We start from the raw sequence: 72,089 nt of genomic DNA on the forward strand, positions 1-72,089 counted from the left end.
CATAATTAGAAATGTCACCATATGTACAATAAAGGAGAGGACAATGTGCTGAATATATTTAATGTCTAGGTATAAAAAAATGGAAACTTTATAGCAATGTCCCCATACAATAGCTCCTGGCGGTGCCCCCATCACGAATCTCCACATAGGCTGCCTGTACTTCTACACTAGCTCTCAGTTTGGGCTAGTGTGGATTTGCAGCTAAGTTCCATTACAGTGAATGGAGCCAAGGTGTAATACCACACACAAACTGAGGACAGGGGTGGCACTGTTCTTTAAAGAAAGCAGCTATGTTTTTTAAATCTTGGATAACCCTTGAAGTGTTACAAGGAGTGAGGAGTGGTTTGGAGGAGAATGACTTGTAGGGAAAATAAAGGGCAGAAGTTGCAGCTTATACCATAAGCCATGTAAGCTTCCAGCAGGTGTAGATTTGATACGCCGGGCACAGGTTCGGGCGCCTGGATGGCCAGATTCACTAAGAGGTGAACTCATAGTGAATTGGCCGGGGAAAAGGGGGTGGGGCCTAAGTACACTGTCTTCATAAATCTCCCCCCCCCCCCCATTACACTTAAGGTTTCAGTGCAGCAGCAACAACAGGGGTGAGATTTTTTAAAAAAAAAAGTCATCTACATATTCTGTTTTGGTTGAACCCAATAAATTATTAACTATTATCACTACATTAACGGCCACCTCTGCATGTATCCACATGGGGAGCCGATACACCACCTCTGCATGTATCCACATGGGGGGGCTGATACACCACCTCTGCATGTATCCACATGGGGGGCTGATACACCACCTCTGCATGTATCCACATGGGGGGGCTGATACACCACCTCTGCATGTATCCACATGGGGAGCTGATACACCACCTCTGCATGTATCCACATGGGGAGCTGATACACCACCTCTGCATGTATCCACATGGGGGGCTGATGCACCACCTCTGCATGTATCCACATGGGGGGGCTGATACACCACCTCTGCATGTATCCACATGGGGGGGCTGATACACCACCTCTGCATGTATCCACATGGGGGGGCTGATACACCACCTCTGCATGTATCCACATGGGGGGCTGATACACCACCTCTGCATGTATCCACATGGGGGGCTGATACACCACCTCTGCATGTATCCACATGGGGGGCTGATACACCACCTCTGCATGTATCCACATGGGGGGGCTGATACACCACCTCTGCATGTATCCACATGGGGGGGCTGATACACCACCTCTGCATGTATCCACATGGGGGGGCTGATACACCACCTCTGCATGTATCCACATGGGGAGCTGATACACCACCTCTGCATGTATCCACATGGGGGGCTGATACACCACCTCTGCATGTATCCACATGGGGGGCTGATACACCACCTCTGCATGTATCCACATGGGGGGCTGATATACCACCTCTGCATGTATCCACATGGGGGGCTGATATACCACCTCTGCATGTATCCACATGGGGAGCTGATATACCACCTCTGCATGTATCCACATGGGGGGGCTGATACACCACCTCTGCATGTATCCACATGGGGGGGCTGATACACCACCTCTGCATGTATCCACATGGGGGGGCTGATACACCACCTCTGCATGTATCCACATGGGGAGCTGATACACCACCTCTGCATGTATCCACATGGGGGGGCTGATACACCACCTCTGCATGTATCCACATGGGGGGGCTGATACACCACCTCTGCATGTATCCACATGGGGGGGCTGATACACCACCTCTGCATGTATCCACATGGGGGGGCTGATACACCACCTCTGCATGTATCCACATGGGGGGGCTGATACACCACCTCTGCATGTATCCACATGGGGGGGCTGATACACCACCTCTGCATGTATCCACATGGGGGGGCTGATACACCACCTCTGCATGTATCCACATGGGGGGGCTGATACACCACCTCTGCATGTATCCACATGGGGGGGCTGATACACCACCTCTGCATGTATCCACATGGGGAGCTGATACACCACCTCTGCATGTATCCACATGGGGAGCTGATATACCACCTCTGCATGTATCCACATGGGGAGCTGATATACCACCTCTGCATGTATCCACATGGGGAGCTGATACACCACCTCTGCATGTATCCACATGGGCTGATACACCACCTCTGCATGTATCCACATGGGGAGCTGATATACCACCTCTGCATGTATCCACATGGGGAGCTGATATACCACCTCTGCATGTATCCACATGGGGGGCTGATACACCACCTCTGCATGTATCCACATGGGGGGCTGATACACCACCTCTGCATGTATCCACATGGGGAGCTGATACACCATCCTGTTGGAGCTATAAAGGACAAAGACAGTGATAAAATGGGTCCAGAGTAATGGAATGTGCACACAGGTCTCTCCTCATTGCTTCTGACTAGAGGCTTTCCACCGGCCGTATGCAATAAAAATCTCTATTGTAAGAGCCGTATTACACGGGGCGATTATTGTGCGAAAAATCGTTATATCATTCAAATTTAAAGATAATCGTTCTGTGTAATTGCAGGCAACGATCAAAAAATCGTTTATATGTCGTTAAACGTTGATTTAGATCTGAACCTAAAATTATCGTTAATTGTATGCTAATCAGTTGCTGTAATTCCACATTCATTCGCTCAATTTCCACATCGTTCAGTGTAATTGCACATTGTTCATTGTTCTGCTGGGATCAGATGGAGTAAACAATCATAGAAACGATCGCAATAACCATCATAACTAACGACCATCGTTCTGTGTAATATGGTAAACAATCTCATTTGCGATCGTTAGTCGTTAAAAATCGCTGTAATAGGACCCCAAGTCTGCAGGACACCTGGATGCCCCTTTCCCTAGGGTTAAGAGCTCAGCCACATAGATAGGTGCAGATCTTCTGAAGCGGACAGTTCTATTACAGGCACCAAGACCAGACAGGGGGCATCCTCACCCCAAACAGCTCTCACAATCTCAGGCAAATCTGAAAAGAAAAAAAAAGTACATGTAAAAAAGAAATCTGTCCATATGCGTGCGTTTTTTTCTTTTTTGATAAATACACAGCTTCTAGGGGTCAGGTATATAGGGGTATTGATGGGCTCATGTGGAGTCACTTAAAGGGGCTGCCCAGACTTAGAAAAACATGGCTGCTTTCTTCCATATGGCTTTTTCCTGATGCACAGGACTGACAATACATTGTGGAGCCGTGACAATATGGAAATACGGCACAAGAGAGGCCCCACGGAGGGCAGAGACGCTGCTCAGCAGCCTGGCTGACTCCATACAAGTTGCTGGGGAAGCAGCGGAGGCTCGCTGTGTAATGATAATCTCCTTAGAAAGAGGATTTTTTTTTTGTGCTTTATTAATTCAGGGCCTGATGGGGATATTAGCAGTTCTCGAAATTGGAAAGGCCGGGAGCGCTGCAATTTGCTGAATCCCAAAATGTTCCAAATGAGCAGATAAACAGCGGCAATAATTGGGCTTTATTAAATCAAGGAGTCGTTCATTACAAGTTTCCCAGCTGTACCAGTGAGAGGGCGAGGAGGGAGCGCGCCATTAAGTGTATGCGCCGGTAATGTAAATGTATGTGTGCTGGAGGACCCGGACATAACCAGTCCAGACCACTTCTATCCAGCACTGGCCCACTGCCTGGGCTCACTGGTTACACTTAAGCCGCCCACACATGGATTATGTACTAACATCACAGGCTCTGTGGTCACCTATGGAGATAGGTAAAAATGACCCTGCACTACTTTTTTGTGTTATTTCATGCATTTTCTGTATTAAAAAAAAAAAAAAAAGTTTTTTTTCTTGTAGTGTTCTTATCTTATTTGTGGGGCTTCTTTGGGTCAGCTGCGGTTTTTCAAAAAAGGAAGCATGCTGTAGAAGTGGTGTTTTTTTTTTACCAGGTTGGGCAGACTTTTTTTCCATAGTTTTTTCTTTAATGTTTAAAAATTCAAGTGTAAAAATGTGTATAAGCCGGGTTTTTTTTTGCGGTTTCCCCAATGTTTGTGAAAAATTGAATTAAAATTTTAATTCAAAAAAATAAAATTCTGATAAAATAAATGTTTTATCCATTTTTATTTCTCTGACCAAACATTGGCAATTCCGGCATTTGGTGTTCATTTTTATTATTATTTTAATGATTTCTACATGCAATGGCAACACTTGTGTTTGTTTTTTTTTCTTTGTTTGTTTAAACTTTATTTTAAAAATAGGAAAATGGGGTGATTTTCAGTTTTTAATATGGAGGATTAAAAAAAAAAAAAAAATTCCCACAAGGAGCTTGAACATGTAATTGCCTGATCACTCATACAATACACTACAACACATATATATTTAGTATGGGGGAGATTTATCAAACATGGTGTAAAGTGAGACTGGCTCAGTTGCCCCTAGCAACCAATCAGATTCCACTTTTCTTTCCTCACAGACTCTTTGGAAAATGAAAGGTGGAATCTGATTGGTTGCTAGGGGCAACAGCCAGTTTCACTTTACACCATGTTTGATAAATCTCCCCCTTTATGTATTGCAGAGTACTGTCAAATTGCAGCTGTAAAACTACAAATCCCATCATGCCCGGACAGCTAAAGCTTTGGCTGTCAAGGCATGATGGGAATTGCAGTTCTGCAACAGCTGGAGGGCAGCAGGTTCTCCATTCCTGATCGAGGGGGTTAAACAGTGATGATTATATTAAAGTATAATAAATAATAGTAGTGAATTAACAATGATCTTACTATCACTATTTATTTTATTCCCAGTTTCTCTTTAAGAGTTACGTGTAGACTTGGCGTAAATCCACGTAATGGCCGCACCTTGGCAGCCGCCTACCCCAGGACGATATGAACTACTGCCAAAAGTTTTACTAGTCCTATCTCACCCACTTACAGGTTGTCTCCTGTCTTCTGAGTCTCCTAACACTGGCACAGGAGGGTGACATCAGTATAAATACAAGGAGGAGCTACACCCACCACACAGCCATATGATGTCATGTTATAGAGTCAGTGCCCTCCAGCTAACAATACTAATACGGCTCTATCCTGCTGCCACTACATGAATCCTATACAAACAAGGACTCCAAGAGATCTAACAGGCCTCCTCCATGTATGGCCACAGTACATGAAGCTGTTAGCACAGTAGCACCTCTCTACCAATGGTAGACTGTATACAAGTAAACGCTGGTGTCCGTCATCGGAGATGAGGTCACTTGGCTCATAAATACAGCAAATGCGTAGTCAGCTCTAGTCTGTCTTATTGGTCACCAGCAAAATATATTGCGTTCCCCTTGGTATAATATCCCAGCGAATCTGACACCAGCTCTGAGGTCAGTAAACAGCCCTGTAATAATATGGCTATGTAACTAATTCTCTTAGCAGTGAAAGGGTTGAATTAGTATACAGATAAGATGGGTCCACACCACTTGAATAGGTGAAGGTCATACCTTCCCTTCTCCACCTCTACTTAGGTCACAGAGCATGCCTAGAAACCTCTCCCTAGAGACATCAGAATAGAATCAAAAGAACAATCTTTATAATATGGAACGTAGGAGTTCTTGGATCTTGGGACTTACCCGCAGTGAGGTTCTCTAAGTCAACATCACTCCGATAGAAAACTCTGCAGCTCACTGGTATAAGGCTGTCATTTTTTGGTAGTTCGCTAGAGGCTTTATGGAGAACAGTCTTCACAAGTTGGCTAACATTACACCAGTCCAAAGAATCAGCCTGAGGTGTAGGCCTTGTGAGGGACAATACAAGGGAGGCACAGGTCTCACAGCTGGATATACAACCATTCAGTGTGACCTGGAATCCTGAACGTTTCTCAGTGGCCGATATATTTCTTCTATCATCAAGATCGCTCACAGCAGCCATGACATGCCACTCTACAACAGCGCCACGGGGGAGCCGGGGTACGACAACAACTGTAAGGGCAGAGTGGGTATCCTACAAGGAAGATAAAGACATGACGAGACGTACAATAACATATGATTTATAGAGTCAAAAAGATACTTATTATATACTAAATTATTATATTATATACTAATGTTAAATTATTTATATATTCACACTGAAATATTCTTTAGCGTAGCATAGAGAATCTACCTTGTTTCCCTAAAAATAAGACAAGGACTTATATTAATTTTTGCTCCCAAAGATAAACTAGGTCTTATTTTCAGGAGATGTATTATTTTTCCACGAAGAAGAATTTACAAGTCATGTGCAAAGCAGGGACAGAGCGTATGGTATGGCGGCTTCCAGCCACCAGGGGGAGCTTACCACAGTACACTTGTACAGCACAGCAGGGACAGTGTACAGTAGGGTGGCAGGCGACAGGGTAATGGCAGACTGTGTGCAGATCTACATTTGAGGGTATGGGACAATGGTGATGCCCTGCCTGCACATTTACAAGTGACAGCCGCGGAAGGGAACATCAGGGTTGGCAGCAGGTGACAGTCTTCATGTCCAGCATACAGCTGCTCTGCAATGGTCAAGGAAGGGGAAACGGCGGGGGACCTAAAAGAATCACAGCTGCATGCCCTGGTGTTCTGTAGTGGGCATGCTTCCAAACAAAAACTTTGCTAGGTCTTACTTTTGGGGGAGGCCTTATATTTAGCAATTTGGCAAAACCTTCACTAGGTCTTATTTTCAGGGGATGTCTTATTTTGGGGGAAACAGGGTATGTACACCAGGGGTGTTTACGTATCCAGAAATAATGAGAATTGTAGTTTTGCAACAGCTGGAGGGATGCACAATTGTTATTACCTTACTATCCGCAGAAGCTTCCCATGCTTTCATAGCACAGTTTATATAGGAGCTGTGGGTCACGTAGCAATGGGCAATGAACACATGACGTCGGGAAGTGCCGGGGCTGATGGCATCCAAGACTCTGTCAACATGGCGCAGGGAGAGACTGCTCTGTGCAACAATTCCTCCAGGGATAAGCTGCATGGTGCACGGTATAAGCGCAATCTGTCCTGCACAAAATACCGCACCACCAACCTGAAATACAACCAGGAAGGAAACTCATCAAATTAACATTCCCACATTTATGGACAATAATCCTATATGGAAGTAACACACATCTAAAATATTACACAGTGAAATACTTTAACACCACCACTACATGATCAGAGGTATATGGACACCCCTTCCTTTCTAGGTTAGTGGGTCCAATTCCACGGAGCGATAATCAGCCGAATCGGCCCCATTCGGCCGATTATCGCTCCGTGTAATAGAGACAATGATCGGCTGATCGATTATTTAGGTTCAAACCTAAAATCATCGGGCACTGACCACGCGTCGCTACGTAGAATAGCGATGCACATCGGGCGACTGGCGATTTCCCAAGCACCATACTTTACCTAAGCATGTTGCAGGTCTTCTCCTGCGCTCCTTCTTCCTCCCGGTCCCGCGTGCAGTAGCAGCTTCGGTACGGCCTGTCTAAACTGAGAGACCGCTCAGCCAATCACTGGCCAGGATCGCCGCGGCCAGTGATTGGCCGAGCAGTCTGTCAGCTCACACAGGCCGAAGCTGCTGTTGCGTGCGGGACTGGGAGGAAGAAGGGGCGAAGGAGAAACCTGCAACATGTTTAGGTAAAGTATGGTGTTTAAACAAGGGCCGCAAGGACATCGGTAACAATGTCCCTGCAGCCCTCGCTAAACGATTTACATTATTGATCGGCCCCCATCGGCCTGTGGAATAGGAACCTTAGGCTGACAGATACCATCTCTACAGACAACCTTTAGCCGGAGAATAGAGCTTGGCTCCAAAACACGTTGGCTCTTTGATTGTGAACATCAATGTTTTTAGCTGTATTTTTAACGTTTTCAATTAATTTTTGATCTTACATGCGTCAATTTTTAGCCGGAGGATTCTTTCAGCTTTTTTCGCATATATAACTGAGGCCAATTAACTTAGGCTAATTATATTATCAACTATCCATGCTTACCAGGAGACAATGCTTTGTTATGAAGAAATTTAGTCAGTATAAGGTCACTGTGTGCTCACAGAGATTTTGGTGCTGTGTGACAGGAGAGCTGACCATACAATGCGAGCATTTCCTAGATTCTGTTACTGAATGTGGACATGCACAGATATCACCCAAACAAATGGGATGCACAATAAGCACACATGGCTGTGATCTTCAAGTGCCCACAAGTTTTTGGCCAGTGTCCTATGGTAACATGTTAATGCTCTGATGCCAACAGTATGCAGCTATAATCTAATTACTCACCATTAAGGTATTCCCCATACCTAGACAATGTGGAGACAGGAGCGATGTGACTGATCTTGTAATAATGGCTCACTGGTATCACTTGCGTCTAATGAATTACCTGAATCCATTTCTCTAGACTATTAACTTTACTGCAAGAGGTGAGACCCAGAACACCGCTCGGTGACTTCTAGGACACATGTGAGTAATAAAGCAGCCTTTTACATCACATCCTTGGGTGAGAGTCTTGGGTAGAATTTCTTGGAGGACGTACGACCATTCAGACCAGGGGTAGGTAACCTCCAGCTGTTGCAAAACTACAACTCCCATCTTGCCTGGACAGCCAAAGCTTTGGCTGTCCAGGCAAGATGGGAGTTGTAGTTTTGCAACAGCTGGAGAGCCAAGGTTCCCTATCTCTGATTTAGACCAATATCCCAATGTCTGATCATATATATATATATATATATATATATATCAGAAAGAAGGTAAATGTTAATAATTGCTTTCTGATATGTCAATAAACAAGGCACGGTCATAGATCCCTAAGTACATTTGCATAAGTTTGCAATGAATATAGCCCCTTCCCACACGGCAGGGATTACCAATAGCCGATATTACAAAGCCGCCCCCCCTATTAGGACAGAAATCCTCTAAATTCTCCTTCTTTGTGACCCCACATAGATCAGCTGTCTGTAACTAACGCTGCTTCACGTCAATACCCAATAACCTGAATCCACCTGATAAATGCAGCCCAGCGCCCGCAGAGCCGGCTCTTATGCCGAGGTCAGGGGGCACCCAATATTCAATAGGGAAACTGGAGATTTCCCTTCATTTGACTGCATGTCCCACTGCAGGGAAGAGTGTGCATCTCTCTGCATACTGAGTGACACCGAGAGCGCTCTCCCTGCAGGGCACCCGTCATCTTCTGCTGCGGACAGAGGAGGATGATGGTGACAGGGGACAAGACATGGGCTGGAGTGCGAGAATAGCACAGGAGCCACTACTTACATTCTAAGAAGTGGGGAGTAAAACCAGCAGCTTCCATACTGTAAAACACGGAGGCTTAATTCCTATATCCTGGCAGAAAATGACCTGTGTAAATATCTATGATGAGGTGGGGGCAGCATGTAAGTGGCTCCCCCTGGGGATCTAACCTCTGGCCTTGGCTCAAAACCAAATCAATAAAAGCTGTAACCTGCCGCATCAGATCCCTAACCGGATTAGGGACCTTCTCATCTCACAGTGTGTGATAATCCTGTCAGTAATTAGACTAATAGAAGCCGGCCCTGCAGGGAGCTGCCTGTACAGCCGCAGCCCATGCACAGAACACACATGCAGCTACTCCGGCTACAGCCCGCCATGGCCGGGCACGGAGGAAATAACTAGGTGGAAGGGTTATCATCACAGTCTGCATAGGTAGAATGGCATAAAGTGCAAGTCATTTGGGGGGGGGGGGGAACACAAATACAGCAAATAAATATATATTGAGATATATATTATTATTTTATATATATATATATATATATATATATATATATATATATATATATATATATATATTTATTTTTTATTATTATTTTTTTATCCAATCAAATGCAGCCCACCATATCATATAGTTATGCATGGGTCAAGTGATGATAATGATGAGTTGATGACGTAGATTACATAGAGAACATTGCAGCCCTCCAAATCCACTGAGAATTAGTTTAAATTTATTTATCATAGGTCTTAAAGGTGATGTTTTAGTCCCACTGTGAGCCTTGAAAAAGGTCCCATGCAGGAGGGACTGAAACGTCACCTCTGGAACAAGAATAGATTAAAGCAAGCCACTATTTTCACTGGATCTGTAGTTCTGCTATAGAAAATTAAAAAATAAATAAATATATATATATATATATATATATATATATATATAAATATATATATATAAATATATGTGTGTGGAGGCCTATAAGAAGACATTATTAAGACATAAGACATTACTAATATATATATGTACACACACACATATATAGTAATAATGTCCATTCTTATAGGCCTACACACAAACATATATAGATATATATATAGATATATATATATATATATATATATATATATATATATATATATATATATAGGCCTACATACATACATACATATATGTACACACACACACAGACACATTTAATAATGCTAACCCTAGTAGGCGCACAAACTTATGTGCATTACATAAGATTCTGTGAACTCTTTCAGGGGAATGGTACCCGTCCCATATATAAAATAAAATCTGTGCAAAATTGTGGACATTGGCAGCTGCTCAGGTGGAAGTAACACTCGCTGTGTGTGCGCTGTTGGGTGGTGCTCAGTCTTGCTCTGTTTGCCTGTCTGAATGCTGAATGCCCCCGTACTGGATGTGCTGTGCAGGGCAGGCAGCGCTGTCACCTCCGCTTTGTCCACGGCGCGCTGATTACCCTCTTTTTTTTCTGCCGAGCTTCGCTTTGCGAATACTATCAAGGTCAGGAGCAGTCGCTCAGAAAAACAAAATTAACCTCCCCCCCCCCCTTTTCCTTGCAATCTGGGATGTGCCTCCCTCCCCTGCAGTGTTTCACTGGGTGCAGTCTTCAGGAGAAAGGACCAATATTACTATTACACAGACAAGACTCACGTGGATCCTGTAAGGAACATGGCAGGGATGCACCTTTTACCACGTCTCATCTGTGAGCGCTTACAATTAGAGTCAGATCCGAGTCAAAAGGCAAATGATTTGTATAGTGATCAACAAGCTGTAGTGAATTAATAACCGTGTAAAGTGACAGCGCTGTCCCCTGCGGTGGAAATTGCCGCACCTCTCGTCACTGCCAGAAGAGTACGTGCCAGGACGTACATATACATCTTCACCAGGCAACTCTAGAGATGATACAGTACCATGTAGATACTTACCTAGGGTGGAAGGAAACAGAAGGTAGTGACATCAACACATTGGGATAGGGAGGAAATATACAGAACCTCCAACTTACCTTGCCGTCCAACTTACCTTGCGATTTAGTGGCCATGTATTGTATTATAACTAATAATTTAAGATTTTATCCCAGCATGGTATAGATTATTCCCTATATACTTATAGACCTTACTTTTCTATGTAGAAAAAGCTTGGCTACAGCACGGCGCACATTGTCAATTTTATGGAGAGAACTTGGCAAAGTATCAAAAAGCAGCGCCGGAGGTGGCACGTAATGACCCCATTGAGGGGGCGGAAGAAAGTACAAACCTGTATATACAATACACACTACTGTATACACTACAATGGCTGTAAAGGAAGAAATCAAGCATATCATTCTTTATGACCTCACAAAGTTAGTAACTGGACAGGGTCTCACCTGGCTACACACGTTTTAACCATTGTGCGGCATAGAAGACCGCGTCGCATAACAAAGAAAGACAAATTTGACTTTTTAGGACACTGGCCATATCAACCATAGCCTAGAATAAACAAGAACGGTTTCCTTATTGCTCCTAGTGATTGGAATATTCCAGACATGATCTTGTCTCCATCACAGAGGTGGGGGGGGGGTTTAGAAAGGGGACATTATTTCTGCCAAGGTGCCTCCTGTGACCTGCCCGCCGGGGGTCTCCTTCCAGGACACTGGAAATACTGACAAACCCCATCACCCTGCATTAAGCGCCTCACTGTAATACCCCTAATTCCAAGGAGTTGCAAGACCGTCAGCTAAAGGGCACAGTGTCTGACTGACTGATGCTGAAGGGACAGTCTCTACCCAAGGCTGTCACATCCTACAGACCCTTCTTCCAATATATTCAGCCTTTTTGCAACCGACAGGACATGTAAGCAGAATATTCTAACACTAGGTGGCACTGTGACACTGACCATGCGGTATAAAAAAAAGAAAAAGAAAAAAAGACCGTACAAACAAACGTGCCTGTTTAAAGCATTTGTCATCCTAGCGTCTTACTCCAAAAGCCACCAAACACGGCTTTAACATTTACTTTAAGAGACACCCTGATGTGTGCGTGTGAAAAAGTTGTGCAATTGATGCATTTAAAGGGGTAAGTTTATTATGTATTAGGTAGTATTAATGCAGAGAATGGTCCAGTGAGTGACAAGAGCTGATGACCGCTGACCTGGATAAAGCGAGGACCCTCTCTCCCATACACTGGCTAACTTCAAGATTTCAATAATAATCATAATCACAGAGGATTTAAATAATCTGAAAAGATGCATTCTGATCATCCAGCGTCATGTGATTAGCCAGAAGTCCCCAAGGGGACAGAGATGTGTCACACTACATTGCACTACCTCTGCTGCCAGACTGTGCTCTATCTGCCCTGACCGCTGCCTTTCCCTTCCTCCTCCATGTCACTTGCTGTCAGGACGGGAAAATTATTAATACCGCTGCATGGACAAGATTAATCAAGGTGCTAAGTGACACTAAGCTTCTCCTAATGCCATGCATGCCTCTGATACACATTGCTGCTCACCCGCACCGCTTGGCTGTAGGGACCAATGTTAGCAGGAGCCCAGTGGGACAGGCTTTGTACATGCATGACTATCTTCTCCGGAGAGCAGTCTTCCCCGCAAGTGACAGGCTGCCGCCAAAAGAGAACATCCATCTTCAAGAGGGTATCCTGAGGTAGACAGCACTGCACGCAAACCCTGGAAATCCAAGAAGGGAAATTAAAAAATATATATATTTATAGAGATACAACAGTCCCTGGTAATCGTGTTGAATGTGGCATTATACATGGTAGGTGATGTGTTCAATGTAGGGGGTCGTGTGTATGAACGAAACTATAAAATGGACTAAACTGTGACCACCTATGATTTTGTTAAAGCAGGGGTAGGAAATCATGGCCCTCCAGCTGTTGCAAAACTACAACTCCTATCATGCCTAGACAGCCAAAGCTAAAGCTTTGGCTGTCCAGGCATGATGGGAGTTGTAGTTTTGCAACAGAGGAAGAGCCAAGGTTTCCTACCCCTGTGTTAAAGCAAAGAACTGATAAAACTAAATACATACAATAAACGTGAAAAAATATCAACTATGTTTCAGTCTGTAACACTGAACTACAGTGGATAGTATTACGTATTTTTACTATTTAAAGGGGTTCTCCGGGGCTTAGAAAAACATAGGGGAAGATTTATCAAACATGGTGTAAAGTGAAACTGGCTCAGTTGCCCCTAGCAACCAATCAGATTCCACCTCTCATTCCTCACAGACTCTTTGGACAATGAAAGGTGGAATCTGATTGGTTGCTAGGGGTAACTGAGCCAGTTTCACTTACACCAGATTGATAAATCTCCCCCATAGTTGCTTTCTTTCAGAAACAGCATGACTCTTGTCCTCAGTGTGGGTGTATGGGTATATGGCGGTGTGCAAACTAGCATGAATATACCGATGTTGATGTTGACATTAGTAACAACCGAGAAAATGCCACTGGTCCCTCCTTGCTCGTGCTTTGCTCATACACCCACATCACCGCTAGAGACAATCATCTGGACTCGACATAAATAAAAAGATGTGAAATTTTCCAATTATTTTCCTGAATTAGGCCATGTTCACACAACGTATGTTTTGTATAAATCACGGCAGTTGTTGCAATTTTCAACAACAGCCGTGATTTATACAGAACATACATTGTATGGGCATGAATGGAATCCCGGCTACAGCGTATACACCTAGTATACGCTCCGGCTAGGATTCTAACCGGCCGCACGAAAAACTGACATGTCAGTTTTGTGTGGCCACTATTAATTGAATAGCGGTTGCACAGAACATGTCAGTTCACACAATGGAGCGTGCGGCTCGGGACGCACGCTCCGTTGTGTGCAATGGTGAATTGCGATGCGTGCGCACACGGATGTGCCTGCATCTCAATTGATCAGAAATGAAGATCATCCAGCTGGTACTGCAGTACCGTCCGGGATGATCTTCAGTAACACCGCCATTCTGTGACCCAGACGGATCACAGAACGGCCAGTGTTATATGCTGTCTGAACATGGCCTTAAGTTACAGTGATGGTGGTTAAAGTTATAGGTGACTAATGAAAAGTTTACAAAAAGTTACCGAGCAGGAGGTTCTGAAGGAAAGAGTCTTGCGTATTCAGTGTTGATGGAAGCAAAGTCATCCATGCTCTGGACATACAGGTGAACAAGCACGGCGTCACTCATCTGCAGACCAATCTCTTGGGCTTGTGCTGTGACAAAGATCAATTGTACATTTAGTAAACAATTCCGATTGAGCCTTCTATAGTAGAAGTGAAGTGTCAGAAAAGATGCGTCATTGTTAGGTCAATGTGCAGATGTAGGTCTAGTAACAATGACAGGTATACAAGTAATGGCTAATCTTATGTCATTATATTTCCTGTATACTCCATATGCTCTATATGGATGTTATAGAGCTGGATCTGCCATTTTAGTCTTAGGGCCCTATAACACAGGACCATTATCGTGCAAAAAATCGTTATATCGTTCGAATTTAAACGATAATCGCTCTGTGTAATTGCAGGCAACGATCGAAAAATTGTTCGTTTGTCATTGATTTAGATCTGAACCTACAATTATCGTTAATCGTTCGCTGTAATTCCGCATTTTTTCACTAATCGTTCAGTGTAATAGCACATTGCCCATTGTTTTCCTTAGATCTAACGACCATCGTTCTGTGTAATATGGTGAACGATTTCAGGTTAACGATAAACAATCTAGTTTGGGATCGTTTATTATTAGTCGTTAATCGTTAAAAATCGCTCCGTGTAATAGGACCCTAACTCTATTGGACACAGTATCCAACACAGCTCCATGCAATTGGGAAGGGGTGGGGTGGGGGGAGATACAGTACAGTATATACACTATATCTCTGTATACATCTATATTGTAGCTATATAAACACCAGCCAGACCACTGCGTTAAGAGCAGAGTGGTGGTCAGTAACCTAAACAACGAATCAACAATGGGAGGGAAAGACCAGCCTATCAGGAGGTAAGTTTGCTAAATTTATGTATTTACAAAAATATTTACATGGACCAGTCCTGCAAGTATAAATGTTAGCTGAGATAAGAATATCCCTTTAAGACAAAATTATGTCCCACTTGACAAAGGGGTGTGGCTTGGTATAGAAGGGACATGGCACTCCTGTGTTGATTTTGATTTTGAGGGTATAAACCCACACACCGTATATGCAGCGTATTTACTGCTGCGATACGCAGCAAACTCGCAGCAAACTCGCAGCAAACTCGCAGCAGATTAGATCTAAATAACTGAACACAGCATCAAATCTGTACCAACAAATCTGCTGCGTATTTGTTGCATATCTGCTGCGTATACGGTGTGTGGGTTTATACCCTAATAAATAATGATACTTGATCTGGTGCAGTCTCTATTTAAACTAGATAGGAATTAGATAGTATTAGTATATCTAGGTTATTGTTCCCATTATGAAATAATCATTCACTTTAAAGATAAAAATAGACAAAAAACATGATATAAATATCCAACCGGTGACTATAAATCTATGAGCAGTGTGTGCCAGGACCCCATATGTCTGATAGTAATGTGCCCTGACATGTGTGTATAGTCATCGGAGATGTTCTTACAGGTGTTTAATAAGTTTCTATTCTCGGAAAAACGACGACACCACAACTCCAGGTATAATGAGTGTATACTGAGATTCTATATCAGTGCACAGTACTGGCAGCCATCTGTATGAGGAGACAGTCAGGGTTACTTCACCTCGCAAGCTCTCTAGCCACAAATACAGCCTGACTCATATCCATTAAATGTACAAATAAAAACCCTACAGCCGCCATAGTGCTAACATCCGTCTGTCATGAGTTACTGACGCTACACCTCAACAGGCGCTGCACATTGCAAAACCACACAATTACTCCCTGTGCACTATGTTCTCATTGTCTTTAATATTCTTACAACGAGCCCACACCCGGGTTATTAGAAAACCATTACTCTTCTTCCCTCGTTGCTTTTCTAGTCTTTGACTACTTTGCATTTAGCCATGTGAGTGAGTTTTAGCACTGCTATGGCCAGCACGGCAATGCTCCAGATCATTGCAAGGAACTACAGCCGACTCTGTTTAAAGCGCACTTGTCAGAGATGTTGAAACTTTTTATTGGTTGACTGTTTAGACCTGTGATGGGGAACCTTCGGCCTCCCAGCTGTGGCAAAACTACAATTCCCATCATGCCTGGACAGCCAAAGCGAAGCTTTGGCTGTCCAGGCATGATGGGAATTGTAGTTTTGCTACAGCTGGAGGGCCGAAGGCTCCCCATCCCTGGTTTAGACCCTGGACGATCAGGAGAACAAGCAAAGAGAGACCTAAGCTCTTCTACCTGCTCTGTGCTAAGTCCTATAGACTTTAACTGAGAGTCCGTCAAGGTTAGGCTGGGTCCACACAACATTTTTGCAATCCGTTTTTGCAAAAAACAGATGAAAAAAACGGATGCAGTTGTGTGCATCCGTTTTGATCCGTTTTTCCACTGACTTCCATTATGAAAAAAAACGGATCTAAACGGACACAAAAATGAGGTCGACTACGTTAACGTTGCGTACGTAAAAAAAAAAACTGATCCGTTTTTTTAAATTATGGAATTCAATGAAAAAATGGATCAAAACGGATGCACACACGCATCAATTTTTCGCAAAAAACGGATGAAAAAAAAAACAGACTGCAAAAACATAGTGTGAACCCAGCCTTATGTGACACCAGTGGAGAACGCAATTGGCGCAGACTTTTACTGAATACAGGTTTGTGTAATGTTGGACCAGGCATCCGTATGACACATGTAAAAGAGGCCAAAGAAGTATATATAAGAAAATCCCTTTAATGTAGGTGTATACTTGCCTTTTAAACAGGAGAGTGCTGTGATGGCGGCTTCCTGGACATCACTTCCCTTGGCGGTTATCCCACTAATCCAACGGAATCCCTTCAATGACGGGGATGAGATCTGGACAGCATTATCTACAATAAGGTTTTTCACATTATTTTGCGTTATATTACTGTAAGATATTGCACTATGTAAGAGTAGTCCAGTGCAAGTGCATACTGGTGACACCTAACCAGTCACGCTAAAAAAAACAGTACAGTGATCTTATTAATACAAACCATTATACCCCAATTATAATGTTCAAATAGAGGACACAGGTCGTATCATTTTAGCATCTCCAACACCGACGTGATGCATAAAACACTACTTCATCAATGTCCTAAGAATCTAGAAGATGTCTCTGCATCTTGAAATCTGGAGCCTATATAGGTGTCTAGCTCCAAATATAAAGCTTAGAGGGAATCTGTCAGTAGGTTGATTCTGCCCTATCTCAGGGTGGCATAAACTAGTGACAGAGAAGCTGAACAGAATGATGTATCACTTACATAGTTCTGTGCAGCTGATCCAGAGATATCCTCCTGGATAACATGGACAATAAGTAGTCCTCTCCATTATGTGTGTGTGCTCAGTAGTCCTCAATATTCATGAGCACCAGTTCCCAATGCCTATCAAATACTGATTTGCCGTTGTCTATCTATACTAAACAAAAAATGTCATAATACACTGTTCTGTTAGGACTTCTATCGATATTTATCCTGTCCTCATTTAAAGTGTCACTGTCGTTTAAATTTTTTATTTTTTTTTGCAGAAATCAATAGTACAGGCGATTTTAAGAAACTTTGTTATTGGCTTTATTACCTGAAAAATGAATTATAATCAGGAAAAAGCAGTTTGAAGCTCTCCCCCCTGTCTTTATGGTTCTCTTATGGAGAGGGAAGGGGTGGAGGGAGATGAGGCACCAAAACAGGTCAACAAAGAGTTAGTTTACAGCTACATCACCGGGCTATATCCTCTGAAGTCAGCACTGAGCTCTCTGACCTCTGAATACAGCTTTCACACACAGGTCCAGCTGTGTAATCCTTTGTTCTCTGCTCTCTGCTGCCGACTAATCTCCCGTCTCCCCTCTCCATAGGTTACACAGGGCCCGACTGATGTAAAAGAGTTGAGATTTCATGATAATGAGCAGTGAATGAGAGAGAAGAGGGGGGGGGGGGCTGGGGAAAGGCTTTTTGAATGCAGATAATGGCATATTTGCCTAATAAACCCAATTACAAAGTTTCTTAAAATCGCCTGGACTATTGATTTCTGCAAAAAAATTCCCCCTGGAATTCTCAATGTGAAAGGAATCTCTTCTGCATTTACACAGCACCACTACTACAAACAGTGTACAAAGCCGAGGCCTATGGCTCTTATACTGATCAGCCAGTAGACAGGCCATTAATATGAGACAGATACACCACACTTTTGGAGAAATAATGTTCCTGGGTGCCAGACTAATGTAGTATGCCTCTTAAAAATAGTAACATTATCCAGTAGAAGAAATATAGTCAGGCACACAAATTGTTAACCCAGATTAGAAATAACACAGCTACTTTCCAGCAACAACAGCACCACCCCTGTCCTCAGGTTGTGTGTGGTATTGCAATTCAGCTCAATACACTTCATAAGAACTGAGCTGCAAAACTGGAGACAAGAGAGATGCTGTTTCTGTAAGAAAGCGTCCATGTTTTTCTAAGCCTGGACATCCCCTATAATCTTTTACGACATATGTGCAATATCTCTTTACAACATTGCGCCAATAAACTTCTTTATCACAAATGAGTGCTGCATAGGACCAATCCACCGACCACTATATTCCCTCTACTGGATAGGCCGTCAATAGTCTTAAGATGGAAAAGCCCTTGAACCAACAAAAGGAATTTGCTCTGTATGTGACCATTACCTGAAGCCCATGCCTGGGGAATAAAACTCATAGGTTGCTTTCCAGAATCTTCTTGTATTCTTGTGTCATCAGGAAGGAACTGTGCAATATCACAGGGACAAGGCTCTCCTGAAATGAGTGCTGGAGATCCAACCTGCAGACAGACGATATGTGGTCAGGTACCTCAACAAGAGACAAGATAGGTAGGTAGATAGGTTCAGATACTATTTACATACCTGGTCATCATGGATGTACTTTCAAGGACCTCCTAAGATCCTCTACCTAGTGCTACACATCCCCTTGCTGTGACATGGTTGGTGTGGCGGAGCTGGCTGTGAACCTCCCTACATACTGAGAGTCCACTGCCATATTGCCCTATACCCTTCCTTACCCTCCTCTCCCTCTTTGTCTCCCCCCCCCCCCATATCTTTCTTGCTTCCTCGCTATCTTCAAAACTTTCTTGTGTTAGAAAAACGAAAATTTATGAGCAGGGTCAGTTGGCCTCTCCCACCATTTGCTGATGTCACTGTCGTTTAAATTATTTTTTTGCAGGCGATTTTAAGAAACTTTGTAAATGGGTTTATTAGCCGAAAAATGCATTTTTATCATGAAAAAGTCGTTCTCCCCCCTGTCCTCATGGTTCTCTTATAAAGAGGGGAGGGGTGGAGGGAGATGAGGCACCAAAACAGGACAACAAAGAGTAAATTTACAGCTACATCACCGCCCTATCTCCTCTGAAGTCAGCACTGACCTCTCTGACCTCTGAATACCAGCTATTACACAGGTTCCACTGTGTAATCCTTTGTTCTCTGCTCTCCGCTGGTGACTAATCTCCCTCCTCCCCTCTCCATGGATTAAACAGGCCTCGACTGATGTAAAAGAGTCGAGATTTCCTGATAATGAGCAGTGAATGAGAGAGAGGAGGAGGGGGGGACCTCGGGAAAGTCTTTTTGAATGCAGATAATGGCATATTTGCCTAGTAAACCCGATTACAAAGTTTCTTAAAATCACCTGTACTATTTTTTTTTTTTTTTTGCAGAAATCAACACAACAGTGACACTTTAAACTTTCCTATGTATATGTTATGCTCATGCGCTGTTAGTTATCTATGCTTTTTCTTATCCGTTGTACACTGTTCAATTTTGTGGTGTAAATAAAGAATTTTAAAAAATAAAATAAAAAGATACAATTTACACTGTTTGCAGAGCAAGTTCTGGATACATACACCAAAGGATCATAGAGTCCATAATCTATAACAGGGATGGGAAACCTGTGGCCCTCCAGCTGTAGCAAAACAACAAGCCCCATGATTGCTGGACAGCTGATGCTTTTAGCTGTCCAGGCATGATGGGAATTGTAGTTTTGCAACAGCTGGAGGGCCACAGGTTTCCCATCCTTGGTCTATAGTGTTGTCCATGCCAACAGATAGTCCTTTCGTCTTAGGTCCAGCTTGGTTTTGTTTGCTTTACAGCATGACACTATTGTATATAATAAAAATGTTAAAGAGTCACTGTCGTGTTGTTTTTTTTTTTTTTTTTTTTTTGCAGAAATCAATAGTCTAAACTTCGTAATTGGGTTCATTAGGCAAGTATGCCATTATCTGAATTCAAAAAGACTTTCCCCAGGTCCCCCCCCCCCCCCTTCTTCCTCCCTCTCATCCACTCCTTATCAGGAGATCTCAGCTCTTTTACATCGTTTGAGCCCTGTGTAACCTATGGAGAGGGGGGGGGGGGGAGGAGGAAGATTAGCCAGCAGAGAACAAAGGATTACACAGCGGGAGCTGTGTGAAAGACGGCATTCAGAGGTCAGAGAGGTCAGAACTGACTTCAGAGGAGATATCCCTGTGATGTAGCTGTAAATTAACTCTTTGTTGTCCTGTTTTGGTGCCTCATCTCCCTCCACCCCTCCTCTCTCCATAAGAGAACCATGTAGACAGAGGGAGAGCTTCAAACTGCTTTTTCATGATAAAAATGCATGTTTCGGCTAATGAACCCAATTACAAAGTTTCTTAAAATCGCCTGGACTATTGATTTCTGCAAAATAAATAAAGGACAGTGACACTTTAAATGAAATAATAGTAAAGAGGCTATATAGCAGGGATGGGGAAACTTTGCCCCTCCAGCTGTTGCAAAACTACAAATCCCATCATGCCTGGGCAGCTGACATGATGGGAGTTGTAGTTTTGCAACAGCTGAAGGGACAAAGGTTCTCTATCCCTGCTCCATAGGCTGTACAACTAATAAGAAGCTGCCTACGTTACTCACTTTATCCTCCAAATGAAGCTTTGACACTCGGAGATAAGCCACGGGAGCAAAGGCATCATTAGAATGCATCACCACCTCCGAGGAATCACTGTAGCAAAGAGAGACAGCGGGGTCACCCATCTACAAGTGGATGGAATGGCTGCACCATAGGACATGCAGGGATGTAAGGTGACAATCAAAAGAACATACACAAAAGATACAATGCATTGATTTACAATTGAAAACTAAATCGATCAATCAGAAGAGCGTAATAATAAAAACGATAATATTACAATAGACGTGGAGGATAAACCTATTGTACGAATGGAGTGTTTGAATAATGCGGCATCAAAACCCACATCTATCCAAATGAGCAATGGCTAGGCAGCCAGATAGGACTGTAAGCATAGGCTGACCTCAGAGGGCTGTCGCCTGCAGCTATGATGGGAGCCTGTTAATAGTGCAGCTATAATTACCGGCAGGAGAGATATGGAGAACTCCCGGATAACAACCTATAATTAGCTCCAGATCCATGCGAGGAGCTCAGCAAATTATTAGGAACCAAACCCTTAAGTGTCAGCCTTTTCTCCTAAAAAGATGAGTAAATTCTGCTCCTTTTGCTTCGTCTTATTACTTCAGGGCAAGTCTAATACTGGAATAACCTTGAAGAAACCAATGAGATGTGCAAGTGCTGCCCAATACCCGGGCAATTAGTGGGGCCTCAGTTACTAGATGGCATCAGCACTGACACACGATGGAAGAAGGATTGTATTAAATTATAACATTTAAAAAAAAATATTTAACAATAGAGAAAGACTGAGGAGACGACTACTGTGTAATAAAGCTTATTTAAAGGGATGTTTGTTTCTATGTAAATAAAGCTACTACAACTTTCTAATGTAACACATTTAAAAAGGTATTCCACTCAAACATATCTTTTCATATGTTGCTGCCTATAGTAAGACTAACAATTCCTTCCATACTTGTTATTATCTATTCAGTCTCCTTCTCTCAGTTGTGAGCTGCTGCTTTCTGCTGAAGACACAAAAATCTGTGAGTTTTCTCTCTGTCTCCCCCTCCCATCTGAGACAGCTGATGTAAACAAGTCCCTATCTGCAACTTTGTAGCAACTTTATCATGCCAAGAGGAAATAATCACAGTAAGTTCATCAGCAATCTCAACTCAGATTAACCCTCCCGGCATTACAAAGAAGCTACAAACTTGCAAATACAGCCTGCCAGGGACTCGTTTACATCAGCCGTCTCAGAGGGGAGGGCAAAAGCTCACACACAGTTTTTTGTGTCTTCAGCAGAAAGCAGCAGCTCAGAACTGGGGGAAGGAGACTGAATAAATAATAACAAGTATGGAAGGAATTGTTAGTCTCATCATAGACAGCAACCTATGAAAAGTTATGCTTGTTTTAAATCTGGTATTGCGTGGTCCTAAAAATCATCATTGACCAGCCATATTTTCTTTGTGCATGGGTCTGCCTGTTCAAAATAGGCGGGGCAATTACTGGACGAAGGGGCTAAAACTGCGGAGCGGAGATCAACGGAAGCTTTTATACAAACATGGAGGCAGGCGGGATTCCATGGCGGAGAGATTCACCGCTTTTGCTCAGTGTGAACATACCCATAGACTGCACACTCAGTTTTCCTTTTCAAACAGGAACAAATGGACGCCGAACTTTCCAGACCATCCACTTTTTTTAGACCCTTTTTATTTTATCAATATCTTTTTTAAGAGAAGTCTCCAGAAGTGACCCCAGTGGAAAAGACCAATAAAAAAAAACAATCAGAGCCCAAATAAAAAACAAAAGCTGAGCTCCGATTGGTTGCTATGAGCAACAAAGTCAGGATTTTTCAGAGAGTTTTTGATTTTTTTCCCCAGTGGCCCAGATTTATCATTGTGTCTAAGGACAAAAACGGTCTGATTAGCCCATAGCAACCAATCACAGCTCAGTTTCCATTTTTAAATCTGGTAAAATGAAATCTTCCTCTTCCTACTGGTTATGCCTCTAGCTATACAGCCCAGCATACAATTAGCTTTCTCTACCACCTGGTTGCAATGGTGAATCATTTTAAGGCTGTCAGAAAACACTACCCCTAAACCCTTCTCTTCTGAAGTCTTTGTCAACACAGAACCGCCGATATGATACTCGGATAGAGGATTCTTTCTCCCCCAGTGCATTATTTCCCATTTGAACTCCAGTTTCCATTGTTCTGATCCTTTATCTAGTGAGGCTAAAGCTTTAGTAGATTGCTTGCAGTACTGAGGGTTACCTGTCAGGATCTGAGTTTTCTCCAATTGCGGAAACTGTCCCAGAAGTGTGTGTGTTCCAGCAGTGTGTAACGGCAACACTCCTGCTGCAGATCTTGACAGTAGGACCTGCCTATGATGGCTATAGCTGTCACATGGGCTAAAGGGAACCGGACACTAGTTTCAAGCTGCCTGAACCAATATTTCTACTATCTATGTGCCTTAGCAGTTTTAGCATGCTGGTTTTTTTGTGTTATTTATTTTTAAGTTAGAAAAAAAAAAAAAAAAGATCACTGTCAGTGTTTCATTCTGCCTTTGGTTTAAAAAGCATAAAACCAAATAGGTTTTGCTTGAAAAAAATAATATTAACAAAAACCATAACACTAATAATCATGTCTCATTCTTTGTACTTTTTTTTTTTTTTTTTTATTTTATGAAACCTCACAATTTTTGGAGAAAACTGTAGTTGGAAGTTAACGTTAATAAAGAAGGACGCGGTTAGCTTTGGTTTCCATAGAAATCAATAGTGCTGTCAGGCAGGGACAGAGCGGCATGAAGAGTAAGGCAAAGAGTTTTCTAACAAACAACCGTAGCAGGTTAATTGTACACCCCGAGAATCATAACCTGAATGGGTTTTTTGTTCTAACGTCTGTACACGCACCTTAATAGAAAAGTTTTAAAAAGTTGTTAGAACATCAAAGTGACCTTTGTATAGGATGTGAGTTGTATGGCTGACACATACTGGGTACAGGCACAGCCCCTCTTAGCAGCTTCAATGCATCCTAGAGTGGAAAATAGCACAATGTTCCTAATATCAGGAACACGTCCTGACTCTTAGGACAGTACAGGCAGCCCCCATGAGAGCCAGGGTCACAACTAATCCCTGTCAGGAAAGAATTATGAGCTATGATTACAGGGATCTTACTGTTATAGAATGAGAAGCCAACAAGTGTAGCCTGTAAGTGCCCAAGTCGTCGTAACAGTTTAGAAAAAGATGTCGCTCTGGGTGATTTCTTCTCTGCAGGAGCGTCTGTCACTGAATGCAGGAAGCTGATGGTCTGTGAACGCTGTTGTGCCATTAAGGCTGCACCAAGGCCAATCAAAGTGGGGGCGGGCGGCTGAGATGTGAACTGCCCAAATTGGCTGCCAGACCCGGCAACATAGCTGGCACATCCTGCTCGCTGGTGGGAAGTCTCATGGGCTCTTCTTCCACAGTCAGAAAGGCTGCTATATATTTTTTAATCATTTCTAGTCTCGAAACATTCAACAGGATCTAGAATACCGAGCTCTAAAGCAAAAACCTTGACGTGCTGTCCGCCGAACATACCTAAGAGGTTCAGGGATCCTACATGTTACACCTACAGGAGCTTTCAGGATATTAAAGGGAGATTTATTATAAATAAATAAAAAAATTATTATTTCAGAGGCTATAAAAAAAAAAAAAAAAATAGCCCAATTTTCTGCTTATCACTCTCATTGCTACATCCGAGATGGACTCCCACCTGGCTGAGTAGGTCATCAATGCTGAGATGAGTCCATCTCGAAAGAAAAGTGGGCCCATGGGGTTCAGTTGGTGTTGTTTTTTTTTTTGTTATTTTTAAAATGTATGTATCCAGAATACCCCTTTAATATGAAGTTGCCCCCCCCCCTGAGGTTTTCTCTCTGTCTGCCCCTCCCATCTGAGACAGCTGATGTAAACAAGTCCCTATCTGCAACTTTGTAGCAACTCTATAAATGCCAGGAGGATTAATCACAGTGAGTTCATCAGCAATTTCACCTCAGGTTACCCTCTTAGCATTACAAAGAAGCTACAAAGTTGCAGGTACAGCCTGCCAGTGACTCGTTTACATCAGCCGCCTCAGCTTTCACTTTTCCGGAAAGACTACTATAGACACTAAAATAGCTGCCACACATGCGGACCCTACACGGGATGGCCACCTTTAGTCCCATATCTAAACGTACATAGCTAAACTTACACAACTATTTTCTTCTTGAAGAGCGGGCAGTCCAAAGTAAGAGATTCGTATTCCCCTCCTTCTCCGCACACATGGACCCCGTATCGAGCGGACAGCTGAAACAAATGGAGACAATCCTTGAATTCAGATTCTTATTTGCAGATAGTCTAGGATGTTGTGCCGCCTTGTCTACTATGAGGCCCCCAAAATAACCAGTTGATACTATGTGTGCAAATGGGAAGACTGATGCTAACACAATGCAGAAGAACAGAGACAAATTGCTCATAACCCATCATTCCATAACATGTCATTCTCTTTTCAGTCTCCTTCCCCCAGTTCAGAGTCTGCTGCTTTCGGCTGAAGACACAGAAAACTGTGTGAGCTGTACACTCCGCCTTTGCTCTTATCTTCCCCCTCCTTCTGAGATGGCTCATGTAAACAATGTCCCTGGTGGCTGTCTCTGCACTTTGTAATTCTGGGAAGGTTAATCACAGTGAGTTAACCAGCAATGTGCCCTCAGATAGACCCTCTTGGCATTACAGAGCGCAGACACGGCAGCCAGGGTCATTGTTTACAAAAGCTGTCTTGGAAAGTGGGGAGAGGAGCGGGTTCAGAGTGGAGACAGAGTGAACAGCTCACACACTGCTTTCTGTGTCTTTAGCAGAATGCAGCACATTTAGAATTAGGGAAAAGACACTTAAAAGATAAAACAAGTATGGAACAAATTGTTAGTCCCCAGGAGGGGGGATGAATCAACATAGAACTCACCTGACCAAATTACCCTTTTAGGGTGCGTTCACACCTAGAGGATCTGCAGCAGATCTGCAGCAGATTTGATGCTGTGTTCAGTTATTTAAATGAAATCTGCTGCAGAAAATCTGCTGCAGATCCTGTAGGTGTGAACGCACCATTAAGGTTGGTTTTTGACCCATTTTTATGAAGATTGGGAAAACATGGATACAGCCATAGACTTATCTCTAGACTCCCTAGTGCTGCATCCAACTTCTTCAGCCACCAGTAATCAAATGCAGAGTGATCGGTCTTGAGCATGCTTGACAAGCGCTCATCTCTAGTGAATTCAAATCTGCAATTCAATTAATAATTAATAGATTACCCCCTAAAAAAATCTAACCTGGAGCAGATGAGGTCTCATTTCTTCCAGGGATTTGCCAAGGTGTTTATCAGGATCTAAGCCTGAAAAATCAAATGTAAGGTTATAATCACAGAACTTGAAAGAAACAGTTAAAGAAGGAAAAGAGTTTCCATGGGGCAGAAAGGAAGGAACGCCGCTTTAGCACTTATTGAAGTCGGCACAACACACACGTATGGATAAAACATCAATACATCCACAGAAGACTACAGAAACATGAGTCTTGTGTATTTAAAATTCCATTGTGCCCAGTTAAAGGGTTTTCCGACCCCTAAAAGCGTATTGTTTGATCACGGGGGAACACACAGGGGTCCGCTGCCCCCTGCTCTGGTTCTTGGTCCCCCGACCACTTCCTGGTGTGAGCGGGGACCAGGGTCATAACGTGTCAGTCCTGCTCAGCCAGTCAGTGGCCGAGACAGGACCCCGCTACGGCTGCTGACTGTCTGAGCGGGACTGACACATCACAACCCTGGTCCCCGCTCAGACCAGGAAGTGGCCGGGGGACCGGGAACTGGAGGGGCTGTCAACGGACACCAGCGCTGGAGCCAGGGAAGCAGGTGCATGTTGTTATGTTCAGCCACCTCCTTCCCAGCTCTTATGAAAAGAATGCCTGATTCTCCTATAAGGTAATACTGCCCGTTCTCTCGCATAAGCACGAGAAAGTGCACTGGGAAAGGCAACCGGCTGAAGTCATACAGTCTACACATGATGGATGAGAACACAAAAGAGATTTCTCGCTTTGGCTATCATTTATATTTTGCTGTATATTGTGTACAATGTGTTCCTCTTGTGCAGGTCCCTCTTACCGAATGCAGCTACCTTGATGAGAATGGCGTGCAAGCCACTGGATATCATTTCACTCAACAGCTCCTCCTGTTTTCGGCGCCAGAGGAAAGCAAGTGGCTGAAGACCGAGTCGCTGACACCTACAAAGAGACAAAGTGCCGTCCGGGCGACTGAGCCAGTTTCACTTTACACCATGTTTGATAAATCTCCCCCCATAGAGTACATGGTCCAAAAAGGTAATAATAAAACTGAACTTCAGTCAAAGCCTAGACATCCATCATCTTCGCACAAGCACTGTATCTGCCACTCAGCACCAGAGGGCGGCAGACATGAATCACCCGAATGAGGTGTCTAAATGACTGGGGTGGCCCTGACAACAACCACAATGTTGGCAATGGTGGTCTGACAACTTAAAGACTGACTTTTTTTTATAACAGGAGATACTGTTAAATCTATACATGTAAGTGCACACACTGGCAAAGGGTGCAGGTTACCCCCCGGACATAAATGAACAGAGAAATCTTACACATTTTCCACTCGTACGCGCTGGTAGTCGGACAGGATCGCTCCAACTGATACAGAGTCCACCGACTCTTTATCCTGGAAAGATAATGAACATGTTAATATCTGTTCCAGAACATTGGAAATAAATCAACAAATGTCATTTACACTATAAGGATAAGACCAGCACTTCCCAACCGGGCTCCTGTGGAGAGCAGGGGTTCCATACAGCGACCGGTGGTTCTGGACCAGCGTCAGGATCAGGACGTTTTGGGCTATGTTCCATATACTGTAACATCTTGATACTAGATGTGAGCAAGACCTGGACTGAAAGCATCATGGCATCTTTGATGCTATTAGTTCAGGTAATAAGAGCTGTATTCAAGCCGAGACTTGTGTCTGCATTACGACCAGTAAATTAGGCCTCTAGGTGTATTTGGGAACTGCAGCTCAGGGAACTCAAATACAGTATTAATGGGGCTGTCTCAATGCAAAAAAATAAAACCCTTTAAAGAGGATGTACTATCAGGTACATCCTCTTTAATATGATGGATAGAATGGCGCCATCACAGGGAAGCTGGTGCCGCGGTCCGTTTTTTTAACCGTGGCCCGAGTACGGCGCCGTTCTATCCACAGGTACTGGGCCGTGACTGAAGCACAGGAGGAGAGCCAGCCCGACCCCAGTGGGAGGGAATTCCCTCCCCTCTATGACGCTGCTTCTTTAGAATCAATGGAGCCACGTCATAGAGGGGCGGGGGTTCCCTCCCAAGGGGGGGGCGGGCCGGGCCACCTCCAGTACTTCAGCCTCGGCCTGATACCCGTGGATAAAACAGCGCTGTACAGGGGAACCGGGCCACAGTTAAAAAAACGGACCGCGGCACCAGCTTCCCTGTTATGGCGCCATTCTATTAATCATATTAAAGACGATGTAGCTCTTTAAGGGTGCGTTCACATGTACAGGAGACGCAGAAGAATTGATGGCGCAGATTAAAAGCAAAGTTAAATCTGCTGTGGATCTGCTGCAGATTCAAATCTGCGTCATCAAATCTGCTGCGAATCCTGTACGTGCGAACGCACCCTAAAGGGGTTAGACAAATCTAGACCTGCTAATTTGTCCCTAGTGTGCTGGAGAAGCCGAGAATAAAGGCATGTCTCTTACCTTCATCCTCTGTGCCGTTCCAGTGGAGTTAGTCGTTTGCTCCACGGTCCGGTAAGAGTGTTGGGAGCACTGCCCCGCCGCCATATTGATGATTCGGGGTGGGCCAGGGCTAACGGTGCCCCAGTGCTCCTAACAGTCTCACCAGACCATGGAGCACACAACTACAAGGGTATGTCAATAGGGCCATGCATACTAATGTAATGAAAGTCTGCATAAAAATAATAAATATATATATATATATATATATATATATCACAATCCATAAAAAAAACTTTACAAGGAACTTAGCAAGAGACTCTGTATGGTTTCCGAGAACTGCTGGACATTGTGACTCCACACAGCAATACCAGGCCAGCCGCGTGATACCACGAAAGGCTTGGGCAATACAAGGTCACAATTTATGAGATGGTAATACAATTATTCGCCGGAGACGCCACTCCCTGATAAGGTGTCCCTCTAATTCCACGCTCTCTCCCAACCATGAAATCGTCCAGCGGAGAAATTAGCTGCAACACTTTAAGAGTTTAATTATCAAATAACCCAACCTGTAATTATAGGCATCAATGTAATATTAATGAGAAAGAAAAATAGAAAGAAAAAAAAACTTTTAGCAGTAAATTTACCTTGCAGCCATTATCAATGTTCCTTAAACTGCGAGGCCTTAGGATAAACTCCTTCTTCCCCCCCTGCAGAGAAGTAGGTAATTTTTCTCTGCCTGATAAACACGGCCATTAGACGTGGCGTGTAACACAAACCTCCCCACTTTTCTTTAAATGAAAACGTCGTGTCGCCTCGGGGGGGCCTCTGTCTGACTTGATCCCAATGTGTCAGTTAATCAGATAAAAAAATAAATAAATGAAATAATCATCAAGTCAGAACCACAAACAGCCTGAGGGAGGCGGGAGAGGGAGACGAGGAGGAGGGGGGGGGGGAAGAGTTATTAAGATTTGGAAGCTGCAAACAAAACAAGACATCCGGATGATGTTACAGCATGTGTAAAGGTTACTGATCGGCTGGGGACCAAGCTGGCGACTCTCCCGGCTGCATACCTTCCACTGGGGCTGCACCTCTTCCTACCCCCGGTAGGGGTTGTACAAACACGTTAACCTTTATGCTGCTGGTTAGATCTCATGGTCTTTGTAACACAGGCTTTTTACCCTTTGAAGCAAAGCTACAAACTCAGATATCTTTTCTTTTTTGCCCCTTGGGGCTCATGAGATGTTCCCAGATTTCAAGTTTTTTTTTTCATTTATGTAAAAAATGTGAATTGGCTAAAAAGAGGAGGGAAAACTCGTTGATCGTTGATTGGTTCAATGGTGTTCCACATGTCCCTCATGTGACACTGCAGCCAATCACTGGCCTCAATGGTCACATACTATACATGCAAGAAGAGAGCACTGATTGGCTATGGCATGGTATGTGCAAGGTAGAGGATGTCACCACAGCAGACCAGCAGGGGAAACTAAATCAGAGGGGGCAAAATTACCAGCAAATTTTAGAAAATCCTAGAAAACCACAGTCCATATTAAGGGGTCGTCCAGTTGACAAAATTTATTTGCATATATTTTATTAGGGAATTGAGTTAATAGAGTGGAAACGTATGTTCAGGACCCACATACCTTATGACTAGAATAGAGTGCAAGTACAAAGAGGGGGGTCTCGCTCTGGAGGTCCTGGATTGCAAGGACTAATGGACCCTGTGTAATGCCTAATTTTCCTTTCTCCCAGGGGGCGATGTTAGGAAACAAAACACTGATCTACGTCTGTTAAAGAGCAAACTAAACTTTAAATACATACTATTCTGAATTATTACAGAGGGCTTATACTATCTGAAGAATTTTAGGAACTAAGGGTATGTGCACCCACCGCGGATTCAGCAGCTTGCCCCTGCTCGTGGCCGCGCGCATATCTGCCTGTGACATAGACTCCATTCTATGGTCAGGCAGATTCCCGTCTGCATTCATTCTTTGCGCGGACAGTGGAATCTGCCTGTGCATAGAATGGAGTGTAAGGCGGAAATGTGCGGCCACGGGTGATCTGCCAGGATTCCGTAGTGTGCACCTAACCTAAGTGAGAGAATTTATGTTACTCAAATGTTTCACTAAGTTTGAGTCTTCACTTTCCATTGCTTCATTCACTTTTTATCCCCCTGTTATTCTCTTTTCACATGTGAGTCTGTCCTCCCAGTAATATAGCTGGATGTGAGGTCTATGTGCTTATGGGTCTAGAGTTTTACATGACTGCTCTGATTTCCCTCAATACTTATACAAAGTTCATGTGATTCTCTTTTGCAAACTGCCTTATATATGCCTTATACCAATCTACAGCCTGAGTGAGCTGTCCTCCATGTATGCTCTCCCTACTGTTCAAGTTCTTATCTGCTGTGCTGTACTATGCCCTCTTTTTACTCTCCAACAATATGAGATTGGACGGTGCAGACGGCATTATCTATAGTATAGGGGATACATTTGGATGTGGGAATACCCCTTTAAATGTCTTTTTAATCTGTTTATGAGACCACTGCCATTGGTAAAACATGTGCACATATGAAAACTAAAGAAAAAAAAAATCTTATTCTGGTAAAATGACAACATCCCAACCTTTTACTGAGCAGACAATTCCACCATCTAATAGTTAAAGGTCTGACTGGATCTGCTTTTTTCTCCTTAAAGGAAGAATGTCCACTAATAGAGCATTTCCTGTAAGTGTCAAGAGAGAAGCGGGTCCACGGCCTGCTGCTCGCCTCTTGTAATTATAGTCTGTCCCCAGCCAGTGTGGCTGTATTTTACTGTCTGTGTTCCATGCAATCTGCATTCATCACTATTTTAATTAAACCAGACTTTAATTTAGTGATTTCATCCCAAAGAGTAAGGGGGGGGGGGAAGGGAGGAGGAAGGAACAGAGCGAGAATGTAATGAGAGGGAAAAAGACAGAGAAGAAGTGAAAGGATTAGATGGGAAATATGGCTAAGAAGGTGGCCTGAAACCTGGGAGAAATAATTAGGTGTGGAAGGGTATATCCAGCAACAAATTTGGAGACTACCTCTCCAAATTTTTAGGAGAAAAGCTTCACGTGTGACGTCACAGATCTGACCATGGTAAATGATGGGCACATAGCACTGAGATATGTTAGGCTGGGTTCATACTGTGTTTTTGCAGTCCATTTTTTCATCTGTTTTTCGCAACTAAAAAAATGGATGTATTTGTGTGCATCTGTTTTTCCACTGACTTCCATAATAAAAAAAAAAAAAAACGAATCAAAATTTTTTTTAAGCATACACAAAAAATCTGGTTGACCACGTTTTTTGTGTATGCTAAAAAAAAACAGATGTGTTTTTTTGTTGTTGTATCCAACTGCATCCATTTTTTCATTAGTTTTTTTGCATAAGGCTGGGTTCACACTACGTTTTTTTTTCATCCATTTTGCAAAAAAACAGATGGATAAACAGATGAAAAAAACTGATACATTTGTTTTCATCTGTTTTTCCATTGACTTCCATTATATAAAAAAAAAAAGGATCAAAACTAGAGATGAGCAAACCGGGTTCAGGTTCGAGTCCATCCGAACCCGAACGATCGCCATTTGATTAGCGGTGGCTGCTAAACTTAGATAAAACTCTAAGGTTGTCTGGAAAACATGGATACAGCCAATGACTATATCCATGTTTTCCACATAGCCTTAGGGCTTTATCCAAGTTCAGCAGCCACTGCTAATCAAATACTGAAAGTTCGGGTTCGGATGGACTCAAGCATGCTCCAGGTTCGTTCATCTCTATTCAAAACGCATCAGTTTTTTTTACGTACACAAAAATAAGGTTGAGTACATTTTCGTGTCTGTATAAAAACGGATGCGTTTTGATCCGCTTTTTTTTTTTTTTTTTTTATCTATCTGTCAATGGAAAATCATATCAAAACGGATGCATACAAATGCATCCGTATTTGCAAAAAAAAAAAAAAGGATTGCAAAATTGCAGTGTGAACCCAGCCTTACTCTGCACCACCACCGGCCAAGGCCGGACTATGATATTTGTCATCGCAGACACCACCTATACACAAGTCCCATTACTGGTGTAGGAATATTTAGGGTAGAATTCAGCCGGTATATTATAATTTATCAGCAGGCAGGTCATCATACGACCCTCAATGGTTACTGCAAACATAATAATATACGGTACACCGCATATAGTGATATATATAAAATATATATATATATCACGCAGCCAAGCTTCTTTGCTCCACTCACAGCAACGGTCTTTAAGTATGAGACATGTGTACTAGAAAACAGCAGGGGGCGCTGCTGCATAACGTTTGCTAAAGGAAACGGCCGCTACTTATAGCCAAACTGCTGGTAAAGCTTAACTCCTACAATGCTTGGGTAATGCGAGATTACAGATTTCTGATGTGACGGTGGGTAACCACATCCATTCTGGTGTCTGAGCAACATAAATGAACACGAGAATATATAGGCGGCCTCTTAGTCATAGCATTAAAAGTATTAAGCTTTGGTTTTCCATCAAAGACGTGTATGCTGAGTGGGTTACCCGCAAGCTACATGGCTCGTTTTTGCATTGGTTAACCAAACTCTGTAATAATTTTACATGTATGTATGACAGATCCAAATCCTACTAGACCTCAAAAGGTAGCAAAGGTATTCCAAAAAAAAAAAAAGTCCCTATGGCTGTCTATGTGAGTCTTTGGCTACTAAAGTCTACAGTAATTCGGCTTGTCTTTGATGCTGGTATACGGCAATGTATAATTACAGATGAGACACGAGCCGATAACTACTTTAGAATTGGACCACATCCTTTATGGAAGGGATTAGCGGTCATTACTGTTCATTAGCGCTCATTTGGCTTTCATTTGGGTTAGTGGTTCTGACCCTGGGGAGAGAAATGGAGTCTCTGATGTGCCGGTCACTTAATGTGTGCAAACGCTGATGCAGCAGAATGAAGGAGAAGAGTTAGAGAGTGTGACTGGGCGCATGTGACCACAGGGCCTGGACCATATACATAGTGTCAGACAACAGGGAGACGGCTGAGAGGGGGTCAAGAGGTCTAATCTACCAGATATACCCAATAACAACAACAACAAAAAAAATGTGTCTTTGATATATTAAAGTATAATAATAATATGTAAAACACAATAGTGTTTAAAAGAAAAAATGCTCGCGTACAGTTTGTTCCTATTGGGCTCAATTCACACTGTGTTTTGCAGCATTTTTCATCAGTGCTTTCTTTGGTGGCAGCCAACGGGTGGGTTCACACTACGGAATTCTCCTGGATAATATCCGCGGAATTCCGTTGGCTGTCCGTGCGCCTTTCCGCCGGCTCAATAGACACCATTCTATGGGCCGGCGTATTCCGCTATCCGCCGAAAGAAGTGACATGTCATTTTTTTCCGTGGATAGCGGAAAGGCGCGCGGCTGTGCGTGCGGACAACTGACGGAATTCCGCGGAGTTTATCTGCGAGAATTCCGTAGTGTGAACCCACCCAACTACAGTAATTTTTTGGGATTTTTCAAAATACAAACTCCAGGTATGCCATTTTTAGCCATTTATCCAATAAACTCCTCTATAGGACTTAAAAAAAAAAAAAAAAAAAATTAAAAAAGGTTTTAAAGCATATAGTTTTGAAAGTTTTTTTTAAGAACCTGTATGGTGTTATCAGACTATGGGCCGATACGGGCCCGATAATAAATGTAAACGAGCAACGATCGGCGCTCGTTTACAGGGCCTATTACATTGCCAGATAATCGTTTAACAAGGGCTGCAGGGACATCTTTACTGATGTCCTTGCAGCCCTTGCTAAACTGGCATACATTACTTATGCCGGGTCCAGGGCTCCTTCTGCTCCTCTTCTCCCTGGGTCCCGCGCGCTACAGCTTCAGAGCGGTCTGTCTTAGCTGACAGGCCACTCAGCCAATCACTGGCCTGGTCACGGCCTGTGATTGGCTGACCGGCCGTCAGCTAAGACAGGCCGCTGTGAAGCTGGAGCGCACGGAACCCGGGGAGAAGAGGAGCAGGAGGAGCCCTGGACCATGGGTAGGTAATGTATTCTTTTGCAAATCGTTAGCCGCCGGCCGCGCACCGCTATTACACGTAGTGGTGCGTGGTCGGTAGCCGACAATTATAGGTCTAAACCTATATGAACGATCAGCAGATGACAGCGATCATTGGCTGATTACTGTGTTTATTACACTAAACAATAATTGGCCGTATAGGGCCGATTCGGCCGATTATTGTTCCATGTAGTAGTACCCTAAAGCTGGGTTCACACTACGTTTTTGCATTCCCTTTTTTTTTTTTTTTTTGGCAAAAAAAAAAAAAACTGATTAAAAACAGATGGAAAAACGGATGCAAAAAAAAAAAAAAAATTATTAAAAACAGATGGAAAAACTGATGCATTTGTGTGCATCCCTTTTGATCCATTTTTCCACTGACTTCCATTATAAAAAAAAAAAACACGGATCAAAACGCATCCGTTTTTTTTTTAACGTACACTAAAACGTAGCTGACCTTATTTATTATTTATGTTGCAAAAAACGGATGCGTTTTGATCGATTTTTTTTTTTTTTTTTTATAATGGAAGACAATGGTATAGAGAAAAAAACGGATTGTGAACCGAACCTAAGGTGCTATTACATGGGCCGATGAAGGCCTGATCAATATTGTAAACAAGCACCGATCGGCATTCGTTTACTGAGCCTATTACATGGCTCGATAATCGTTTAGCAAGGGCGGCTGCACAGACATCGTTAGAGATGTCCGTGTAGCCCTTGCCTAAAGAGTTAATCCATTACCTGTCTATGTTTCCGGTCTTCTCCTGCGCTTTGCATACTTCCCAATCGCGCGGCTGCAGCTTCAGAGGGGCGTGTCAGCTCAGGGGGCAGTCCCGGCCAGTGATTGACTGGGTGGCCTGTCAGCACTGACAGGTGTGGACAGGTAACGTATTAACTGTTTATTCAATCGTCAGCGGCGCATCGCTATTACACAAGCGGACTATGATTTTAGGTCTGGATCTTAAGAAATGATCAGCCAATGATCATTTCATCGACTGATCATTGTCTCTATTATGGTGCGTTTACACAGAGAGATTTATCTGACAGATTTCGGAAGCCAAAGCCAGGAATGGATTCGGAAAGAGGATATATCTCAATCTTTCCTTCATGACCTGTTCCCTGTTTATAGTCCATTCCTGGCTTTGGCTTTAAAAATCTGTCAGATAAATCTCTCTATGTAAACACACCATTACACAGAGCAATAACTGGCCGATGATCGCTCTGTGTAATAAGGTCCTAATCCTTTTGAGTGATGACAAGGTGTTAACCCTCTCACTGCTGTTATTGATCCCCTGAGTCTCTCATCCATGTTGCTCTAGGCCTGAGCTGTTATACCAGTAGTACACACACAGGTATTTCCTTCTTTACTTCTATAGCCATCAAAGCACAACACATACATACTCCTCACTGCTATGCCATGACACAGGGCAGGTGAAAGTGCACTGAGGAGGCTGCACTGTACCGGGGGATGATTTATACAGGAGACTACTATATGGCATGGCATGTGGGGGAGAAGGAGTTACTAATGCACTGGCTTTGCAAGGTGCTACGTGAGCAGAAAGCATCCGCATCGAACAGGCTGCACTGTGCTGGGGGACGATTTATACAGTACACTACCATAGATAGCATGTGGGGAGAAGGGGTTACTGATGAATGGGGCCTTGTAAGGAACATTGTGAGTTGAAATTAAATAAACATCAGCAGCAAAGCGAGCAAGGGGTTACAATAAGTCCTACTGCGAAGATGATAAAAGAAGCCTTTACTTTGAATAGACAGTGCAGATTGTCAAGAGACTCACACCTTGCCCACCCCGACCTAGCACAGGGCACATAATATTCCCCACCAACACTTCCTGTAATCTGTCTTGCCGAAACTGATACTAGAGACAGATTTCCCCTAACAACAGGCAGTGAATAGCAGACTGCAGGGAAATGAGACACCTAATTGACAAGACTTTAGGGTTGTTCTCTTGAGCGAACCTCGAGCACGATCGAGTTTGTCGGAACTCGCATGTGCAGCATTTGATGCTTGAAGAAGCTGGATGCAGCCCTAACAATGCCTGAAAAACAAGGATACAGCCATAGGCCATATCCAAGTTTTCCAGGGCTCCCTAGGGCTGCATCCAACCTCTTCAGTCCGACTCGGAGGAACTTGTGCTTGGAGTTCACTCATCTCTAATAAATCATCAAATGCCACTGTGTAAAAACACAATAAAAAATGCTTGAAATAGATAGAAAAACAGTGTGAAAAACAGTGTGTGAAGGGGACCATTTTATTGAATATGAGGTGAGATGCAAGTAACTCAGCACTAAACAAAGCGGTCTCCTTCCATACTGTATATTCCGGCACCACGGCTCCAGCAAAAAGCTTGTTTCTAGAGGTTTTCATATGGGGACAATTGTTATTCATAGTCCCCGCTGTGTGGTAGTTTACACATAACCCAGACGACTAGCATGTATTTCCTGTTACACTGCGTGAGCCCGTATTCTCACTCACTCCTTTATAAAACAATGTCCAAGAAGAAAATAATAATATGGGAATACCCATATTTTTCAATTTAAATGGTAAAGGGTATGAAAGCTTACTTTTAGTGAGACAAGTTGTAATGTTTTACTTGCATCTTTTATTTTATCAAAATAATGCAAATTTGTAGCGCCCCCCCCCCCCCCCCCCACACACACACCAAACCACAGGTACCGGTTATCTGCCATCAAGTCCTTTGCGGGGTAAAGTTGTAAAGTTGGTCCTGTTAAGGGTATAACGCAGAGGATGTACTACAGAGGAGCAGTGTCAATGAGGTGGAGCCTAGTGCCCTAGGCCTAAGCCTCTCATGTTTTCCTGTCTTCCCTCAGGTGTCATTTCATCTATGAAGCGCTGTTTAACATGTGTGCATGCGCCATAGCGATCAACGTGGGCGTTGCTGAAGATAGGGAGGGTGAGAGGAAGACCTAAGAGGCGTTGCAGGCCTAGGACATGAGCACTCTAGGCCCCGCCTCATTGACACTACCTTCTGGATTACAAATGTGTTTTTTTCCCCAAAGAAGGTACCAGGACCGACTTGAACCCAGCAATGGGAAAAGACTTGATTACAACTAACGGTACCTGTGATTTGAGAAGAAGGGGGGGGGGGGGGGGCAGGGTACATATTCACTTTAAGTACTGGATAAAAAATTGGGGTAAAATGTGTGTACTTTTTAATTTTTGTTGTTATGTTATGTTTTAATGCCTATAAAGCTGTTTTGAGGGTTCATTATTTTGGGTACTACTTTGTAGTAGCTGTGAATTTTTTTTGGGGGGGAGAGATTTTTTAAACTTTTTATTTTTTTAACACACAATTTATCTTCCCTTTGTGGGACATTTAAAAACAATGTTCAATTGCTTTTATAAATCAATACAATACATACATAGTGATCTGTTTGAATACTATATACTGTACTGACACAGCATGGTTGAAACCATTTCAGAGCTTTAGGCATCATAATAAATGATGCCGGGACCTCCGAATTCCGGTCTGTAGCACATTGTCCATGTATATATCATTACTAAAAGGGTTATCCACCTATGAGCTAAAAGATGAAAAGCTCTCCAATCTGGTCTTACTCAGCAAGCCCCTCTGAGAATTTTGAGTTGTCTCCCGTCTTTCTAGCTGCTGCTGTTTAAGTTACAAGTTTTTCTAAAAGCCAAGATGGCGCCAACCGGGAAACTACATTTCCCATCATGCAGTATTTCTTCCTGATTGGTCCATTTGCAGGGCTGAGAGATGATGCGCGCATGATGTAGCACAGCTGATGCGCACATGATGTAGCAGAGCTGATGCGCACATGATGTAGCAGAGCTAATGCGCACATGATGTAGCAGAGCTAATGCGCACATGATGTAGCAGAGCTAATGCGCACATGATGTAGCAGAGCTAATGCGCACATGATGTAGCAGAGCTAATGCGCACATGATGTAGCAGAGCTAATGCGCACATGATGTAGCAGAGCTAATGCGCACATGATGTAGCAGAGCTCATACAGGGGGGAGCAGATTGTGTGCCCAGCCCAGGAATGAGCCCAAGCAGTAATCTGTAGCGAAGCGGGAGGGAGCCAGCATATGAGATAAGAGATGATAGGCTTTAGAGTGCTGTCATCTCTGTGTGGGGGGAAGAGAGAGACAGTGGTCTAGGTAGTGGGACAGGAGAGAGCCGACATCTGAGATGAGAGATGACAGGCTCCCAGCCCAAAGTTCTGTGTTTATGAAGAGAGGGGGGGGGGGAGGAAGAGGGAGCAGCGTGTTGTCTGAGAGGACACAGAGAAGAAGATTTTAGACATCCAGAGCGGGTAAGTATGAGTGAAAAATAGGGGAAGGGCGCAGGATAGGTTATACATGTGTATTAGACGGAGGGTGGTATTGGTAAGAGGGATTGTTAAAAAAAATATTGTTTTTGTTACCTGGATAAAACCTTTAAGGAACGTGTGAATGCCCCCTTAGACAGTGTAAAGTTAAACTGGACAGTCCAAGAATATGCCACATTTATCACAATGACTCCTGCTGTTTTACAGGTGGTCTTAAACCTTTAAAGTTATGTCCATCCAAAGTTTGTTAACGTGGATTCTGGCATGGATTATGCATCAAAATCTGCATAAATTCTACACCACAACGATTTCATTTGGAGAATTTAAATCCACTAACGTGTCAATTCTTGACGTGGTTTTGCCCACTGACGTCAATAGCACTTTAGAAATCCAAAAATGTGTGAAAAACATGTTGTGGAATTTCCATGAGGATTTTCATGCCAAAACAATCCAACATGTTAGGGTATGTTCAAATCTCGTTTTTCTCCACACATCGGGCCACACGTCAGGAATCAGTGAAAAGGATGCGGAAGTGACGGCCACATTGACTTTAATGAGCAGGACGGAGTCATTATGTGACTGTGTTCTGCTCATTTGCGGGACGTACACTGCTTTTGTGCAGGACTCAAAAGCGTGGTCGACTACGCTTTTGAGTCCTGCACAAAAGCCGTGTACGCCCCGCAAATGAGCAGAACTCCTTTTTTCACTGATTTCTGACGTGTAGCCCGACGAGTGGAGAAAAACGAGATGTGAACATACCCTTATCCTTCAAAAAACCATATGAGCATACCCTTAGACTTGGCTAACTTTTTATATCATCTTGGGGCTGGCCTAAAAATACACAGCTAAATTTAATTGCATTTTGCTGTATTTAAGCCACTCGAGTCGTAGATAGTGTTTGTAATAACTCCATCCCCTTGTCTTTGCTGTATTGTCATCATTACCATACAATGCAGACAGGGTGTAGGACATCATACTTGCCTTAACTAATTTCAGCAGACGGTATAGGTCTTCAACCTCATCTCCCTCGTGTGGTGTATACCCTCTTCCTGTGTTTAAACTTGAACCGCTAAGGGTGGCACGATACAGCGGCAAATCCATGGCTTCCGCATAAAGATTCAGTGCCTGGTAGCCAACCGTCTGGTACATATAGCTGTCCAGTTCATCCACTGCAGATACAGAAGCATAATAAAGGTTCAGATGAAGACAATACCATATTAACATACATGCTGTGTCTGACCAGTAGTACTTTAGGCCCAAAGGGGGAGATTTATCAAACATGGTGTAAAGTGAAACTGGCTCAGTTGCCCCTAGCAACCAATCAGATTCCACCTTTCATTCCTCACAGACTCTTTGGAAAATGAAAGGTGGAATCTGATTGGTTGCTAGGGGCAACTGAGCCAGGTGGACTCCAACAATCTTCTTTTTTTTCTTCTTTCCTTCACTTCTGGCATTGATTACAAATTAAATTAAAAAAAGGTATTGAAATGCTGTGTGTTAAACCCCCTTAAAGGGGTTGTCCGGCGAAAATCTTTTTCTTCCAAATCAACTGGTTTCAGAAAGTTATATGGATTTGTAATTTACTTCTATTTAAAAATCTCAAATCTTCCAGTACTTATCAGCTGCTGTACGTTCTGCAGGAAGTGGAGTATTCTTTTTAGTGCTCTCTTCTGCCACCTCTTTCAGGAACTGTCCAGAGCAGGAGAGATTTTTTTATGGGGATTTGCTACTGCTCTGGACAGTTCCTGACATGGACAGAGATGGCAGCAGAGAGCACCGTGTCAGACTTGAAAGAATACACCACTTCCTGCAGGGCATACAGGAGCTGATAAGTATGGTAAAACTTATAGTATGTGTATATGTACAATACAGTATGTGTACATCACCGGTGGCAATGCATACAGAACTGTATGTAATACTGATGATTACTACACAGGAGCAGGGAGTCCAATAGAGTTCCTGCTCCTGTAAGGAATCTACAGTTGCAAATTTTGCTGCGGTTCCACAGACTACTTGCAGCAGAATACACAACACTTAAAGACATATTGCAGATATGCCGACTGCTCTACCCTGCAAGGATTTTTAAGGCTAAAACATCAATAAAAGTATGGATTTTATGGTGAGTGCCCTTCCTTTTTCTAATTTTTATACGTGAAGATATTGCAGATTTTGACTTCCCCAGTGAAGCTATGATACTATCTATGAGAAACGTTACATTCCATTCCTGACTTTAAATACATTTGGCACAAACAGCTCCAGCGATCATACTGTACATTTCTGATTGATGCGGGTCCACCCTCTGGGATCTGCACCTGTGCTCAGATCAAGATCACATCTTGTTTTTGGCCCCACGTCGGGCTACACGTCCTGGTGTGCCTGGTTGACTACGCTTTTGAGTCCTGCACAAAAGCCGTGTACGTTCGGCAAATGAGCAGAACGTAGTCACATAATGACTCCGTCCTGCTCATTTAAGTCAATGTGGCCGTCGGCTGCACGCCAGGCTGCACGTCATCATCCTTTATTCACTGATCCTTGACGTGTAGCCCGACATGGGGCCAAAAACGAGATGTGAACATACCCTTACATGGCTCGATGGGGGCCTGATAATAACTGTAAACTAGATCGGCGCTCGTTTACTGGGCCTATTACACGGCCCGATAATCGTTTAACAAGGGCTGCAAGACATCGTTACTGATGTCCCTGCAGCCCTTACTTAAAATCCATACATTACCTATCCATGGTCCAGGGCTCCTCTTGCAGTCTGCTTCTCCCCAGGTCCTGTGCACTGTAGCTTCAGAGCGGCCTGTCTTAGCTGATAGGCCGCTTAGCCAATCACTGGCAGTGGCGGACCCGGCCAGTGATTGGCTGAGCGACCTGTCAGCTAAGACAGACTGTTCTGAAGCAGTAGCGCGTGGGTCCCAGGGAGAAGTGGACTGCAAGAGGAGCCCTGGACCCTGGATAGGTAATGTATGCACTTTGCAATTCGTCAGCCGCGCACCGCTATTACATGTAGTGATGCACGGTCGGTGCCCGACAATTATAGGTCTAAACCTATATCAACAGTCAGCTGAGGATCGTTGTCATTGGCTGATCGTTGTGCTTATGACACAGAACGATAATCGGCTGGATAGGGTCGATTCGGCAGATTATCGTTCCGTGTAATAGGGCCCTTACTTATGATGACTGGATATGATAAGGAAGCAAGAATTTGTGCCAGGGTTCTTGTCTATATTACTGACCCCCTCTACAATCACTGATTTTAGAGAAATCCCATTGAAGAGATTCAGGCTGTTTTACTCAGTAAAATTTAAATTTCTTTCAAATCAACTGATTTTGTAATTTACTTCTATTAAAAAAAAATTCCAGTCTTCCAGTACTTATCAGCTGCTGTATGTCCTGCAGAAGTAGTGTATTCTTTCCAGTCTGACATTGCTCTCTGCTGCCACCTCTGTCCATGTCAGGAACTGTCCAGAGCAGAAGCAAATCCCCATAGAAAACCTCTCCTGCTCTACAGACTGGAAAGAGTACACCACTTCCTGAACATACAGCAGCTGATAGGTACTGGAAGACTTGAGATTTTTTTAATAGAAGTAAATTACAAATCTTTGGCACTTTATGGCACCAATTGATCTGAAAGAAAATTTTCTTCAGTCCTCATGGCTTCACATACGTTTCTTTCGGGTTTGACAGAACGGTTCTTACCTGCGTTCTCCGGCGGCTTCAGATTAGCAAGGGCGACGATCTGATGACCGGCCATGACGCACTGCATCATGTTGTAGCAGCTGTCCTTCCCACCACTGAAAATGATACAAATTATTAAAAACAACGACTCCTTCTACCTGCAGTTTACTGCATCAATGTGACATCACGTACATGACAACTATGCATCTATGTGTTATCAGCTGTATATAACACTACAGATCCCAGCGGACTGGCAACCTGCATCAATATACAAGAGCAGAGATCCCAAACTGTGGTTTCCTGTTGCAGAACTACAACTCCCTGCATGCCGGCTGTCAGTTGTAGTTTTGCAATAGGTGACAGATCATCATTGCACTAACTACAAATCTTAAAGGGGAACTCCAGTTTATAAAGATGCAGCTGGACTGGACTCCTAGATGTCTATATGAAGGGCTGTGGGGTTCTCAGGGAAGGTTTACATGACACTATAGCATGTAATGTACATGTAGCAAAATATAGGTACGCGCGTCCCTTTAAATCTCGCAAGTCATGCTGGGAATTGTAGTCCCTGAGCTGTTGGATGTCTAAAGCAAGCTGACGAATCACCTAATAAGCGCCACCGCTCTCATGCTGGATACGGGCGGCTGCCGCGCACTTCCCCGGCACTATACGACTACAAACTCGGTCTAAGTGTAATCACATGAGGCCCCGGTGGATGCAGCTAGTTCGTAGATTCACAAGAAGGACCTTGATGACGTCGCGGTCACATGATTCTGATCTCAGTATACCACGTGACCGCTCAGCCGAGACTGCAGGGACGGTGAGCGGGAGGTTCAAATGTAGAGAGAAAGATGCATGTGCATTATAGTGAGAGAGGCCATGCGGGGTGTATGTGTTGAAGAATTGTACAGTGTGTATGTATATGAGGTGGAGTGTGTCTATACTTTACAGCTAACATATATACATACATACATACATACATACATACATAACACTAATATATATATATATATATATATATATATATATAAATATATATATATATATATATATATATATCACATCACATCAACATGTATGTATGTATGGAAAAAAAAACATGCTCGCTTTCCTCCCCTACTACAGTTTCAATGGTTCCCATTCCCCACTGTTCCCTAATGACTTTCCTGGGCCTGCAGGAACTGACTGCTCAGCCAATCAATTGCTGAAGCAGTGATAGTTGCCATGGTTACTTAAATCACTAGGAATTTTCTTCTAAAGCTACTAGCGGCGGCTGATAGATGGGCTGTACCTTTAGATGCAAGAATTTGGTCTTGTAATCAGGCACGTGAGGCAGGGGGAGAGCCCGCCAAGCCCAGTTCCCTGGCGTTCCTTCTTTCTCCCAACAAACAAGTGGTGTTACGTGTGCGGTGGAGCAAGGAGAACCATGGAACTCTTGGGGACTGCGCTGGGCAAGGTGAGTATGTGGGGAGGGGGATGCTGGCTGTCCCCTGGTGTGAGATGCTCTCTGGGGAGGAGGGTTGCTGTCAGTGGCTAGTACCATGAATGCAGACCACGGGGCCCCTTAGCAGTTGCGTGGTCTGCCTTCATGTGCCACTGGGCACATGGCAGATATGCTGAACGATCCATAGGTCTGGAATTATGCCCTGTTTCAGCCTATGGGGGCAACGGATGGGATGCTTGCGCCAAAGATCTAGTTTGTGAAATCCAGTGCCCCAATCCATTCTCTTCAGGCACGGTTTAGGATCATTAAGCATGATTTAACCCAGCCGTACAGGTTCTGTCCTACAACCAAAGAAGCAGAGCATGGCTTTCCTTCAGAGGGGAAATATGCAGTGTCCCACTAGGTACCATGTGCGAACTGTAAATAGGTTGTCAGTCATGTGGCCCTTATACTGATCTGTACTTATACTTTGTCACATTTAAAGAGAACCTGCCATTAAAAAAAAACTTTTCATGTCCCGCACCCAATGCACCAAACTTCCTAATTTACATATTCATTAAACAGAAGATTTGGCTAAAACAGCTATGAAGATGCACGGCGGATTCTACCGCCCGTCCGTCCAAAGAATGAACAGGTTAATTCGCTGGATGGACGGTGGAATCCACCCGTGCATAGAATGGAGTCTATGACACGGGCGCGAGCTGGTGCAAGCCAAGGAATCCACAGTGGGTTTTCTGTCGGGATTCCGTAGTGTACACGAACCCTTAAATGTCAAAGGCTTGAAAAGAATCAGACCAGCGAAGGATCGGGAAGCCATTATCCTCTAGTGCTGTCATATTCCAGAACTACCAAAAGTGCCCAAAAGTATAAGGTGTTCAGTACTAGGAGACAAGGCCAAGGTATGGAAGCCTGACACCCAACCACCAATCAATAATACGGATAATTTGAAAGTTCAAGACTGGGCCAAGAAAAGGTTTTATTGACTGATGGGAGTGACTCTCGGCAAACCAAATAGAAGGACCTGTGGCTGGATCAGTAATGGGCACAGAGCTCTACTTTGACTCGGATGTTGGGCACTGTTATGGGCTAGTTTGACCTTTTAAAGGGGTTGTCCAGCAAAAATATTTTTCTTTCTAATCAACTGATGTCTGAAAGTTATATAGATTTATAATTTACTTCTATTAAAAAATCTCAAGTCTTCCCACATTTATAAGCTGCTGTATGTCCTGCAGGAAATGTTTTATTTTGAGTCTGACACAGTGCTCTCTGCTGACATCTCTGGCACAGACAGGAACTCTCCAGAGCAGGAGAGGTTTTCTATGGGAAATCCTAGAAAACTGAGACAGAGTTTTTGTCTTGGCCAGAGATGTCAGCAGAGAGCACTGTGTCTGTCAGGAATCTGCAGTAGCCTGTGTGAACTGGACCTGGTGTTTTGCCTTTGTGTGCCACACCCGATTGCTTCTCAGCTTCTGGCTATGCAGGAGTTAAGCTGAGAAGCTCCTGGTCTTGATTTTACACCTGTGTTGTTGCTGTGATTGACAGGTTTCTCTGCCTGTCTGTACCTGGAAGATCAGAGCGCCGGTCCAATAAGGATCCAGACCGGGCTCTTGGTCAGCATAAAAGCTAAGCACTGACTGAGTCCCAGCGCTGGCTAATTTAGGTGTATTCCTGGTCCCAGCTCTCCCTTGTATATTCCTGCGCTCCCCTTCCTATCCCTCCTACTGCTCGACTCGTTTTTCTGACCTCCTGCCTGACTTGTGACTACTCTTTTGGATTACTGATTTTGTACTACGTTGCCCGTGTGGTTTGACCCGGCCTGGTTTACTATTCCTTATTGTGTTCGTCTGTCCGTATTGTTTTGTGTATCACGTATATAGCGCAGGGAACGTCTCCGTGGTTGTCCGCGACCGCCTAGGGTCGGCTGAGGCAATTAGGCAGGGACAGTGGGTGGTTCAGATAGGGCCCACTGTCTGGTTGTGTCTGTGTTAGTCTGACATATTAGCCAGCCCTATATACTGCCATTGCCCCATGGACAATAGGACCGCCATGTCGAACATCGTGGACCAAATGCAGCGGCTCAACACCATGGTGCAGGAGCTTGCTGTAAGGGTTCAGGATCAGGAGATGACACCCCGACAAATCACGGTGACCCCTCCGCCACCTCCTGAGCCACCTGTTCAGCTCCCGGATAAGTTCTCGGGGGACAGGAGGAGGTTCCGTGTGTTCAAGGAGGGGTGCAAGCTGTTCTTTAGATTACGCCCCCGCTCATCGGGAGACGAGTCTCAGAGGGTCGGCATTATCATATCCCTTCTCCAAGGGGCACCTCAAGAGTGGGCATTTTCCTTACCACCTGCTTCACCAGAATTACTCTCAGTTGACCAGTCTTTTTTGGGCTTTGGGTTTACTATATGATGACCCTGACAGTGCCGCCAATGCTGAGCGTCAGCTGACAGGGTTAAGGCAGGGCAGGCGACCCGTAGAAGAATATTGTTCTGAGTTCAGACAGTGGAGCGTCCTCTCCACTTGGAATGACTCAGCCCAACGATTCCAGTTCCGGGCAGGGTTAAGTGACCGACTAAAGGACTTGCTGGTAGCTTACCCCACTCCTGACTCACTCGAGGAGAGTATGACGTTAGCCATCAGGGTTGACTGACGTCTGAGAGACAGGCAGAGAGAGAGAGGTACCCCAGACCTTCCCAGAACCCCAGTGACTCTAGGCTCCTACCCTAAACCTTCCCCTCCTGTTACGCCCACACCAGAAGAACCGATGCAGGTGGACTCTACTGACGCCAAGGCCAGACGAACACATCGGTTACAGAACAACCTATGTCTGTATTGTGGGAAGGCAGGACATCGGGTGCGGCAGTGTCCGTCCAGGCCCGGATCACCGCCGGAAAACTTCAGCGCCTGAGAGACTATCGAGGGGGTCTCTCAGGCGCACAGGTAACCTTCAAGAATAAATTGTTGTTACCTATTTCTTTGGTAATAGGGAATAGGAGTGTTTCAGGTTACGCCCAGATCGATTCTGGGTCGTCAGCGAACTTTGTTAACCCCATGTTTTTTTCCGGTATAGAGGTATGTCCCCTCCGGCTCAGGTGCCCAGTGAATGTTACTGGGGCTGACTTGGCTCCTTTTGCCCAGGGGGACGTACGATACATAACCCCATGCTTGGAAGTCAAGGTGGGATCTGTTCATGTGGAACATCTTGATTTTCTCCTTATGCATAATTTGTCATCAGATGTGAATCTGGGATTGCCTTGGCTGAAACTGCATAACCCTGTTTTTGATTGGTCTAGTAGGGAACTTACTCGGTGGGGTCCTGAATGTAGTTCCCATTGTATCCCGGTGTCGCTGGCAGAATGTTCCCCTGGGGAGGGAGAGATTCCAGAATTCCTGTCTGACTACACGGATGTGTTCGATGAAAAGGCAGTAGAAGTATTGCCTCCTCATAGACCGTATGATTGTCCTATCGATTTAATTCCTGGTGTAAAATATCCTATAGGTCGTATTTTTAATTTATCATGTCCTGAGAGGGAGGCCATGCGAGAGTACATAAGGGATAGTTTACGTAAAGGCCATATTCGTCCTTCCTCCTCTCCTTTGGGGGCGGGCTTCTTTTTTGTCGGCAAAAAAGACGGTGGGCTTCGGCCTTGCATTGACTACCGGGAGTTGAACAAAATTACGGTTAAAAATCAACACCCGTTACCCCTCATTCCGGATTTGTTTAACCAAATTGTTGGTGCCAAATGGTTTTCTAAGGTGGATTTACGTGGAGCTTATAATCTTATAAGGATCCGGGAGGGGGATGAGTGGAAGACCGCCTTTAATACCCCAGAGGGCCATTTCGAGTATCTTGTTATGCCCTTTGGGTTATGTAATGCTCCGGCGGTCTTCCAACACTTTGTGAACGATGTATTTCGTGAAGATTTGGGACGATTCCTTGTTGTCTATTTGGATGATATTCAGATTTTTTCACCTGATTGGGCTTCTCACATATTACATGTACGTACAGTAATGGAGCTTCTGAGGCAGAATAATCTGTATGCCAAGTTATCGAAATGCCAGTTTGGTATCCAGGAAGTCTCGTTTCTTGGTTACTACATTACCCCTAATTCGTTTGGTATGGACCCCCTTAAAGTTACTGCCATTGAAAACTGGGAGCGACCCAATAACCTGAAGGCCCTGTAAAGGTTCTTGGGATTTGCAAATTACTATCGAAAATTTATTAAAAACTTCTCACTGATAGCCAAACCCCTTACGGATTTGACTAGGAAGGGGGCGGACTTAGTTAACTGGTCCCCAGAAGCAATCACGGCATTCGATAAACTTCGGCGATGTTTTACAGAAGCTCCAGTGCTGGCTCAGCCTGATTTTGAGCGCCCCTTCATAGTGGAGGTGGACGCATCTGAGGTGGGTGTGGGAGCAGTGTTATCCCAGGGATCTAGCACTTTTACCAACCTTCGTCCTGTTGCCTACTTCTCCAGGAAGTTCTCCCAGGCCGAATGTAATTATGATATTGGCAATAGAGAATTATTGGCTATCAAGTTGGCGTTTGATGAGTGGAGACACTTCCTGGAGGGTGCCAAAAATAAGGTGGTCGTGCTTACTGACCATAAGAACTTGATGTACTTAGACAGTGCTAAACGTCTCACCCCACGTCAAGCCAGGTGGGCCTTGTTTTTCTCAAGGTTTAACTTTGAGATCACGTACCGGCCTGGTTCCAAAAATGTCAAGGCTGATGCCCTGTCTCGTAGTTTTGACATAGAAAATTCTCCCATGAACCAGCCCGATACGATTTTAAAACCCGGTGTGGTGGTGTCTGTCCTACAACAGGACCTGGTGACCCAGATCGCTGAGTCTCAGTCCTTGGCACCCCGAAATACTCCGGACTCCTGCTTGTTTGTACCTCCGGATCTTCGTCTCCGGGTCTTGTAGGAGATTCATAGCTCTGTGTTGGCTGGACACCCAGGGGTGGCAGGAACCAGGTTCTTGCTCTCGCGCCACTACTGGTGGCCTTCCTGGGCCCGAGATGTGAAAGCTTTTGTTGAGGCATGTGAGACTTGTGCTAGGTCCAAGGTCCCTCGAAGGCCACCTAAAGGATTATTACATCCGCTACCGGTGCCTACGAGACCATGGACACATATCGATGGATTTCATTACTGACCTGCCCCTGTCCAGGGGAAAAACTGTCATTTGGGTGGTTGTGGATAGATTTTCCAAGATGTGCCATCTTATTCCTCTGTCTAAGCTACTAAATGCTCGTACTTTAGCTACGCTATTTATTAATCATATTCTACGTTTGCATGGCATCCCTGAGAATGTTGTTTCCGATAGGGGTGTTCAGTTTGTGGCAAAGTTTGAGAGAATTCTGTGAAAAGTTGGGTATCTCGTTATCTTTCTCGTCTGCCTTCCATCCGCAGACGAATGGTCAGACCGAGAGAATTAACCAGTCCCTAGAGCAATTTCTGAGGTGTTTCGTGACTGATGCCCAGGACAAATGGAGAGACTTTATATCTCTAGCTGAATTTGCCTTAAATAGTCATGAACAGCGCTCACTTGGTATGTCGCCCTTCTTTTGTAATTTTGGTTTTAATCCTAGGTATTCCTCTACTCATGCTGCTGAATCAGTTAACCCTTCCGCTGAAGCCATATTCTCTAAACTGTGCACAGTTTGGGCCCAAGCTCATCAGAGCTTGGTTAAAGCCCAAGAGCAATACAAAAAACATGCTAATAAAAGACGCATACCTGGCCATCAATACATAGTAGGGGAAAAGGTCTGGTTGTCTACGAGAAATCTGAGGTTAAAGGTACAATCCGGTAAACTGGCACCTAAATATGTTGGACCATACACTATTGTGGAAGTGATTAACCCTGTTACCTTTAGATTAAAACTGCCTGCATCATTTCGCATACATAATGTGTTCCATAAAGCACTTCTGAAAAAGTATGTTCCTCCGATTGCGCCGTCTTCTCCTCCTGCTCCCCTGGTCATCCAGGGGGAGTTGGAGTATGAGGTAGAAAAAATTCTAAATTCTCGCTGGGTACAAGGGTCTTTGCAGTACTTGGTCCACTGGAAGGGTTTTGGCCCAGAAGAACGGACGTGGGTTTCTGGGAAAGACCTGCATGCCCCACGTCTGGTTCGACAATTTCATGCACGTAATCCGTCTAAGCCAGGTCCGTTCAATAAGGGTCCTGAGGCCCCTCATAAGAGGAGGGGTACTGTCAGGAATCTGCAGTAGCCTGTGTGAACTGGACCTGGTGTTTTGCCTTTGTGTGCCACACCCGATTGCTTCTCAGCTTCTGGCTATGCAGGAGTTAAGCTGAGAAGCTCCTGGTCTTGATTTTACACCTGTGTTGTTGCTGTGATTGACAGGTTTCTCTGCCTGTCTGTACCTGGAAGATCAGAGCGCCGGTCCAATAAGGATCCAGACCGGGCTCTTGGTCAGCATAAAAGCTAAGCACAGACTGAGTCCCAGCGCTGGCTAATTTAGGTGTATTCCTGGTCCCAGCTCTCCCTTGTATATTCCTGCGCTCCCCGTCTTATCCCTCCTACTGCTCGACTCGTTTTTCTGACCTCCTGCCTGACTTGTGACTATTTTGGATTACTGATTTTGTACTACGTTGCCCGTGTGGTTTGACCCGGCCTGGTTTACTATTCCTTATTGTGTTCGTCTGTCCGTATTGTTTTGTGTATCACGTATATAGCGCAGGGAACGTCTCCGTGGTTGTCCGCGACCGCCTAGGGTCGGCTGAGGCAATTAGGCAGGGACAGTGGGTGGTTCAGATAGGGCCCACTGTCTGGTTGTGTCTGTGTTAGTCTGACAGTGTCAGACTGTTAATAAAACAACACTTCCTGCAGGACATACAGCAGCTAATAAGTATGGGAAGACGAGCTTTTTTTAATAGAAGTCAATTACAAATCTATATAACTTTCTGACCCCAGTTGATTGTAAAGAAAAAGAATTTCGCTGGACAACCCCTTTAATGGTGAAGATGATTTCAAAATCAACTCCCACTTTTTAGAAGACACTTTCTTCAAGCGACAGTAGAGGAAAAAGTTTGTATATTTAAGGAAGTATCGGAGACACTGTGCAGCTATTTGAAGTGATCACTACTTTGCCCTGCCCCTCCATGTCTCGGAAGGCTTACTTCTGGGATATGGAGTCTTAGGAGCTGAGTGCCGGGAGGAGCAGAAGGCTTCAGCCTAAAGGAGGCTCAACATGTACGTATTTGCTACCACAACTGAAATGGTCTGTAGAATGAGGCAACAAAGTTTATTTGTTAAACATTGGGGGGGGGGGGGATTTAAAAAACTTTTTTTTTGTTATATGTTTTGTTTTTATCCTCTCAAAAAATAAAAAATCTAAATTAACCAAATTATATGAACCTGAAATAGTTCCAATAAAACTTTAGCCTGTCCTGCAAAAACATGTAAACTGTCATTGTACATTTATGAATATGCAAAAGAAGAACCTGTGGAGCCTCACTGAAGAGTCTCGAAATACAGGACTAGCCAGATATCCCTCCGGGAAGGACCCAGCCAAGGGGCAGCTCCTGTAAGAAAACCACCAAGGGGTAGCTTCCTTACAGGAGCTACCCCTTGGCTGGGTCCTTCCCGGAGGGATATCTGGCTAGTCCTGTGTTTCAAGACTCTTTGAGGCTCCACAGGCTCTTCTTTTGCATATTCATGTTTCCCATGGGGCAATGCAGCTAGGATTTCACTGCATTGAGCGCTTTTACTAGCAGCCGTCAGTGTTATCGTTTGGCTGGTCTCCCTGAGATCAGTGATCTGTTTCTCTTATTGTATAATCATTGATCATATCAGTTTTCTAGGATGTAAATGAGGGGACAGATGTGTTGCACTTCTAAACAAGAGTTCACCGGAAGGAAAGTGTAATGCCGCTTCTGCACTATAGAGCAGTACATATTGTTCATTTACAAGGCTGCCCCTGCAGTTTCCCTGGTTTGTTCCTTGTGTGCCTGGGTCATAACCTGTTGAATCTGAGCTACTTGTGCAGTAAGAATACACATGAGATTTTTTTTACATCCGCTCTCTATGCAAATGTAACATTTGTCAGTTCGGGCACAAAGAAGAGTAAGACCTTTGACCTGGGACAGCACAAATATAGGAAATATATACTAGCTAGATGTGAGCATGGATCCCATAGGAGCCATAAGGTCAGATTTCGCCAGTGACATATAACCGCTTTAGGACTAAAACAGCTGCAGTACTTCCTTCGGATCCTGGACTTTTTTTTTTTTATAAAATTCCTATTTACATTGGTCAAAAGGCAGCTAATCCCTCTTTAGATAAATGCAAATGCAGCAGATAAACAGTAGCAGTAACGTGGACAAGATTTGAACAAATCACATGCAGATTTTTTCCGCATTATGTTTAAGGGTGCGTTCACACCTACGGGACACGCAGCTGATTTTCTGCTGCAAATCCGCAGCAGATCCGCAGCAGATTTCATTTAAATAACTGAACACAGCATCAAATCTGCACCATCAAATCTGCTGCAGATCTGCTGCGGATCCTGTAGGTGTGAACGCACCCTAAAGGGTTATCTGGAGAGCAAAAAAGGTCCTACCTGTACCCCGGCTCTTTACTCCCTCCTCTGGCCATCTGAGAAGTATGGGGTGCATGTTGTGAGCATTGAGTGTAAGTTAAACCATGCCCACATGCATGTCCAATACCTGCTGATGATATCGGGCAGCTATAAGAATTGGCTCGCACACAATACTTGTAACGTGCACTTGTCCCCTCTTGTCTCGGAAGTTTGACTTCCAAGGGTGGATGAAATGGAGCGCTGGGAAGCAGAACAGGTAGGACCTTTTCTGCTCTCCGGATAACCCCTTTAAATCTGAAGCATGTCTGATTGCATTGGTGATTTTCTCTGTGGATTTGAAGGGAATATGTCATCAGAAAATTGCTTAAATTATGTTTTTATGTTAAACATATTCTATAAGAATCTTTGGTGATGTTTTTTCTAATTTTCACTGGGGCAGAAACTAAGCTAAGACTTCCTGTTGTGTATGTGGTGATAAAAAGAGGCTGCTGTAAAGTGATCTGTACAGCATTGCAGCAATATGTGACACCAGTAGATAGTGGAGAAAATAGCAGCTCCCTGTGGAATGACCTCTTCAAAAGTCACAGAGTACGCTTAGTAATGTTTTACATATATCTCAAGGAGACAGACTGTCTATTGTTGTCCATGAGTCTTGCTGTAAAGCATGTAACTTAATGCTGTTAAAAAACAAGATGGTAACCCCCATAACAATTTACAAAAACTAAAATAATTTTTTTTTTTAAATGATAGAATATAGAAACAGATGAGAATAGATTTATCAAACTGATGTAAAGTAGAATTGTCTTAGTTGCCCCTAGCAACCAGTCAGATTCCACTTTTCATTCCTTACAGATTCTTTGAAAATTGAAAGGTGGAATCTGATTGGTTGCTAGGGGCGACTTATAGTGCGTTTACACTAAACGATAATTGGCCCGATCGTACGATTAACAATGTTGGAGTAATGTTTCTTTTTCTCATAACGATCAGCGTTTATACGGTACGATATATCGTACGGAAAATTCGTTTTGCGATCGCTTAAGCCTATCTCACACATTGGTTAAATCGTCGAACGACTGTTCACACGGAACCATCTGCGAATTTTTTACGAACGACGATTTGATAACATGTTGAAAGATCAAAATGAACGATTTCTCGTTCGTCGTTTGATCGTTCACTGCGTTTACACGTACGATTATCGTTCGAATTCATCGTTATCGCGCAAATTCGCACGATAATCGATAATGAGGGAACCTAGAGCATGCTCGAGTCGATCCGAACCCAAACTTTCGGCATTTGATTAGCGGTGGCTGCTGAAGTTGGATAAAGCCCTAAGGCTATGTGGAAATCATCGATATAGTCATTGGCTGTATCCATGTTTTCCAGACAACCTTAGAGCTTTATCCAAGTTCAGCAGCCCCCGCTAATCAAATACCGAACGTTCGGGTTCGGATCCACTCAAACCTGAACCCGGTTCGTTCATCTCTAAAAACTAAATTTTTTTCTTTTTTAAAAGAAAAAAGTATCCTTGTTTTCAGACAAACACAAGTTTTAGCTCTAGTGAATTATTCTTTGACACTTTTCCTCACCTTGCTGGAAGTAACAGCGCATCTTTACAACTTGTTAATTAAGTACTATTTACCCCGTCAACAAAACAGGAAGAAGCTCTTTCACAACTTCTTCGCTTCTCTGACTTTTTTTTCCTTAAATTTCTTCAAGCTTTTTATCATCTTAATAAAGCGCAAGCAGTGACTTCACAGTTTACAGTGCACCTCTCTCCAGAAGACAGCCCTGCCGTATCCCCACCTCTCCTCAATTAAAGCTGTGATCACGTTCCTACCTGTAGGGCACTTTACTCCCTCCCTATGCGGCCCTACATTTGGTAACTAATACCAGCAATTAGCCTCATCTGCTATGTAAATGAGTATAATTGCAATTAAAGAGTAAAAGACTTTAGTGGGCCCGAAGGAAAAACATGCAATTATTAGGAAGGCAGCGGCAGATAGAGGTAGGGTGTGAACAAGGCTCTCGCTCTTCCCACCGGCAATGTAGAAACCTTAAAGCCAATCAGCAGATGGCTAGCAAAGAGCCAGGTCTTAGGCATACACAGACAATGTAGTGTGACTACAGATTTCCTATTTATCCTTATTTGGATTATGTATTCATTTATTCACAACTGCATATCGATAGACTCTAAGATAATACCTGCTTGGCGGTTTTATTGTACACAGTGGAATTTATTGGATGTATGGCGGGGCACTGCTGTACCTAATGCTGGGAAGGCAAAGACGGCACTGATTCAGCACAGTTATGCTAAGTTTACATGAGGCGATTATTGGCCCGATCGTACGATTAACGATTTTGAAGTAAGGATTTTTTTTTTATAACGATCAGCATTTAGACGGTACGATATATCGTACAGAAAAATTGTTTTGCGATCACGTGCCCGCAGCCCGGCCCGTCCGCAGCCCCCTGCGCCGCCCCGATCGCCCCCCCGACCGCCGCTAGGATCGCCCCCCGACCGCCGCTCCGATCGCCCCCCGGCCGCTGCTCCAATCGCCCCCCCCCCTGCCGCTCCGATTGACCCCACCGCCGCGGCCAAGAGCATACGTTACCTGCTCCGCGTAGCAGGTCTTCCGACATCCCCGACTCCCATCTTCAGCGCATTGATTGGCTGAAGAGATGAGCCGGGAATTTCAAACGGCTCCCCTTCAGCCAATCAGTGCTGCCTTGCATTGATTGGCTGCAGAGGGGAGCCGGGAATTTCAAACGGCTCCCCTTCAGCCAATCAGTGCTGAAGAGGAGCACTGATTGGCTGAAGAGGAGCCGTTTGAAATTCCCGACTCATCCCTTCAGCCAATCAATGCGCTGAAGATGGGAGCCGGGGATGTAGGAAGACCTGCTGCGCGGAGGTGGTAACGTATGCTCTTGGCCGCAGCAGGGGGGGCGATCGGAGCTGCGGCCGGGGGGCGATCGGAGCGGCGGCCGGGGGGCGATCGGAGCAGGGGGCTGCGGTTGAGCGGGGAGGGCGGGCTGCGGGCGCGTGATCGCAAAACGATTTTTCCATACGATATATCGTACCGTCTAAACGCTGATCGTTATAAAAAAAAAATCCTTACTTCGAAATCGTTAATCGTACGATCGGGCCAATAATCGCCTCGTGTAAACTTAGCATTAGGGTTCATGTACACAGAAAGATTATCTGACAGATTATCTGCCAAAGATTTGAAGCCAAAGTCAGAAACAGACTATAAACAGAGATCAGGTCATTAAGGAAAGCCTGAGATTTCTCCTCTTTTCAAATCCATTCCTGGCTTTGGCTTCAAATCTTTGTCAGATAATCTGTCAGACAATCTGTCTGTGTCTGTGGACCCCTAGCTATACAAATTATCATATTAAGTACTTGAGTGATAGTTGATGTTGCCGGACAACCCCTTTAGACGGGTTCAGAAGCAACTAAAGCTGGCCACCATATACAGCCGCACACAGTCCATCAGCATTTCTAAAAAGGAGAATATTTCCTATATAATTTCTCTTACTTTACTATTCCCTCCTTGCTTTGGCCACAAATTAAAGGGGTATTCCACTCAAACATACAACTTTTCATATGTTGCTGCCCATGGTGAGACTAACAGTTCCTTCCATACTTGTTATTATCTATTCAGTCTCCTTCCCCCAGTTCTAAGCTGCTGCTTTCTGCTGAAGACACAAATTTGTGTGTGAGCTTTTCTCTCTGTCTCCCCCTCCCTTCCAAGATGGCTGATGTAAACAAGTCCCTGGCAGGCTTTATTTGCAACTTTGTAGCTTCTTTGTAATGCCGGGAGGGTAAATCTGAGGTCAAGTTGCTGGTGAACTTACTGTGATTAATCTTCCCACCATTACAAAGTTGCTACAAAGTTGGATGGCGGATGATTTTAGGTTTGATAAAAGAATCAATGCCAGTTATATGATTCGTGAACGATGGACAAATCCTAGGAACGTTCTCAGAACATTCTTAGATTATTTCCTTTAGGATCCTTGGTGGATAAAAGATATTTCCTGAACATAAGATTTTTCATTCAACTATCAGTAGTGACGAGCCAACTTGCCAAATGTTCCGGTTATTAACATGTGAAATAAGCTACAAAGTACACGAAAACGGTGGTGAGAATGAAGGTATGAAATTTACCTTCATCCTCAGCACCCCATGTCCCTAACCCGAAAGCTCGGAATTTGACTCCCAGTGCCTGGATTAGTTGGATGCCCTAGGGCTGCTAGGAAAGCATGGATACAGACAGCACATGTATACAGACAGCACATGGGTACTAACAGTGTCACTGTCGGTTTTTTTTGTTGTTGTTGCAGAAATCAATAGTCCAGGCGATTTTAAGAAACTTTGTCTTTGGGTTTATTAGGCAAATATGCCAATCTGCATGCAAAAAGACTTCCCCAGGTCCCCCCCTCCCTCCTCTCTTTCATTCACTGCTCATTATCAGGAAATCTCAACTCTTTTACATCAGTCGAGCCCTGTGTAACCTATGGAGAGGGGAGGAGGGAGATTAGTCGCCAGCAGAGAACAAAGGATTACACAACAGGAGCTGTATGAAAGCCGGTATTCAGAGGTCAGAGAGGTCAGTGCTGACTTCAGAGGAGATAGCTCGGTGATGTAGCTGTAAATTACCTCTTTATTGTCCTGTTTTGGTGCCTCATCTCCCTCCACCCCTTGCCTCTCCATAAGAGAGAACCATGAAGACAGGGGGAGAGCTTCAAACTGCTTTTTCATTATAAAAATGCAATTTTTGGCTAATAAACCCAATTACAAAGTTTCTTAAAATCGCCTGTACTATTAATTTCTGCAAAATTTTAACGACTGATACTTTAAATAATATTTCAGTAAGCCAAGAATCTTTACGCATCTACTTTTAATACATATAAAATAACATGGGTGCTTCCATAGCACAATTTTTTTTTTTTTAATTATTATGGTGGGTTTTTCAATGTCGATAAAAGTAACAAGCACTTGGCAGAAGGTCGGTTGATGCGAATAGTCTTTAAGGGGTTAATGGCATGTCCTCTTTCCTGTTCCGTTCTCTTAGTGAAGGTCAGCGGAGAACCACGTTCTCTAAACAAAATAAACACTCGATCAGGTTACAGGCAAATCTCTCTCATAATTAGGTCATCAGCCCTTGATGAAAAGGTACCATTATGGGACAACTTCCCTTCCCAGTCTCTGGTGGGAAATGTACAGACCGGTAATGTGTTTTACCATTTTTCCAATAACTTAGCATGTCCTGGTCCCAGGAGTCCTCATGAGACTGTGAAATGAAATGGAAGGCAAGGGTTAATGGTAACCTGATTAAACAAGGTCATCCATGTAATCTGTTCCTTCCAAGGTCCTATATTGTTACTACATGCCATATATTATAAGTGGCGTTGGGACATACGGCTATTAACGTCCATCCCTAGAGTTGGTTGGTGACGCACACAGAATGGACTTATGGGATACTGAGACTCATGGAATGGGACTTACATTATGAAAGTGATAAAAAAAATTGTGTGATAATAGACAATGAAGTGCCGCTGTTCGCTCTTTCTCAAGCTTCTGTTTGACAACTAAAAATCAATATACAAAATATAAGTCAATTCCACAGTGGTGCGGTATAATAAAACAAGAGGAATGTGGAATGCAATATTTTGGCCAATGCAATATGATATTTAATTGGATATTGTACTCTGGCCAAGCAGTAAAGTGGCTGGTGGAAAAGAAGAGGAACACGAATACAGCAATTATAACTTTACACCACAAATATACACTTGCTGTAGTAACCAGGGAAGTCCTTAAGGCTTTACACAGTGCTCGCCAGAATATAGAACCAGGCTGCTCTCCTCAACAATGGAGGTGGGTATTTCCCTAGGTGGGTATTCCCCTCCTTGGTTGAACTTGATGGACATGTGTCTTTTTTCAACCTTATTAACTATGTAACTATGTTAATGCATGTCAGCTTGGTTGCTGAGGGTACACTGGTAAAATAGGCCATCATAAAGAAGTGATCCATCTCTACGCAGATGGTAGTAAATTTCTGACCTGCAATGGTCAAATCAATTGAGATCTCAGTCCAAGCCTCATTTGGAATGGGCAGGGGTTAGTAGAAACCTGATGGTGCTTCTCATGGTTGTTTGAACTAAGCACAAGTAGTAGGGAAGGCAACAAACGTTAATATCTTCTCACCATTATATCCATTGCTAGAGCAACTCACTAGTTTCAACAACTGGGATCAGCTTGGACCTTGCTGGTACACAAATTCCCTTAACGCAGATGACCATATAGATGACCAATAGTCTTCCAAGTGACGGGTCACTTCCACTCAAACATCATTTAGATACCACAGTTTGAAATCCAAAAATCTGAATTTATGAACTAAAAAAAAACACAACGAATTTCGGCTTCTTACTAGCCTGGAGCCTTTCTCAAGCATATCTAAGTTTTCCTTGAGGGTAAGCTCGAGAAAAGCCCCAGGCTAGTAAGAAGCCGAAACGTGGAACTTTTTTTTATTAATAAATTCAGATTTTTTTATTTCATATTGTGGTATCCGAGTGATGCTTGTGTGGAGGTGACACTTTGCTTGGAAGAATACAGTGGTGCCTTGGAGCATAATTTGTTCCGGGACCATGCTTGTGTGGTGACCCCGGGGTGGAGGTAGGGCCGCTCACTTTCCAGATAGTTAAGCGTGACGCCAGTCCTGTGGTGGTTGGCCAAGATATAGCCTTGCCTGGTGGTGGTTTGTCGTGATGCCAGTGCCGGTTGGGCACACAGGTATGGTGGCACACCTACTTTTATTTTAATGGGATGGCTATACCTTGTTCCCCTGTGGAAAGTGACCTGCCGGGCTATTGCGGGGTCCTTTGGGTACTTATAACAGTGGGCCGGAGTGGAGTAGTGACCCACCCGGACTATTGGTACTGCCACCCACAGAAAGGGGAGATGACCCCCACAGGTGTGTGTGCTGTGTTGGTGTTTGACAAGGAATCACAGAGTCTCTTTAACATAAATATAATCTCGTTTACTGTGAAGATACTTGAGGTTGGCAGCAGATAATACAGCTTTGCCTTGATACAATACTTTACACTTGATAAGTTACTTAATACTTTAGAGTCCAGATCTGTACTGAGAGTAGAAGGAATGATACAGCTGTACTGACTGAGTTGCGTGATGAGAGGTAGAAAAGAGGATCAGAAGAGTAGAGAGAAGAGAAGAAGAGAACACTGTTTGATCCATATTATTGGGAGTTTTTAAGCTTTTCATCCAAGTATTTATTAAATATTCCCTTGTTCTGGAGACAATTGGATTATTATGTTCCTTGAAAACCAAGAGACCATATGAGCCAGATTATAATAAGGACAGTAGCAGCAGAACAAGAGGAGTAAGCATCCAGTTGCCTGGCACCTAAATGGGACTGGAGACATAGGGTCCTATTAAACAAAGTGATTTTTAAAGATTATTGATTAATGATAAATGATCACAAACAAGATTGTTTATCGTTAACCTGAAATCGCTCACCATATTACTCAGAACGATAGTCGTTAGTTACGATCGTTACTTTGATCGTCCACTCCATCTGATCCCAGCAAAAGAAGGAACGATTTGGAATTACAGTGACCGATTAGTGAATGAATGTGGAATTACAGCAAACGATTTTAGGGTCAGTTCTAAATCAACGATCAACGACACAAGAACGATTGCTCGATCATTGTCTGCAATTACACAGGATGGTTATCGTTTAAATTCGAACGATATAACAATTTTCCGCATTATAATCGTCCCGTGTTATTGGGCCCATACATCGTGAGTAGAGATGAGCAAACTGGGTTCGGGTTCGAGTCGATCCGAACCCGAACGTTCGGTATTTGATTAGCTGGGGCTGCTGAACTTGGATAAAGCTCTAAGGTTGTCTGGAAAACATGGATACAGCCAATGACTATATCCATGATTTCCACTTAGCCTTAGGGCTTTATCCAACTTCAGCAGCCACCGCTAATCAAATGCCGAAAGTTCGGGTTCAGATCGACTCGAGCATGCTCCAGGTTCGCTCATCTCTGATCGTGAGGAACATGGGCGAGGTATTAATTCGCCAAGTGACTGGACACATCCTGTGGCCCCTTACCGCTGTATTTAGGCATGGTGAGTAACAGGTCATGGTTATAATAAATGTGGGAAAGAATACAGCCGCCATAGGAACTGCATTATCAATGTTACGTTATTGGACTCATGTATTGAAGGTAATTTAAAACACTACAAAAGGGGGAGTTCTCTGGAATTTCTTGATGTCTACATCCTCCCTCATTTGTTTAAAAAGCTCTTCTAAAAGATCAAGCAAGTACAGGGCCAGACCCAACAGAGAAGGTAGTGAGCGGCTTATCTAAATGAGATGTGTAATGAATCAGGGGCCGTCCTTGTTGTTCCTCGGGGTCTTGTTTATTTAAAGCCTAAGTTACTGCAGAGACGCTAACATAAATTGCAGGAAATCCACCTCCTCAAAGGTGAATTCTTAATTATTAAGCCATTAAAGGCCATTCCAGGCACATATAGTGCATAGGCAAAGGTTTCATACTGTGTTTCATTAGCAAAACACCAAGTAATTTCTATGGATAAATTAGCTCTGATAAGATTTCCACCTGTAAAGCCATTACTTTTATCGAATTTATGTTATTTATTTATTTATTTTTCAGCATGTGATCTCATATTAGGTTGCCCTTGGCGTTGTCTTGGATGACCCAAAAAAATAAATCTTAAAATAAAATGTAAATGAGGGTTAAGGCTGTGCCTCCACATTGGTTTTTGTAATGCGAATGAAATCACACCCCCATTTCTTCCCCAATAGCCGCACAACGTTGTCGATAACACCCTAGATGCCATGGTCATTGATTCTTCTTTAAAATAATTGACAACCCCTTGAAATTTGGTTTCTTTGTGATTCAAAGGGGTAGTTCACAAAAAAAATTCTTTCAAGTCAACTGGTTCCACAAAGTGCCAGAGATTTTTAATTTAATGCTGTTATAAAAACTCAACTCTTCCAGTACTTATCAGCTGCTGTATGTCCTGCAGGAGGTGGTGTATTTTCTAAGGTCTAAAACAGTGCTCTCTGCTGCCATCTCTGTCCATGACAGGAACTGTCCAGAACAGCAGCAAATCCCCTCTCATGATCTCCAGACTGGAAAGAATACACTACTTTCTGGAGGACAGGATATTTTTAATAGAAGTAAATTACAAATCTCTGTAACTTTCTGGCATTATACTGATGTAATAAGTAGCCATAGAGTGGGGGTGTATGTCTGTGAAAATGTGTGGATTTCTGGATCCAGTTTTTGGATAAAGCCTTTGAACAAATAATAGCAAACTTAAAAATGAAAATATGAAAGGCCACTAGTTTAAAGGAAATCATTGTAATTCCTATTTTCTGTGAACAAAAAAATTTTTGTTTAAACTTTTTTTTAATGATTTATTAAAGGGGAAAAATCATTTCACTTCATATCACTTAACAAGCTCTACAGATTTAATGGTATTAGTTAGATGATACCTCTTTAAATGTACATCATAATTTCAAACCACTTCTCTCCTTGCTAGAGCCTCTGAGATTCCAAAAATATTTGTAAATCACTTTATTCATCACAAAAATGACTCCAAGAAAAACTCGTAAGATGTGACTCCTAGAAATCTTACTTCCCAGCAGACTGCTGTGCACTGTCTGTTGTTAGGGGAATTTTGTCTCTACTAACAGAGAAACCAAAATAAAAAGCAAAGAAGCAGTGCTTAAAGGGGTTATCCACTTAAGAACAAAAAAATGAAATGATAGCTGTTCTTACTCACCAAGCCCCCCTAAGTATTTTGATCCATCTCCTGTCTTTCTAGCTGCTGCCGTTCCTGAGTTCTACATATATCCGATCTACATATATCCAAAATGGTGCCGGCCAAGAAACTAAATTTCCCATCATGCATCTCCCTGATTGTTCTGTTTGCATACTCGCCCCCTTCATTTTTTTTCCTGTCCACTGCTGTCATTACTAAAACACAGTAAACACAGGGCTGTTTTTTCACTGATTTTACATCACATCACCCCAATATGTGTTCTATACTAGCCGATGATACATGTATGGTGTAGCCATGTGCTGCATAATGGGCATCTGTATGCTGGGGGGTGTAGTGTAGGTTTAGATCTCTGTTTGCTGACTGTGAATAAAAACATTCACATTTCATCCAGACTATAAGAACATCTATAACACTTACAATATACAAAGCTGTGACACAAAGACAGGTACATATGCCTGCATTCACTGATAGCAAGCAGAGAGAGAACTTTCATATTACAGTAACCTAGGCTCAGGGACACATGTCAGTCTATGGAAGCAGCACAGGTGCATGGAGATGATGCAGCTAATGTCTCCTGGGGTTTGGGTTACCAAGTCAAAATGGCTAACTCCCGGAAGGTGATCACATGTCCTGTGTCTACAAAGGAGGGGGGGAGGGAGCAGAGCGTGGTCAGAGTGGATCCAGAGTAGAGGATTTTAGACATCTAGAGCAGATAAGAGTAAAAAGAAAAAAAAAAACAGGGAAAGGGTGCAAGATAGGTTATACATGTATATTAGACATAAGGCGTTATTGAGAAGGGAGATTTTTTAGAATATTGTTTTTGTTACCTGGATAACCCCTTTTAAATGCATTGTCCAAATTAAAGAGTCACTGTCGTATTTTTTTTTTTGCAGAAATCAATAGTCCAGGCGATTTTAAGAAACTTTGTAATTGGGTTTATTAGCCAAATCTGCCATTATCTGCATGTAAAAAGCCTTTTCCCAGGTCCCCCCCTCCTTCCTCTTTTTCATCCACTCTGAAAAATCTGAAAATTGTGACTTGTTGCAGGAGACGTACCCTGTCTGTTCTAGGGAGAGGGGAGGGGGGAGGAGGAAGGAGGGAGTTAGCCGGCAGCAGAAAGCAGATAACAGAGGATTACAGGCAGGGAGCTGGGTGACAGCTGTAATCTGAGCTCAGACAGGTCACTGGTGACTGTCACAGGAGATATCCCGTGAGGGATTTGTAGATTAACTCTTTGTTGTCCTGTTTTGGTCTTTTCTTTAGCTCTCTCCATAGGAGAACAATGAAGACAGGGGGGAGAGCTTCAAACTGCTTTTTCATGATAAAAATGCATTTTTCGGATAATAAACCCAATTACAAAGTTTCTTGAAATCGCCTGGACTATTGATTTCTGCAAAAAAAATTTTCACGACAGTGACACTTTAAGCTTGTGCCGCATACATTTCCATCTAGAATCTCTTTTATGACTTGCCCTGGACGCACAAAATATACTCATTTTTATAAATTGCACCTAAATAAAAGATGGGGACTCCCAAAGAAGGTTTCCCTATTATTTTATTTGACAATGGTGTCCGAAACTAGACAGTGTTTCACTATTCTTATAGCGATGCTAAATGTTTACTTTTTGTAGTAATCCGAGTAGTGGGTTGATGTTGTTACTGATGAAAGGGTTGATGACATTTGACAGGAGCGATGGCTTAAGGAGAGGGAGTGTTCCTGTAATGGTCCCTAAGCTGTTAGATGTAGCCAACCTGGACTTGATGGAGACTGCGTTCCTCCCCTGACTCCTTCCCCTCTCTGTGTAAATAAACAGATATATGTCTGTGGCTCTTTCTACAGGTCCCCTGGCCTTTTAATCATGGACTAGTACAAGCAATAGATCTTATCCGTGGCAGGTCAATGGTTTGCACTGTCAGCTCCCATATTACAGTCATGCTTCAATGAATCTCTGGCTGTTGCAGCAAATTTGGGGGTTATCCTTTGACACTGTTTAGCTGCCAGAGCATGGCGGAGCCCCCTACTGCTTCAATCACCCACAACATGGCAGCCTCATGTAGATGATGACATTGAATTAAGCGACCACCCATGACTTGGCTGGTGATTCGTTTAGGTTATTTAGAAATATTTACGAAAGATAAAGGACGATAGAATAGAATAAAATAAAAACGTACAAATACTTTATGTACCGAGCGCTAACACATTGTCGTCTACAACACTATGTCAAGAGATGTCTTGTATAACCTAGTACCAGGAATGACAGGGGACAGTTTACACTTTAGATTTGTTCTGTAGGCAGAGATTACGTGCTTATACCATGTCTAAATTAAATGTTCCTGCAGGGTCCTACTATCGCTATGGCACTATGGTGTAGGAGGTACACTGTTAGCGGCAGATAAAAGTATTTCCACAGCATCCTCCTTCATGACAGGACGCTCCCTTCATCTCTAAAGGGACAGGACATGATTACGTATAAAAGGCACCCCCCCCCCCCCAGTGTTCCTGTCCCTACGCAGAGGATGCAGTTCTCCCTTCCGGGAAAGTACCTAGTTACCCGCCGATGCTGGCCAATCCAGTCCCAGGCTATGACGGCATCCTGGCAGGAGGGTCGATTGGGGTCGGCGGTGGCCTCCTGCACGGGCCACAGCTGAGGACGTTGGGCTAAGATGCGGGAGGCGCCAAATTTAAATCGGCTGTGCTGTAGCGTCCAGTCTCTCCCCTACAGCTATGAAGCAAGGTCAGAAGTCGGACCTAGAGCCAGGGCAGAGCTCAACTGTGAGTAGGGCTTGGCCCATACAGTCTCTGCCTGTAATGTTAACTTGCTTAGTTAATGGGCTCCTCTCTTTTTCAGGGTGAGATGGAGACGCCTAGAAGGAGCAGGGAGGTGTCCAGAAAAGACTTTAAGCATGCTCCTTAGGAGCAAAAGTGTATTATGTGTGGTATAGGGCTAGACCCTGGATGTACCAAACAGGACCGTCTTACCCATTGGGCATGGTAGGCGGCTGCCCGGGGGCCCTTGCGTCCTAGGGGCCCCCTGCCCGCTGTGACATATTCCCTGTCCCCGGTCCCCAAGCAAGCTCCCTTGTAGGTATTGTGCCTGTGCTGCCGTCAGCCGCTCCCTCCTCCCCCCTGGCCGACGTGACATCTTCCTTGTCCCTGGTCTGCATGGCGCAAGCTCACCCTTGTAGGTGCTGTGCAGTGCCTGTACTCTGAGTCCTGCCCCTCTGTGTATATATAAGACATGTTGTCTTGCCCTTCTCTATATATATGCCATGTTGTTTCCCTGTATATTGTACTATACAGTATACATACAGGGAAACAACATGGTTCATATATAATATAATAGTCATGTTGTTGCCCCTCTGTATATATGAGACATGTTGTTTTGCCATTCTCTATATATAAGCCGTGTGGTTTCCCTGTATACTGTATAATACAGTATACACAGACTGTATTATACAGCCAACCTGGTCTGGTTTGGTGAGGCATGCACGCACGGTTATTTTTTGTTTTTGCGCTGCTGAGAGACTGTGTTGTGAATGAAAGTTTGTTAACAATAATTTGTATTTTTTATTGTAAGTAATTGTACTGGCTAGGGGCGGGGTTGCAAAGATGGGGGGGGGGGGGTTCTGATGGTGGCGGGGGGCAATTCTCACCTCTGCCCAGGGGCCCATAATGCTGTTAAGACGGCCCTGGTACCAAAGAACAACTTAAGATTTTCTCCTACTCTCTATGCGGGTCCCGACATATCAATGAGTCTCCCAGACAGCACATTGGTTTCAGCGGACAATGTATAATTCTTAATTTCCCCTGTGGTGACTCTGAAAGGAAATTGAACATTTGCTGCAGAGTGCCCCGAAGAGTAGCTGAGTGGCCCTAGTGGCCCTAGTAGCAGGACATAGACTGATCCTAAGGCCTTATTCACATGTTCAGTGTTTTTCCCAATCCACATAAAGGTTTGCTTTTTTTACTCTGTGATCGGTGCAATTTGGTCTGTAAGCATCCTGGTACATCCGTACCAAAACACAGATTCCATAGACTTCTATTGGCTTACTTGTGTCGTGATCATGTCCGAGTTATGACGTTCTATTTTTTCCCAGCACGAATCGCAGCGTGGACTGCATCATAGATCGTCTGAATGGACTCAACTAGGATTCAATGGCCCCTAAAATTGTCAATGGTCCGTGATCACAGGCTGTTTTATAGAACATGTAAATGCAGCCTAAGGCCATGTTCACACATGGCAAAACAGCGTCCGTTCTGTGACATGCCCATGTCACAGAACGGTTGCTGTCTGAGATGTTCACCTGGCTGATACTGCAGTATCGGCCAGATGAACGTCGATTCATCTTAATAGGAATGCGGGCAAATTTGGGTGTGCCCACACTCCAATTAGCCAAAAATTGGCCATTAGAACAATGTAAAGTATGGCCGGGAGCTGTACTTTACATTGTGTGCACAGTCTTATCCGTGCAGCTGCTGTTCACCAAATCGCGGCTGCACAAAACAGACATGTCAGTTTTCTGTGCGGTCACATGTAACCCCGGCCGTAGTGTATACAGTGTGCATACAAATAGGTGAAGCGCTGCGGAATCTGTGTGCGCTATACAAATAGAATTAAAAAAAAAAAAAAAAACATACACTATGAACGGGGTTCCATAGGCTGTAATGTAATTGGCCGCTGTCAATAAACAACGGCCATTATTTTGTTTAACAAAAATTCGTTGTGTGAAGTTGGCCTAAAGATAACTCTTTGAGCAAAAAGGGATTGTCCAAAAAAAGACAACTTGTTCGATATTACAAGGTACAAGATAAAGTAAAAACCTGAAACCTTTTCACTAGTGCGGTTATCCGTGCTGTACGGTATATAACACTGTCATCATACATGCTTTCCATATGCCAGGAAACCAAATGAGACAGCTATTGAAATCTGTCACGCCTGAGTGGTCTGTCAGTCAAGCTTCCCATGTAGGAGTTAATGTATATACAGAGGCTGCTATCCATACGTCAAACCATTAAGAGTAAAATGGTAAATTCTGCCCATACATATATAAATTCTAAAAATAGGCTGAAAATATCCTTTGGATGGTACTAAAAACTGCATATACGCAAGAAAACAGTGCAAAATGAAGGTAATGAATGCAATCCTGGAAGACGTAAGTTATTTGCTTCTCGAATGTACATATAGATCTCGTCAATCTCTTTAAAACCATGAGTCATATGGAATGAGTGACCAATGCAGCCAAACCAGCGGAGCAAGAGAATTCCTGCTCATAGCAATTGTGGTGGTTGATCAGAAAAAAAATTATTTTATTTTTATACTTTTTGGGTTGGGTATATTTTATTTGGTTGGACAATTCCACATTTAAAGTCTAAAAACCCTTGTTTGAGGACTATCGTAAAAAGAAGCCAATAGGATCTGTTTTGTCTGATTCTGTAATTCCCCCTGTGATAAATTATTGGGTTTCTATGGCTAACTTTAGTCTACAGTGTAACGTCAATAATAAAAATTCATATTATATATCATATTCTTCAGCACTGTTCAGAGATTGTACAGTGATTTAATTCAAAATTAAAGCGAATGTACATTCTCTTTAAGTATTGCACATGAATAGAACGGCACCGCCACGGTGGGCCGATTCTCGTGCACGGCGCTGATCTAATACTAAGCACTGGCCCGGGCTGAAGCACTGGAGGCTGACTGGCTGGCCCCCAGTGGGAGGAAACCCCTGCTCCTCTATGACGCGGCTTCATTGATTCCAATGGTGCTGCATCATAGAGGGTTAAGGGTTTTGTCACACTGGGGGCCAGCATGTACCTGATGGTATATTCGCTTTAACCTTAAATCTTTATATGTTGGTGTGTGACCACTAAAAAAAAGAAACACAAAAGCAAATTATACACCAAAGAGAGTAGAAAGGCATACTATATCATCAATAAGAGTGCATTATTATGTCAGATATATAACATGACTAGAGATGAACAAACCAGGCCAAGGTTCAGGTTCATACGAACCCAACCATTTGACTCCCGCTGTCTTCTCGATCTGTGGAAAAGGTGGAGACAGCCCGATTCACGCCTAGAAAACCGGAATACAGCCTATTTGATAGGATGTATCCCTGTTTTCCAGGCGGGATTTGGGCCGTCTCAAGCTGGAGTCAAATGCAGATGTTCGGGTTCCTACGAACCCGAACCTTGGCCAGGTTCACTCATCTCTACACTTGACCAAAACACAGAGGAATGCCTGAGATACACAAAAAAACACATCACAATATTGCCAATCCCCAGATGGTCTGCTGTATCTCCCAGTTCCTTTGATGCCACAGCCCCACCGGATCTGCCCGCTCAGCCAATCTGTGATTGAGGCGGAGCACCACTGCAGCAAATGATTGGCTGAGCAGGCTGTGTGGCACACCCAGATCAGCTGGATTTACTAACAGGCATGCACCTCTTCATGGTACATGGGGGTATGGCTCGGTGTCCATGTGTGCCGGTCATAATAAAATCCCACCATAAGCTTCATGCAGATATTACTCTTGGTTCAGTTGGGAAGCCATGCTGTCACATAATACACACACAATGAAGGCACTGCAGCTATATAATATATACTGCTATACAAAGAACGTCTTCTGGATTGATATCTGAAGGTATTTGCTCTAAGAACCATTAATATTTTTTTGATAAATGTATGTAAAGAAAAATGACAACCCAATATTTCATAGTACTTTTTTTTGGAAGATATACGGACCCCTTTGTCTGTGGATTGTGTTCGTATTCAGGCCAGGTATAGAACGTCCTCAGCTTCCAGCTCTTTTATATGTTGAGTTTGTTTGCATACATTATCCTGCTCCGTCCTGTCATCCAGAGATTGCTGCTTCGTCACAGATGGTAAATAATTCGAATACCTCATCTTCTTATTGTGCTGCTGTCCAGTACAGGGAAAATCACCCAGGACTTAAGCAGATGTGTCAGCGCTGGCAGAGTCATGCATCATCATCAAAACCCTGCTTAAAATGAAATTGGATTCCCAGTGACAGTTCATGCAGCGATTCAGTGTAATTCCATTAGGATAGATAAACTTCAGCATAGCCTGGGACAGCAGCTCGGATTCACAAATGCCGCATAAGCTCGCCCATATACCTACAGTAATTCTCGCATCACTACAGGGCTATGGAGCCTTCAGTCTGCCCTGGAATTGTGGGGGAATCAGATGGAGCATGGATTAAAGTCCTCAGGCAAATGGTTTCTAACACAAGACCAGAAGATTATTGGACGTTACCATTGTAGATAACATATAGCAAATGTAGAACATTCTCCGGGAAATGGGGATCATCCCAAATTAAGTTTTTCTTCTTTAAAGAAGTGAATTAGCCATAGCAATTTATTAAACGTAGACATAGATATTATAGACATAGATATTATGAAACTCGTAGATAGGGCTATTTCTTATACTGCCATATATTACATTCTCTTTCATCATTTTTATTTCCTCGGTATCCACTGTACACTTTGTGGGGGGTCACTAAAGAATGCCATAGATATGGGACCATTAGGGACACTAGGCACTGCCCTCTTCCTAATTACTGCATCATATACTTACATCATATATAGTTTTGCAAGTTGGGTATGAAAATGGATCATGAAAAGGGGAACGAGTGGCACCAATAAAATAAACGTATTATTATTATTTGTGTAAACGTTCAAGCTGACACTGTGTTATATTGTTTTTTTTCTCTGAAAAAAGGGCTAAAGCTTTATTTTGGGGTAGGTCTAAGTTTTTTGGAGAAACACAATATACCTCTACACTGTAGCCCCACTCTGTATGGTAGTTAGCCACCATACTGTATGCCCCACTGTTAGGCTTGTATACTGTACGTTTCTGTGTAGTTAGGCCTTCATTCAGTATACCTTCCTTTCTCTCTGTAGTTTCCCCCCATACTGTATACATTCCCCTCTGTAGTAAGGCCCCCATATTGTATACCTCCCTCCCCCTCTGCAGGTAGTTTCCTCATACTGTATACCTCCCCCTCTGTACTTGTTCCCCCATAGTGTATACATCCGCCTCTGCAGGTAGTTCCCATACTATATATCTCCCTCCCCCTCTATAGTTGTTCCCCCATACTGTATACATCCTCCCTCTGCATGTAGTCCCCATACTGTGTACCCCCCCCCCCCCCCTCTGTAGTTACTACCCCATACTATATATCCCCCCACCCCTTTGCAGGTAGTCCCTTTACTGTAAACCTCCCTTCTCCCTCTGTAGTTATTACCCCATACTGTATACACTCCCCTTTTGCAGGTAGTCCCCATACTGTATACCTCCCTTCCCCCTCTGTAGTTGTTCCCCCATACTGTATACACCCCCCCAATGTAGTAAAGTACCCCTATACTGTATACCCCCCCCCTGTAGTTGTTTTTTCCTATATTGTATACATCCCCCTCTGCAGGTAGTCCCCATACTTTATACCTCCCTACCCCTCTGTAGTTGGCCCATATACCCTTTTTCTGCCCCATATTCAACGTCCCCTACTGTGCATTTGAGATGAGCGAACCTGCCGGAATTCTGGTTCCGGCAGGTTCGCTCATCTCTACTGTGCATCTTCTTACTCCTCCTGCCCTCCCTGTAGCTTGTGTTGAGCAGGTGCGGGCGGAGCATAACAAAATTTTTAAATTTATTACAAAATAAAAATCACATAGGAATCACAAGACAATGGTTTTTTTGTCATTGGAACTAGAAACTTCATCTTTTACAATAGTCATAATCTTTGCAGCTTTTGTTTCTAGGTCCTTCTGCACTGGAGGCCTTACTGCATATAGAGTATGGACATTCTAGGGGTACATAGCCGGACCACATACGGCATAACTTTTTTTCTTCTTCTTTGCAGTCATCTTGTTTGAGCATTGACATCAATGTTGGTTCTTGTGTTTTTGCTGATTATTCCCGCAATATATGATTCTTGCCTTCAGCAACATTTTAGTTTGTGGCCTCATTTGCAAAAGTAATTTACAACTGTACTGCCCAGGCCCCATGTTCTGGGATCACAATATATCAGACACTGGGAGATGGAACGGCTTTCTAGCTCCGGGTATAATATTTATATATATATGTGTATATATTTTTTCTGCACTGCACTTAGCTA

At 43.6% G+C, this 72,089-nt stretch overlaps 1 protein-coding gene across 3 annotated transcripts; it reads right to left on the bottom strand.

The window, feature by feature from the left end:
• Window positions 1–2,806: 2,806 nt before the first annotated feature.
• Window positions 2,807–43,839, bottom strand: DPH6 (diphthamine biosynthesis 6). Of its 3 annotated transcripts, XM_069949467.1 has the most exons (16): window positions 43,704–43,839; window positions 43,119–43,213; window positions 40,398–40,585; window positions 27,889–27,962; window positions 27,384–27,502; window positions 26,560–26,621; window positions 25,449–25,543; window positions 21,235–21,322; window positions 18,992–19,124; window positions 17,067–17,183; window positions 14,280–14,409; window positions 12,696–12,870; window positions 6,767–7,003; window positions 5,578–5,947; window positions 5,449–5,500; window positions 2,946–2,991 (listed from the first exon to the last, which is right to left on the bottom strand). In XM_069949467.1, exons 1-15 carry the CDS (start codon window positions 43,724–43,726, stop codon window positions 5,487–5,489), a joined length of 1,920 nt encoding a protein of 639 aa, XP_069805568.1. In that variant the 5' UTR covers window positions 43,727–43,839; the 3' UTR covers window positions 2,946–2,991; window positions 5,449–5,486. The 3 variants fall into 3 exon arrangements, with proteins under 3 accessions (XP_069805567.1, XP_069805566.1, XP_069805568.1); XM_069949466.1 differs by lacking the exon at window positions 5,449–5,500 and having other exon boundaries at window positions 2,807–2,991; window positions 12,702–12,870; XM_069949465.1 differs by lacking the exon at window positions 5,449–5,500 and having other exon boundaries at window positions 2,807–2,991.
• Between the last annotated feature and the right edge of the window lie 28,250 nt (window positions 43,840–72,089).

Source organism: Dendropsophus ebraccatus, chromosome 13 (genome assembly GCF_027789765.1).
Source record: "Dendropsophus ebraccatus isolate aDenEbr1 chromosome 13, aDenEbr1.pat, whole genome shotgun sequence".
NCBI classification, from domain to species: Eukaryota; Metazoa; Chordata; class Amphibia; order Anura; family Hylidae; genus Dendropsophus; species Dendropsophus ebraccatus.

What these genes read in the sequence shown, in the direction of transcription:
- DPH6 (XM_069949465.1), bottom strand. Translation starts at nt 43,726, where the DNA reads ATGAGAGCGGTGGCGCTTATTAG. An exon ending in GAAGCCGCCGGAGAACGCAG is followed by an intron (nt 40,586 to 43,118) that starts GTAAGAACCGTT and finishes CTGTATCTGCAG; the next exon opens with TGGATGAACTGGACAGCTAT. An exon ending in TGAGACCTCATCTGCTCCAG is followed by an intron (nt 25,544 to 26,559) that starts GTTAGATTTTTT and finishes CATTTGTTTCAG; the next exon opens with CTGTCCGCTCGATACGGGGT.